The 72,089-nt window shown below is 39.3% G+C and overlaps 1 protein-coding gene across 1 annotated transcript; it reads right to left on the bottom strand.

Moving 5' to 3' along the window:
- Nucleotides 1-25,295: 25,295 nt before the first annotated feature.
- LOC135475166 (sodium/hydrogen exchanger 3-like) lies at nt 25,296-52,209 on the bottom strand. Its single transcript, XM_064754952.1, has 12 exons — nt 51,608-52,209; nt 39,808-40,274; nt 37,817-38,073; nt 37,304-37,521; nt 36,844-37,046; nt 35,152-35,241; nt 30,867-30,937; nt 29,652-29,867; nt 29,335-29,497; nt 28,756-28,963; nt 28,225-28,323; nt 25,296-27,777 (listed from the first exon to the last, which is right to left on the bottom strand). The coding sequence occupies exons 1-12, from the start codon at nt 51,837-51,839 to the stop codon at nt 27,188-27,190; spliced, it is 2,814 nt and encodes a 937-aa protein (XP_064611022.1). The 5' UTR covers nt 51,840-52,209; the 3' UTR covers nt 25,296-27,187.
- Between the last annotated feature and the right edge of the window lie 19,880 nt (nt 52,210-72,089).

Genomic DNA, 72,089 nt, shown 5'->3' with positions numbered 1-72,089 from the left:
CAGCTTTCAAATCGTTTATCATATTAAAGTATTAGTAGTATTATAACAAAATACGTATCCCCTAGCCTCAGGATAAGGGGAATTAGACATGCCAGAGATTCTAGACGGCTCTGTCCATTTGTTACCCAGAAATTATATCCATTGTAAAACTTAAGAAACTTGAGTTGAAGGTGTTTGATGGAATAACCTTGACACACTATTTTTTGCGATGATAACTTGTGACGTGGATTGAAATCGTCCCACAACACGCAGGATCTAACAAATGCTACAAAACAAGATATGCATAGGACCCATAGGCATATTGCTGATGTCAAAATTGAAACTATCCCTCTTGTCATAAAGTCTGAAAGAGAAGAAACCGTTTTGGTCTTCGTACAAATACTTCAGAACTGGAAGAACCACTTGACATGTTCTGCCTAATAAAATAAATTAGACTTACCAGCTTTTGAAAGTTCAAAATATGCTGGAACACCATGTTTAAATAATTGGATTTGATGATATCGTCATGTCATTTCTCGACTATAAGAAATGCAAACCACCACAAAAAATGAAACCATTTAAGATAAGAAATTAACACGGAGTTCTGTAAAAAGAAGTTGTGAACTTTTTCAACGGAGTCGAAAACTCTCGAGGAACATACGGGCGCGCGAATTTAATCAGATTACAAATACTAGTATACTTCGCTAGCTTTGCAAGTTGTCGTTCATCAAAGATATGTATATCAGTGGAGTGTCAGAGCAGGTGTCTTGGACTTGATACTTCAGTGGTGACAGCAATATAGCGGCATGGACTTGCCGTGCCACAAGAAAAGTAGAGTATTTAAACACCCACTGTATGATTCCAAAATGATTTACGTTGGTGCGTCATACATGCACGTAAATCACAGTGTTGTAGCTGCTCTGGATTTAGCCTCAGTGCTGTCAGTTTTATATGGACGAACATTTTGGTTTTATGCAGCAATCATAGTGAGAGCTAGATAGTTCGAGGGTGGAAACTTCCAGCTGACATTTTCATTTGATGGCGCACATTATTTATGTGAAGGTGCTCTTATGTTTAAAAAGTTTTCTGCTTATTTTACATATGTAGATTAAAGTAATATTATACCTCGCATATCAGAGCAGATATAGTTTATGTTGAAGGTTTTTCTTTTCAATTACTTGATTAAAAAAAGTTGTTGCAAGGGAGGCAAAGGCAAGTTAAGATTGCCCCGACTATCTCAGCCCAGTATGCGAGGGTCCGGGGGCCGCCTAGGCTAGACGTTGAAAGCGATTTCTGGGGTCTAAAATTAGGAGCCAAATTAAGATATATGAAGTACTAAATTCTTTTTGCCACACATATCGGAGCCCAGTGGCGCAGAAAAATGCAATTGTTGGGGTGAAATATGGGGGTCAAGCGTTCACTAGGTAGCGACCTAGTGCCGATCTTTTCGGCAATGTACATGACTGAGGTAGGCTTACCATATTTTTTCACCTAATGCCAAATAAAATTTTCTAAATTTGGGTCTAAAACTATTATACATATTGAAAAAGGATGCCGTCATCTATATTCAAAGCCCCAAAGAGTATACTTTGCAGATAATTAACTCACTTTAACGATAATGAATCTGTGGGCCGTCAACAGAGTGCACAGATGACGCTGTTTTGTGACAGCACAGATGGCGCTGTTTTGATATAACAGCCTGTGTATAAATACCGTCCAGTAACCGGTTGATTCCAATACAGCCGTAGGCCTACTTGTAATAGTACCCAGACTGCAGTTTGCTTAATTCTATGCTCGTTTCACTCAAACTTAAATATTTCGAGGATAAAAATTCGAGATGTCGATTCTTAACTATTCCTCTCTAACATCACGTTCAGAAATTCCCACAGCGTACTCGCACACGTGTATCATCTACTCCCAATCAACCCAGATCGCTTGGTTTTCCGTTCCATGAGTCTGGAAAAAAAACTATCGTTAAACGAAAAGTTTCAGATGGAATGGTTTGATAAATACACGTCGTTGCATTATCAAGAAAATACCGACTTAGCTTTCTGTTTTGAATGCCAAAACGCAACTTTTTCGTCAAGGTTATCCTCCAGCAGTAAGGCTGAGCCCACATTCATATCTAAAGGTTTCAGCAACTGGGAAGAAGCACAGGGCGTATTTAGAGAACACGAAGCTAGCAAGTGTCATAAAGAAACCGTTGAACGCCTCATAACCTTACCAGCAGCTACTAGAGATATTGGCGAATCCCTCAGTCAAGCGCATGCTGAAGAAAAGGCGGAAAATAAACGCATTATATATAAAATATTTGAAAATATACGTTACTTATGTCGACAAATTTACCATTCCGTGGAAGAAGTGCTGCTGCAGATGAAGACGATGGAAACTTCACGCAGCTTCTCATTTTGCGTGGAAGTGACGACCCGTCTCTTCTACAGTGGATAAAAAAGACATTCAGAATGAAACGATTCGTGTTTTTTCAAGACAGATCATAAATGAAATTCTGAAGTCTATCTCTCCATCACTCCAAGTTTTACTGTATAATGGTAGATAAGTTAGCTGAGGGTTCCAATGTCCACGAAGATTTCCTTGGGGTTTACAAAGTAGATGACATCACTGTTGAAACTTTGGTAAAAGTAATTTCGGACATTCTCTGTTGTAATGAATGTATCAGTAGGGAAATGCAGAGTGCAATGTTATGATGACGCGAGCAATATGAGTGGGAGAAAAGCCGGCGCGGCTGTCAGGTTACAGGAGTTGGAACCGAAAACGTTGTTCACACACTGTTAAGGCCGCTCATTAAATCTTGCGTGCAACAACGCCATGAAAAAAGGCAAAAGCTACTAAAGAGGCTTTGGTAGTTACGCACGAAATTTGTAAATTGATCAAATGCACACTCAGGCGTGAAGCATTGTTTGATAACCTGAAAACTAATATTCCACCCAATACACCTGGAGTTAGAGAACTTTGTCCTAGGCACTGGAGTTAGAGTACTTTGTCCTACGCGCTGGACTGTTCGTGCAAATTCACTGGGCAGCATTCTTCATAACTATCAGGTTTTAGTTAATCTGTGGGAAGAGGCACTACAATGTGCGACGGACAATGAAGTGAAAGCTAGGATTGTTGGAGTGCAGTCATAAATGAAAAACATTGATCTTTTCTGGGGAATATCACTCTCATACCTCATTCTTCAGCACTCCGATAATCTTAGTAAAACATTACAAAGTCCAAATTTGTAAGCAGCATTAGGATTGTTGGAGTGCAGTCACGAATGAAAAACATTGATCTTTTCTGGGGAATATCACTATCACACCCCATTCTTAAGCACTCCGATAATCTTAGTAAAACATTACAAAGTCCAAATTTGTAAGCAGCATTAGGTCAAGAAATTTCTTCTTTGACTGTTAAAACCCTTCAGAAAATAAGGCAAAACCGAATTTTGACCTGTTTCACGAGAAGACTCTTCAAAACGCAAAATCAGAAGGTCCCGTGTTACCGCGCAAACGCAAGACGCCATCACGATACGAAGTTGGGGAAGGGGCAGGGCATTTCAACAGGTTTGATCAGCTGGGGTTCGGACAATATAAAAATGTTCAGGATCTGCTTCTGAATGCCTGCAATAATAAAGAGTACAGTCAGCAACTAGAAGCCGTGGCAGCATTCTACACATCAGATTTTGATCATAGACACTATGTACTCAGATACACTTTTTGTAACATTTACCCCACGGGAAGACTCGCCTGTTGATTTGAAGTCTCTGATTTCTCTTTTTTCTGATATGTCATACCATGAGAGGACGTTTTTCTCCAACGTTTGCATTGCACTTGTTACGCCTGATCCTTGTTACGCCAGCCACAAATGCAACAAGCGAAAGGTGTTTTTCTGCTACTTGTACCTGCGGTCCACCATGACACAGTCTAGGTTAAATGACCTCATGGCCTTGCATGTCCATAAGGATTATACAGACAACCCTGATATCAAAACTGCAGTCAATCAGTTCGTTTAACTCGCAAGCTATAAGCAATTAGTCTTTGGAAGGATCTGATAGCCTAAATCGATAGGCAAGCAATTATACCAGCATAATTATTTCAACTATTTGTGTGACACAAATGCCTCAACCCAAGGCAAAACCTGTGTCAGGAAAGAGCCAGTTTCTGACGGGCGAATACCAGCCTTTACAAGTCCGGCTTTCTGACTCGTTTTGTCTTTTCAATATACATTACTATTATATAGCTGGTTTCATGGGCAGCAGCCTGCAAGCCAAGCTTCAAAACGTCATATCTATAAATACGCAGTGGAAGTTATTGACTTGATACGCATTTGGAGCACAATAAAAACACAATCTCTATTTATCTATAGGTGTTGGATAATTTATCTTGACTCTTGTTCTGCTTCTGTTTTTCTTTCAATTTTTTGGGGTGGAAATTATTGCCCCGACCATGATCGGAATGGTTGGGGCGGTTCCGCCGCCCATGTGTTGTGAAAAGTACATACCGTCGACGCCTTGCCCCTCTGTGTCGATGTTGTTTGACTAGCTAGTAGCTCTAGTGGTTCAATGTAAATCTGCAGCGTCGCAGCAACTTTTTATACTAGTGCATGTTCAAAGTAATTGGCTTCATTTTCAGAAAACATCATTGATGAATGGGTCATATGTTAGGAATTCATTCCGGAGATAAAGATGAAAATACGTTGTTCTCATAAATTGGTTCTATTTAAAATATCATTATGCTCATGACCTCGCATTTTATCTATCTAACTATCTGAGATACACAAGTTTTCGGTCACTTTGATATGCTGATGTTTACTGATGTCTGCTGATGTTATGTGCATATGTTTGTAAATCGGAAGAATTGGTTAAAAGACCGTCAAAGCAAAAGAAACATGCATCGTGGAGCTTTCAGTGCACATATTGACATATAGGCGTTTTAAAACAGGATCATCATTAAAGTGATTTATGTCATCTTCATTTACCCCAGCTGGCAATGTCATATTCCTTGATTTATTGAGCCATATTAACTCTTCACAGCCCTGAACTTTCCTTGATAAATATGCATGATTCATGGTCCAATCAGATTCCACTTAGTTATTGATTCTGTCAGGAGTTCAGAACAACATCGGATGTGGCTTTAGTGGGATGGATACATTGTATGAGGCAATTAAAGAACCTGGTATGATAAGGCGGGAGAGGCGGTCCCCAGCGCAAGAAACTGTGCACCTCAAGTAGTGAAACTGACTATAGCTGTGAGTAACAGCTGCTGACACACTCGTGAGCCTACCTTCTTTTATCAGGTCTGTTTTACTCGTCTTTTCCTGTTATATGGCAAGCATGTGACTTATAAAGCTCCAAACACGCACTTCAAAAGATGTACAGATCATAAAGTCGAAAAATAGTCCATCTTCACTGAACTATCTTTTTTTGCATTAGACACTGTAGAGGTATGAAAATCACCACAAATGTAACTTTCTGTGAACTTCTTGAGTGCACAGTTGTGTGCCAATCAATTGAATAAATATATAACAAACGTAACTTCCAGCCTTTTACTTCCGCTACGAATACCATGTTAATGCTAATTATAGCTAGAGGGCCACGTGTGCTCTCAGCCCGGATTCACGTATGATGTCGCTATAGTTGCCAGATGTTACTTAATACCATAGCTTATCTATTCTAATTCATAATAACATTTATTTAATGCAGGATGACCTTCATCATTACTTACACAATAGTATGTTTCCAAAGGGAAAAAAAAGCCCCTCAAAGATTCGAACTTTTCCCATGTATGTAACCTACTGTTTGCAGCGACTTCGTTAGTCCACTGTACTGTGGAGGATACCTGATAGACCCTGGCAGAAATACAGATTTTAAACTTGCTGAAATATGACAAAACAGATCATATTATGAAGTTTATGTTTTACATATGAAGATAAACGTTAACCGAAATAACTTTCTTCTGGTTAATATTTTTCTGGTTAACGTTCATCTTAATATTATAAATTAAAAACACAGTGCCTCGTTTGAACGAAAAATTGGCATTTGTGATGGAGAGTACATTTTTGAAGGGTTATTACTAAGCAACCATCTCTTTGTAACCATCTCTCTTATAACTTTAGCAATCATCTCTTTGTAACCATCTCTCTTATAACTTCCATGAGTTCTTCGACCAAGGCAAATCTCCGCCTTACCATAACTCTAACATAACTCCATGTACATCGACGTATTAAGGGTTTGGCGGGGGGGTCTGTCATTTTGAGGCAAAATAGGCTTGATGGAAATTAGTGGCAAAACAACATAGGCTAGATCGATCGGCTGTTTGGCTTCTTTGGCTATCACCGGTGTTGCCTGACAACACAGTGACTTTCCGCTGCCTGTTCGTTTCAATAGAAGCACATCGATCTTCAGTCATAGCACTGCTTATTGCTGATTTTTAATGTTGTGTCAAGGAATATATCGGGTCCAAACCTACATGTATTTGCTTCGAAACAAAGAAATACACACTTATAAGGGACGATAAGTGATTGGCTGAAAATGCCCTGGCGGAGGTTTGCGGGCCCCATTGCCGTTGGCTGTCGAAAGACTAGGTTTCTAAAGACATTTGTAAGTACAGTAAAGCAAGGGAGTTTACAATGCCTATAGCCATTATCAACCTTACTGACGGGAAGATGGATATATGTAGGAACTAAAAGTCTTTTTTGGGTTGGTCTGTTTAAAAGTCGTGTGGACATGAACGCCAAAAACGTCTTTTTTTTTTTTTTAAAGATTAGCATACACGGGAACTTAAGATGTGATTCATCTCAACCTGGTTGCTGCGTCACGTCGTAAGCACTCGTATAGGATAAATAGCAACGCGACTCAATTGGAATCTGAGAGAGTTGTACTCCAGTTATTACGTGTATTCAGTTCAAGCCATCGCCATCGGTGACTGCGATCAACTGCGAACAACCAGCTGAACTAAGATGTGCGGCATCTTACATTAAGCTCTTGTACATGCCTGGCTTTATACGGTGATGATAACTTTATGGGGACTAATTTGACCGCGTTTCCCGTCATTCCAATCAGTCTAACCCACTTTCGGTAAGTGATTAGATTAATGGTGGGAGGAAACCGGGCACGGCCCGAGAGAAACTTACAGCCATCCGCAGGTTGCTGGGAGACCTTACCACGAGACTAAGCCAGAATGAGCTTTGAACTCACAACGACCGAACTGGGCTCAAGTTCCTATTGTTCGGAGTTAGAATTTGAGTATACGCTGTCGTAAACTTTACCTTGTCTGCTTTGAAAATAAATCACCATCGTTAATATATTTTAGTTCTTAAGGTATTTTAGTTCTTAAGGTATTTTAGTTCTTAAGGTATTTTAGTTTTTAAGGTATTTTTACTTAAGCACTCAGAAGAACAGTTAGAACAAAACCCTAACTGAGGTAAGATTGACAAGAGGCCGTATTTCACCGGTTACGAGCGACCAGTTGCCAGCTATCACACTGTTGTCGCTGCTCTTGTTTTAATCTTTTTGCTGTACGTTTTTAATTAAAGTAATTCTATACTGTAAAAACAAGTGGTGTATTTTTACTGCAAACAGTAAATTTTGCAGAAGTGTAACTTTCTGTAAGTAAAAGCTCCCTTTGGACTAAATTTACAGCCAGCTGGGTATAGGTACGAAATGAGTGAGTGAGTGAGTGCTTGGGGTTTAAAGTCGTACCAGTACGAAATGAAGCTGCTGTGAAAGTAAAGCATCATCTGACGTTATTTGCAGATATAGGGTTGCAAGTGTACAAACACCAATCTAATAAAAACGGGTATGAAGTAAAGCTACATCTAAAATCCGTGTACGTAATTGAATGATACTTTCATCTGTGTACGTAATTGAATGATACTTTCATCTGTCGTAAAATACAGCAAAATATTATACAGTATATTATGGGAAACAAATAGTACAAAATAAGCGTCGATAGAAGACTCATCAAAAACTGCGTCTAAAAATATTTTTGTATAAGATAATGATTTGGCTTGTGCATTGAATAATTATTTCCTTTAATACACTGTGTAAAATGTCTGTATAAATATACACAAAATTTTGCCGCTTTTTTACAACATATACAAGCTCATACACAGTAAAGGTACTGTGATAAGCAGCCTCCAATGGTCTTTCTACTAGTGTTTACTTCAGTTTTTAGTCTCTTTCCCTTTAGGTTTATCACACACTGTGATGACATGATTACTGCGTATCACCTTTTCCAAGGAGCGTTAATCAGGGTCGGGATTCTTGATTTGTTAAGTCAAGAAATCGAAGTTACCGTCATGTAATCAGTTTAACCAACAAGACGCCAGTTATTTCTATAATTCAAGAACGCATCTGTTTCACACGATTCGCTAATTATGACTTAATGTGACAATGCAGGTTTGCATTTGTCGGTCTACACACTCCCACCCCCGCCTATTGATTAATAGAGTTTAACAGAGATAGCCTACACCTTCCTTTGCTTGATGAGCTTAAGAGGTACTACTGACTCGAAATCGTGTTTCGCTTGACTTATTTCCCATTTTGTAGTAAATCTTACCACGGTAATAAATATGATCCTTTCTTGTCGTTAGCTTTATACCTATGTACTATGTCGCAGACCACGCAGTAAGGATAGGCGTTATTTATCGTTATTTCTTTGATGTAAATAACGGCCCAGAAAAGAAAAACATAGGTTATACACGGTGGCACACCAGATTCGGAAATGTCGACTCCAGGCTGAATCAGCTTTTGTTGCTTATTCTGTGATTACAGACAATCTGGCATTCACATATTCCTACTTGTTCGGAAATAACAGCGTTCTAGGGTGAATATCCTAATGTGAAAACCAGATTTATCGTGCGAAAAAATCACATATGAACACTGGACAATATAGCCATTGACAAGTATCACTTGAGATTATAGCCATTGACAAGTATCACTTGAGATTATAGACATTGACAAGTATCACTATGGATTACTGCCATTGACAAGGGAAAATAGAGCTTACTGTCATTGACAAGGGAAGATAGGCTTACTGCCATTGGCAATTAAAACTGGATATTATAGCCATTGACAAGTATCGCCAGAAATCATTGACAAGTGAAACTAGGGATTACAGCCAGTGAAAAATATCACTTAAGATTATAGCTGTTGACAAGCATCACTAAGGAATACAACCACTGGCAAGTATCACTAGAGATTACAACAATTGGCAAGTATCACTAGGGATTACAACCATTAGCAAATGTCAGTAGGGATTACAACCATTGGCAAATGTCACTAGGGATTACACATATTGACAAGTGTCAACACAAATAGAGCATGCACTCAATGGATACCGTCAATTTCCCAGCGCTCGTTAGTCAACCAATCAATTTATTTCATTGGTGTTTAACGCCGCACTCAAGAATATTGAAAATGTATAGATATAGGCATCTAGATAGCATGCATGTACATGTACACAACACACATACATGGACTGTCCAGTTCCGACAAGGCTTATTTCTAAAATGCCATCCCCACGGTTTTATCCAATAGTTATTATCACACACTGGAAAGGTATTCATATTTCATCACCGAGACGATGAAATGTGACCGTCGCTGTATATAAGCGAAACATTTGACGTGAAACACCAAAATAAACATTTTGTTAAGATACTTCATATGTTCAACGCATTGAGATATTGAGGCGAAAGAAATTTCTCTTAATTACGACTGTTGATTTAAATATGAAGAGAGGAAAACTCATACTAGAAAACATTTCCGTTTAATATTTTCGGATCAGAAACAAAATATCCAAAGAGAATAAACTATGGTAAAAATATAAAATCACGTTTTAAGAGCCTTATACGCATATGATATCCGAGGCTCGTTTTTTTTTTTTTTTGATATATATGTGGGTACTTTTGTCTTTGAATGGCGTTTCCATTGTGGTGTATCAGCCGATCATTTTTAATAATCCATTGTGATATCAACGCCAGCTTTGGTAATTAAACACATGTAATACCTTCGAAAGAAAACTCACATTTGAAAGATTTAAATATTCTTGAGTAATTTAACATTAGCGTTAAACTATAGTTCAATATAAAGATGTCACCATTCACGGTAAATGGGTGGATCGGAATGTTTTGGTCAGTTCAATATAATGTCACCATTCACGGTAACTGGATGGATCGGAATGTTTTGGTCAGTTCAATATAATGTCACCATTCACGGTAAATGGGTGGATCGGAATGTTTAGGTCAGTTCAATATAATGTCACCATTCACGGTAACTGGATGGATCGGAATGTTTTGGTCAGTTCAATATAATGTCACCATTCACGGTAACTGGATGGATCGGAATGTTTTGGTCAGTTCAATATAATGTCACCATTCACGGTAACTGGGTGGATCGGAATGTTTAGGTCAGTTCAATATAATGTCACCATTCACGGTAACTGGATGGATCGGAATGTTTTGGTCAGTTCAATATAATGTCACCATTCACGGTAACTGGGTGGATCGGAATGTTTTGGTCAGTTCAATATAATGTCACCATTCACGGTAAATGGGTGGATCGGAATGTTTTGGTCAGTTCAATATAATGTCACCATTCACGGTAACTGGATGGATCGGAATGTTTTGGTCAGTTCAATATAATGTCACCATTCACGGTAAATGGGTGGATCGGAATGTTTTGGTCAGTTCAATATAATGTCACCATTCACGGTAACTGGATGGATCGGAATGTTTTGGTCAGTTCAATATAATGTCACCATTCACGGTAAATGGGTGGATCGGAATGTTTTGGTCAGTTCAATATAATGTCACCATTCACGGTAAATGGGTGGATCGGAATGTTTTGGTCAGTTCAATATAATGTCACCATTCACGGTAAATGGGTGGATCGGAATGTTTTGGTCAGTTCAATATAATGTCACCATTCACGGTAACTGGATGGATCGGAATGTTTTGGTCAGTTCAATATAATGTCACCATTCACGGTAAATGGGTGGATCGGAATGTTTTGGTCAGTTCAATATAATGTCACCATTCACGGTAAATGGGTGGATCGGAATGTTTTGGCCAGTTCAATATAATGTCACCATTCACGGTAAATGGGTGGATCGGAATGTTTTGGTCAGTTCAATATAATGTCACCATTCACGGTAACTGGATGGATCGGAATGTTTTGGTCAGTTCAATATAATGTCACCATTCACGGTAAATGGGTGGATCGGAATGTTTTGGTCAGTTCAATATAATGTCACCATTCACGGTAAATGGGTGGATCGGAATGTTTTGGTCAGTTCAATATAATGTCACCATTCACGGTAACTGGATGGATCGGAATGTTTTGGTCAGTTCAATATAATGTCACCATTCACGGTAAATGGGTGGATCGGAATGTTTTGGTCAGTTCAATATAATGTCACCATTCACGGTAAATGGGTGGATCGGAATGTTTTGGCCAGTTCAATATAATGTCACCATTCACGGTAAATGGGTGGATCGGAATGTTTTGGTCAGTTCAATATAATGTCACCATTCACGGTAAATGGGTGGATCGGAATGTTTTGGTCAGTTCAATATAATGTCACCATTCACGGTAAATGGGTGGATCGGAATGTTTTGGTCAGTTCAATATAATGTCACCATTCACGGTAAATGGGTGGATCGGAATGTTTTGGTCAGTTCAATATAATGTCACCATTCACGGTAACTGGATGGATCGGAATGTTTTGGTCAGTTCAATATAATGTCACCATTCACGGTAAATGGGTGGATCGGAATGTTTTGGTCAGTTCAATATAATGTCACCATTCACGGTAAATGGGTGGATCGGAATGTTTTGGTCAGTTCAATATAATGTCACCATTCACGGTAAATGGGTGGATCGGAATGTTTTGGTCAGTTCAATATAATGTCACCATTCACGGTAAATGGGTGGATCGGAATGTTTTGATTCCAAGGTGTTCCAATGTGTTATTTTTCGGACGTTTCCGCCATTTTCTCCTCGTCGTTTGAACGGTTGGATTGGTTGCTATTCTCCGAGCCGGAATTGAGCGAATCTCGTCTGCTGGCATCAGCAACTTTGGCGTTTGCCGCCACGCGGCTGCCTTCGCGCAGATCAAATATTTCCTCACCCCCTGCAAAAGAAGGAACAATACAAAGGTGACGGCTTATCACATAGAATTCACACTTTGACAGTAAAGTATTGACATTTATGACAAGTATACTCTACAACAACGACAAGTGTCGTGATTGTGGCGATGATAATGTTCTGCCTGCTGTTCGTGTTGTTTGTTACAGTCAATATTGTGATAACTAAAATAATTAACGTGGCCTGATGTTGTTGAGGGGGAGAATGGTACATTTATTTATTTATTTATTTATTTGATTGGTGTTTTACGCCGTACTCAAGAATATTTCACTTATACGACGGCGGCCAGCATTATGGTGGGTGGAAACCTGGCACAGCCCGGAGGAAACCCACGACCATCCGCAGGTTGCTGTCAGACCTTCCCACGTACGGCCGGAGAGGAAGCCAGCATGAGCTGGACTTGAACTCACAGCGACCGCATTGGTGAGAGACTCCTAGGCCATTACGCTGTGCTAGCGCGCTAACCGACTGAGCCACGGAGGCCCCGAGAATGGTACACGTCACTGTGATACTAGCAACAGTGACGATGATAGCATTGCTATAAGATGGGACTAATGTGTTTATATTAACCCCAGCTATAAGGTAGTATCAATTATGCTGGTCAGAATTGCGATAGTTCTAACCTCGTTATTCCTGTTACTCAATAGTGTGACGATGGTCGCTATGAAAGTGAAGGATAGGCCCTATACTGGTAACAACGACATTTACGGGTATAACTGTGGCCTGTATCTACAAACCTGTGCACTTGCGGCAGTAATTGCAGTGCCTATTTAAAATGTTCTCACCTGTGGGTTTTGCCATTAGCGTAAAGGTGCAAATATATAGCGTCATGCGGATTAAGTAGTGATAGCCTCTGCGGTACGTCCTCTTCATGACACCGTACACTATAGGGTTGATGGACACGCCTATGTTGACGATATTCCGGGCCCAGAACTCTGCCTGATGGCACCAGTCTAGGCCGTTAAGACAACCAACGTGGGACACCTGCAGAAGAATGTCCATAACATGTATGCAGTTCACAGAGATTATCAAATACAGTTTGAAAACTAATGCGTTAATCATATTAAGTTTTGATTAAAGGAGATGAAAACTTAAAATCATGACACTATAGGATGTAAAAGAGTACATTTTTGTCTATCTGGTGGTGCCTGTTGTATAATTTTGCAATTTTTCTTCGCCATACACGTAAAGCCTGAAAACGGCAAAGCTAGCATAAATCGCTGAGCCCATCGCGTCCTCCATCTTTAACACCCTGTAATTTATGTTGGGGGTGTGTTGCCACTTAGCCAGTGAGAGTCGTTAAAACTGCCGGCTTTTTCGTGTAAACTCGAAACCTACGTCCTACATTTCTACCGGAAATGTACGAACTGAACTTCGGCGGTTTCAAACGGCAATTCTCCCCATAACACAGAAGACTTCAGGGCTAGTTCTTAGGCAAAATAAAGTCGCCCACAGCGGATTTTGGCGCTGACTTTTATTTATTATTTATCAACTTGAAGTACATATTAGAATTTTTATGGCATGCTCCTGCGAGGAAACGCATACTCTTTTCAATGGTATTTGATTGATATTTAAATTTTCTTCTCCTTTAATGAAGCTATACCGGAGATTTTTTTCCATATTCGTTAGTAAATTCAAATTTCTGTATTTAAAAGCTTCGTGCCATCGTGTCACTGATTCGGATGATGCTAGCATCTTGCCATCGCTTCGTGCCACCATACCATCGCTTTGTGCCAACGTCGGGCGATGGAACGATAGTACGATGGTGGCCTTATCTGTCTTCCGCATGTCTTACAATTCACGTTGAAGTGCACTGCATGTATTTTGGTGAAAATAGGAATTTAAATGTAGGCTTGTAAACACAAGTATTTCGAGACAGGTTTTCCAGTGCTCCATTATACATGGTTATAAATTTATAAACCTAAGTGGACGTTTCTGTATCTTTTGACTTCAGATAAAAGTACTGTTGACGCAAGGCTTTATTGGCAGCTTTCATGCATGTACCATAAAGCTAATTTAGCTACTGTTAAGAACTAACGTATTCTCTTCATACAGAGGCCGCTATCTCTGCTAACAGAGCTCACAAATCAGATAGAGATGGCTAATTATATTATCCAAAATGGCCTGTGGAAACGACCGTAGGTCTACATAGTGCTCAAATTACCAGGACTAAACGAAGCGGGGGGCTGGTTGGTGGGGGGTGTTGGGGGGGGGGTGATTAGGGGTGCGTGAATACAGGCCATATTTTACCAGATGCCATTCATCACAATGTGTAACCACTGCTCTAGAACCGACCAGTAGGGTGCAGTGCAGAACTGTTGAGTATCGCGAACCGTTCAGTACTGTGAAGGTTGGTAAAATTTGTTTTATTAAGTTACCTATAATAACAGCAGCACAAACCTAAAGATAGCTCGGATGACTGAATGGTTAAGTGGGCATTTCATTTCGATATGCTTTAATACATGGGCCACATCGAAATCTGGGCCACAAGGAGAAAGTATTTACTGATGAATGTTGAAAGTAGGACGCAAACAATGATACAGTATCGACAATCTAGTTTACGGCCAAACGGATGGAGGAAGGAATAAGTGATCAAATAATATTAAATTAACAGCGTCGCACTCTGTTTTAATTAGCTGGTTCAGTTGGGAAGGATAATAGTTTTTACAGTGTAGTTATTTAGAATGAGCATAAAAGTCTTGTGTCAGCATTTAGGTTAAGAGAGCTATAGCAAAGTGGGACCATAGCTATGTACCTACCTGAACCATACATAACACTCATTTCTGCAGGTACTTGATATATACCGATATCACCAGCCATAATACGATGACCCAGTTTGCCATGCCACAAACCATTTGAATCAATAGGCTATGCTGGTATTTGACCCACTAGAAGGACATTTGAACAAACAGAACGGAAAATTGTTGTTCGCGCGCGATTAATCAATTAGATGTACAAGAGATTAATTACTATGGATTAGGTTCACAGTATTTTGTGAAATGTTTTGTGAAAGATAAAACGATGTAGCAATCAGAGAAATAAACAGAAACAGGACTCGGTCACTAAAGGAGAAAACAAGAAAAATGAGCTGCGTCATATACCCATTACAAAAGTTTCCGGCCTGAACAAGACAAGAGACAGATAGGATTCTGATTTTTTTACTCTCAGGTTCTTCCTGAGTAACAATATGTCCGAGAAACCCCTCTCTGTCCGCACAATATGCAGTCAAAAGTTCCTGACAAACATGGACCCCTCCCCCCCCCCCCCGTTCCTCTGACAACATTCTAGGAACTCATCTGGCTGACACCTTGTTCATGTTGAAATTATCATACATGATTTGTTCCACTGATGATTTGCTGATACCATGAGTCTCGGCTATACCTCTGACAGTCATTCTTCTGTCTTCCAAGACGGTATCCAGCACTACATTCACCTCTTCAGGTGTCGTCACCTCAGATGGTCGTCCAAGACGGTGTTCATCTTTGGTGAGCGTTCTGACCCGTTTGAAAGCGACACACCACTCCTTCACTGTACTGTATGAAGGAGCATTGTCCTCTTATGTCTGCAACATGCCTTTGTGTATTTCCTTTGGAGTCATTTTTACATATGCAAATACTTAATTACTGCACGCAATTCAGTCTTCTCCATTTTTGCACAAGAGCAGAGGGGTGTCCTGAGTCAGGAATGGAAAAGTACTGGCGTGTTGATCCCTGGTTATTACCCAACACCTTGTTAGTCACACAAAGAGTTGGCCTATCTACTGTATAAAGATAGCAGCGGTGTGCATTCGTTTTCAAGGTGAGGCTGGAAACTTTTGGGACACCCCTCGTACTCCGATGGTCAAGAACATCTCCTTTATCATCATCAGAGCTGTTCGTTGCAGTCAATAACGAAAGTGGGCGTCATCGGGAAGATAGTTGAAAACTGTATCCAGAAATATGTTAACTAATGTTTTTCAGATTACTTTCACCAGGAATAATGCATGTATTTAAAAAAGTTCAGACTGTAAGGTAAACTTTATGGACAACATTTTAATATAGTGAATTTTTCATTATGCAATGATTATCTGCGTATAATATTACATGAGGTGTTTTATAGGCGTAGTATATATAACATATTTTGTTTATATCACTAGATTTCATGAAACTATAGATGGGTGTGAGAAAAAGTATTCACATCATTATAATGTGTATATTTAACTACACCTTTCTCTGTAAAACACACGTTTAGAAGCAGTGGGTCCAGAAGCATTCAGTACCATGCGGCCCAGAACCATTCAGTCCGTACAGCCCAGAACCATTCAGTCCGTACGGCCCGGAAGCATTCAGTACCGTGCGGCCCAGAATCATTCAGTCCCGTGCGGCCCAGAATCATTCAGTCCGTACGGCCCAGAAGCATCCATTGCCGTGTGGTCCAGAAACAATTCAGTACCGTGCTGCCCAGAACCATTCAGTCCGTACGGCCCAGAATCATTCAGTACCGTGCGGCCCAGAATCATTCAGTCCCGTGCGGCCCAGAATCATTCAGTCCGTACGGCCCAGAATCATTCAGTGCCGTGCGGTCCAGAACCATTCACTACCGTGCGGCCCAGAAGCATCCAGTGCCGTGTGGTCCAGAAACAATTCAGTACCGTGCTGCCCAGAACCATTCAGTCCGTACAACCCAGAACCATTCAGTCCGAACGGCCCAGAATCATTCAGTGCCGTGCGGTCCAGAACCATTCAGTACCGTGCGGCCCAGAAGCATCCAGTACCGTGTGGCCCAGAAGCATTCAGTACCATGCGATCCAGAAGCATTCAGCACCGTGTGGTCCAGAAACAATTCAGTACCGTGTGATCCGGAACCATTAAGTACCATGCGATCCAGAACCATTCAGTACCATGCGATCCAGAACTATTCAGGGGCCAGGATCGTGCAGTATCATGCGGCCCTAAAGGGTGCAGTGCTCTGCGGTCAAGAACCTTTCATTTCCATGCGACCGTGGAATTTTTCCTCGGTCTGCTCGGTTTTTCTCCCCCTATAATGTTGACCGTCACCATATAAGTGAAATATTCTTGAGTAAAACTCCAATCATTTAAATAAGTAAATTGAATGTGGATCATTGAGTAAAATATTGTCGATTTAGTCATTTGAAACATCTCTACAGGGCAAGTACTGCGAATCAATGGGGAGCTCGTAAAACTCACTTGTATCACGACGGTGCAAAAATCTCATTAATTTTAATTCAATATAACGCCACAATTATGGGTGTATCTGTGCTTATAAAACATATATGAACAAAACATGCACTGCAACGTCACAGAAAACGATGCGTCCTACTGTCATTTGGCGACCCAGGAGCCTCTCGCCAATGCAGTCGCTGTGAGTTCAAGTCCAGCTCATGTACGTGGGAAGGTCTGCAAGCAACCATTACCGTGCGGCCCCAGGGTTTCCACCGGGTTATGCCCGGTTTCCTTCCACCATAATGCTGGCCGCTGTTGTATAAGTGAAATATTCTTGGGTACGGCGTAAAACACCAATCAAATAAATAAATAAATACTGTCATTTGGACCTTCTACGTAGTTCGTCCTCAAGTCCCCCACTGAATGCGTGCTTCGCTGGAGTTCCGTAAAACATCGCTGCTTGACAATATGCTTTGGAACATGTTGTCGTCATCGGATCACTCAAATATACATGTACCATCCATGTATGAAAAGCAGGATGCAAAGCACTTGGACATTGATAAACCAAATAAATATGTAATACGCACACTGTGAGTGAGTGAGTGCTTGCGGTTTAAAGTCCTACGTAACAATTTTCATTCATTATGACGACGAAGGAGTACTTGGAGTGCATGTACGTGTAATGTGCCTCCTTACTGAAGGGCAACGCACTGTGTAAAGAAGGCATTATGCTAAAACACAAACAGTACACCTTATACCGCGTTTCGCAGAGTGAAGAACGTAAATCATCGCTAATGAGCGGTATATCGTTCAGAACACTGAGTAAAGAGCGTGAGGCATAAAGACTTTCCAAACCGTACAGAGCACCAAAGCAGTGGAGGTAACGTTTTTTTTCTGTTTATTTGCTTCAAGTTTTACTTGGATATTTCCTTGAAACGCGCACTATTAGGTTTGGGGAGAGAGGAAACCGGACAGAGCAGTTAGAGGAACATTTAGAAAAAGTACAATTTTATATCATATCAATGCATAAAGATTACAAAAATCAGGAGCTCCGAATAAACATTGCAAAACTATACTGCTATAAACCAACCAGCACATAGACAGACAAGTTTCTGTTCAGTAAGATGTACGATGAACCTTTCTTATAAAAAGTCCTGAAAGTCAGACATAACGACAACGGTCTAAAGTTTGACAAAATGATTTGAGAGTCTACCTGGATCTGTAAATTGGCTTGGTGAATCTGTGTACTAAGGTTTCAAGCTGTTACGATAAACCAATGAAAAAACTGCCTCATGGCAGTCGGACAGACTGACGGGACAGATGTATACCTGAAGGTTAATATAGTGAAGGCGTCACAAAGGGACACGACTGTGAAGTCAAGACATTGTATAACTGTAAACATGTGCGTGATTGAACCTGACTGTTTATCTGGCACTTAGGATTCTCCCGAGTTGTCTCCGCCGTGCTGTTTTACACCTCATGAAATCTGATTTATCACGAGGACTTCGCATGCAATACGATCATAGCTCTTATTAATGATGACGTGTGTAAAAACTGTTTTTGATCATAGTAATACAGCGTGGTTTAAGAGCAGTTGTCCAATAACGGCATCAATGATTTATGGTAAATTCCTTTTTTTGAGCAATGTGCAAACATATTTCAGACAGCAAATCACGCCTGTCTTTTGCCTGGCGGATTAAATGCCAATGCTTTCAACACTATTCTGGTCTCCGTCATTCTGGTCTTGATATCTTATAATCATATATGTCATCTTTAATTAAATTCACGATATCTTTAATACTTTAAAATCAGCTATGATTTCATAAATTCATTCGTGACATCATTTTAACTGTTACAGATATGTTGGTCTGCTTTTAATATAAGGGTCGATTATGACATCACCAAATGAATAAAGATATTTTTAATTTTTTTCTTTAATCATTTATTAATTTCATTAAATCAATTCATGTACGGCGTAAACCACCAGTTAAATGAATAAATAAATGAATTCATGGTATTACATTTTAACGTTGTGAAATACTGCATAAACATTTTATTGGCTCTCTTCATGTGCGCCATTCAGTTGTCCGAGCGAACAGAGTTGATTAGAATACGGTCAAATCACGCCTTCTCATATACATCGTCTCTGCTTTGACATCGCGTGGAAGTGCCCCCAACAATCCTATGGGCATCTGTTGCAAAGACGGAAATACATCTAGATCAATAAGACATACGAGTACACGTGTCGAATACCGCACGTGTCCCTATCCCAATAAGGTCGCGCGACCTGACAATGCCGTACAAATACTAGATTTAATTACAGCCATTGGCCAAGCCCGAAGAGCTGCGACAATCAGGCCTTTGACCAATAAGGTCTCATCTTCGACTCCTGTCCGTGTGCTTTGGTTATGGCAGTTTATTCCGAGCTCTCAGGTTTCTTCTATCCATAAACCTCATATTAGTCTTAAAATTATTGAATACTGCACTGAGCAAGGAGAGTGGGACCGTACTATTGTTAAAGGAAGTTTTCATTAAAAGCTTCAGCCATCAGTATTGAAAACTTTCGTGCATGTGCGAGATCACAAGACCAAATAAATTCGATATTTTTACAGGATATTCTTTGTCCAGTGAGAAACATAGAAACTAATCGCATTAAAGGATTGAATTTGTCCTTATCATTCATCATCGCTTAAAAGCACTGCAAGGAAGTAAGTGCTTAGGCAAATACCGTTCAGATGTGGTGTAAATATGTTCTTGTCATTGCTGTGACTCACCAATAAACTTAATTACCTATCTATCTGTCTATGAATAATCTAAGAAAATACCAACAATGTTACTTAAAGTTGTTTTCAGATGAGATATTTTTAGATTTGCTGATGAAGAGAAACCATACACGCTTTCTGAATATAATATATGTCATCTGGACTCCTAGGCAATAGTGAATAATTGGCTTATTTATATATAACAGCTGCACATTATCGATCACACAACTTCCGTAACAGAGCTTATATATACTACTGCTTTGCCACAAGAAATTCGTCATACAGATTGGGGGTTGGCGGGGGGGGGGGGGGGTGGAGGGGGGCGTGGGGGAGTGGTCAGTGGAATTCATCACTTTATAAAAATATATATCAGAATTTTACCTGTTCAAATATCAGCATTGAATTTTTTTCCTGGGCTTGGAGGACTGCGTTGTTATAACATCACATACAAGGGTAGGGTCAGCAAGCTGTATGTCATGGAATGACTTACATGCTGCAGTTATGGCTTGACACAGATATACAGCTGGGGTCAAATGCCCTTGTTGGTATATATTCTTCACACTGTATCTGCAGACAAAGTGAACTGCCACCCACATGTCCCATTATATGACATGGTGTCTTGCCCTGACAATGCTGGTAAAATTGAGGCGCAGTACCAGATATAATTTCGCCGATACCGCAACTGTTATTGGACGTTATTGTCGGATGAGATATTAAATTAGATTTGTTGATCAGCAGAAAAACCATATACGCATCTTTTGATGAACGCAATAGTATTGGTTGTTTACTGGATGATCTCTTTTCAAATGTCCACCCTCCAAACATAAAGCGATAAACGAAATAGTTCATTAAAAAATGATGCCAGACACTATGCAGTGTACATTTAATCTCCGCGCTTCCCTCAAACTTATAAATGCTTAACAGAGCAGCGCTATGCACATAAAACATGGCACTAACACATTCAGCAGGATTAGCAAAAGCTCATTTTTATTGAAACGTGAGAAAATAATGAAGTCAACAGAAAACCAGCAGGGCAAGACTGATGTATAGTATATAAATTATATGAAGATACATAAATATTATAGGCATGGCGCAAACTGTTTTCCGAACAAAACTGGCCTATAGACGGCGCCACAGGCTATAGTTAACCACATCCACGTGAAACAGACAGATAACTTTTGCAGGGAATGCACCAACTTAACTGATATGATTAGCTTGAAAGCACTACCAAATTACATTTCTCTATTGCTTCCCCTCTTCGACACACTGCGACAGAGCGACGACATCAAATGAAAATATGTCGCCTAAGTGAAACTACCATTCATGTTTAAGCAAAAGTGTACTAAATAAAAGGAAATCTAAAAAGACCAAATGTACATGTATGAGAATAACACAGATCAAATATTCTTGATATAAAGTGTTCTTGTAAAGCCGAAAAAGTCTCAAAAACGTGACTTTTATGTGTGCAGTATTGATTTTGAAGTTAAAGTTGATACTAACAAATATATACCATTTAAGGCATAAAGTATAGGCATGTAGACTTTATGTAGCCATTTCCTCTCAGTTTTGAACTGTTCATTTATTTATTTTTTATCATTTTTTTTGGTTTTGTGTTTCACATAATTGTATTCATTTTCCTGCAAAGTTGTCGTTTTAATTGAGCCCATCCACGTGTAGTATGTACAGATATTATACTCAACAATAAATCTCTGTAAAACGCTTACTTTTTATACTCTATGGCCCTACCATGCACAACATTGTTAAAAACAGTTGCACTCATGAATATATGTCCTACCTTAGTACAACAATGGAGATAGAGAGAAGATTCTATTCCACCTATATGGTATAACTATTTATATATAACCTTAAACTAGGTGTAAATGTAATAATTACAAGGATACGATTTCAGTTTTACTCGCCGTTCTACATATAAACCAATTGCCCTGACACATCCACATGTACAAGAATGGGTACAAAACTCGTTAGACTTAATGACATGATTCAGTTTATTCTGCTACTCACAGTCCTGTCCGCTTTCGGGACAAATGCTATCCCATAGACTAAACTGCTTGGATACCACCTGGCTGCACCAGCATAACTGACAAGTGAGCGTGAACGAACGCTGTATGCTGTACAAATTAAAGATACACGCACTTCTGCCATAAAGCAAGCGGTATTCAGAACCCAGAATATCATTAAGCTCAATCAAAACCTTTTCATTAATTATCGGATATTCAAGAGCTTGGTATTTAAATTTTCAAATAAATCATGAGAATCCATCCACACTGTCTTTTTATTTTTTTTATATTTTAAAGGGCTTTTGCAGACATTAGCGATCCTCTCTGTCTTGTCGGACAAGGTGTCTGCCCAGTTTAAGGTAATTTTAGCGCTTCCTAATTAATTTTATAGAAAGTGTTAATCTAACACCATAAATCCCCTTCCATTGTGTGAAAATGTCGAACTGTTATAAACGTCTACAAGATTTCAGTTTTAAGAGTGTATAGAGCGTGACTAATTTTTGGCGGACATTCTCCTCAGTTGGTTTGTTCCTCATACTCGACCAGAGAATAAACCATATCTAGCCATTTGACAGTATACCCTGTGACAATGACCATTATGTACTGCTCGGTTCATTCTCTTAACACATGTATTTTGTAATTAAGGTACGCTAACTATTTTCCTGTATTCTTGACCGTTTTATTCGGATCTAATTTCAAGTGAATTAAAGTCTAATTCGTACTCACCAAATTTGGCAGCCATGTGAGTAGAAAGAAGCAACATATAACTCCCATGACATTGGCGAACTTCCGCTCCAGAAGTCTTCCGTTTATGTCTGCCGATTTCTTCATCTTCAGCTGATAAATGATGCTTATATTACACGCACTGACAGCCATAATGCCCAAAATAAGGTAGGCGCAATTTAACCCGATGTTCGTTACTGGCAACCCGTCGTAAACCGTTGTATTTTTTCCGGGATTATTTTCAACAAGGGAACAGTACCAGCCTGGTTTTAGGATGACGCCATGGTTAATGAGAGGAATGGAGGAGGACAGAAGACAGAATAGCCCAGACACTGCCACGAGGACTTTCATTTTCAGTGACGTCACATGACGCCTGTAAAAGTACGGCTTTGTAATAGCGGTCCACCGCTCCAAACTGATAAGCACAATGATACCAAAGGTTGTGTAAATGTACCAGTCCTTGACAACGGAGTGAAAACGACAAAATATCAAATTAGGAAACCACTGTTGGCGGATATCGGCGATGATGGAAGGCGTGAACACAATGACGGCAGTGAGAAAATCGTTTAGGGCCAATGCTCCCACCAAAACGTCAGGAACGCTGTCGCGGTACTTTAGAATCTTGCAAACAATGATGTAGGTAAACAAATTACCAATGTAAGCAATCGGTACACAAATGCAGTAAAACAAAACACGGAAAGCGGTGGGAATTGGAATGTCGTAACTCGGCAGAATGAAGTCTGAATCCATTTTGTGGAATATTGAAGAATGCATTTATAGAGATAGAAACACACGTGGATACTTCATAAACACATCACACTTCCCACCTCCAGCAGAGTTAGAGTGAAGTTACTGGTGATCTTACCATGACCATTCAAAGTAACCAGGTCGCTGACATGGCCAAAGAAACCCGTCCAATGAATATCCCTGGACATAAAAATCCGCAGCGATCAGGCAATGCAAACAACCATCAACCACAGAGCTTATGTCAGACCGGAAGCACTATCCCGCTGTAACTAAGAGGACGTCCGCATGCCCGCTAGTATTACTAACGGTCTGAGAGTAGCCTACGTCGGTGACCTTTGGGGATGCCCTCAGGCAAATCTCAGTCCGATGTCTGCAAAAATCCTTTAAAACAGCCTGGAAATCCTCTTACTACAAAGCTTATGGTGTCAGATCGATGAGAAATCTGAAGTCAGTGACCTCTGGCGGTTCGAAGCGATACGAGCGTTGCTCTCTGATCCCCGTTTACCACTGCAGATTGTACGCTAATCCCATTGAAGAGACCTCCTGCCAAAGCCGTACAATGTTTCATTTCTCCCGTTGGATGCACCAAAGCCGTGGAGTCCAGTGAAAACCGCGCTGTGCTAGACAACATAAAGAAGCATAATCATCACCTATATATGTACAGGCAATTATCTCTGCTCAAAGTCATCCGACTGCAAACCCGACTCGACATATCCTATTATAATATGATGTGATAGTTTGCAGCGTCGATTTTGCCTGATTTGTCCACATGATCATCAAACTTCACGTTCAAGAACATGTGCGTAGCTAGGGTAATTGCTGCTTTTTATTGTCAAGGAAATGCCTCCGGTGCCATCTGCTATATCCCGACGTGTGTTACGGGCATTAGCGTAGCGTATATATCTAATAAACATCTATAGACGTGTGAATTGCTTTTCTTTACCGCACTCATCATGTAGGCGGAATTTAAACTTCTCTTCTTATCATCAATGACACACGTACACCCGGAAATCGAACGTTCTCTCAACTAAAAATACATGAAATCATCCATTTGCCGAATTCAGTAAAACTGTTGGTGTTTTCTTTGTTTCGAGCGAAATGTATCGTTTGGTATTTGACCTAAAACTAACTCTATACACTCAAATAAATCCATTTTACTTCATTATAGTTTTTCGGCAGCGGCCATCAGACGGATACATTGAAATCACGCCCACAAGGGTTTTAACCGTGTCACGTGAAACGGTCAAAGTCGATTCCTAAGACAATCTTACTACAGTGATACTAGAACTCATGCATGCACCCGTGCGGAATGTATAAGCATTAGTTAGTTTTTCCTTAAGATCAAACTTTGTTAACATGCTTGTTAATTTATTTTCTTTTTGTGATGATCATACCACGCCTTGATATTAAGAAATTTTCACCTAGGCATCGATGGTGGTCGGTGTGTGGAGGAAAAAATCTGAGTGCCCAGGCAAAATTACCGATCTTTGGCAAATTGTTGTTGAACGTTTTCACGTGTGAGATAACGACTTCCCAAATCCAAGGCCAGTACTGAACCAGCAACTCGACGATCAGCGGGTTCGAGTCCTGTACCATACCAATGAGCCACGTCCCACGCTCCTGTTTATGTGACATCATGGCACGTCACATATAAAAACAGTCACAAATAGATTTCTGAGAAGAAAAAAATTCCGCTGAGCGTGAGGGAAGGGAACCCTTATACGTCGATAATTAAGGGAAACAACAAAATTACAAGTCTATACCCGGAGTAATAGGAATATATTCAATGAGTATATATATACAGCATATATGTACATAAATAGTTACATTTTTAAAAAATACAAGAATAGAAACAGTCAGCACATATATACAAAATATCAGATAATGCGTAATCCTCAATTCCACCCAGAAAATCACTGCAATGCTCAATATATACTTTTAGTTTGATTTTGTATCACAGTTGATCATTGTCAGAAAAACTCAGATGATCTACTCGGTTACGCCAACCGTTGGGCCAAATGAGCTCCATATGGTAAATTTCCATGTACATGTCCATTTCACTCTCAGGAAGTATTTACGGTCTGGACTAACTCCAAAATAAGCCGTCCGAACAGCAGCAAAGGATACACAACGATTTAGAAAGATACACGCTTGCGATGTCGTGTCCGAAAGCACTGACAAATGCGTTTCATTTTAGATGACGAGGTGGTGGGAAGAAAGCTTCCCAACCAAACAGCTACTATTTTTGGAAAAATTGTGTGTGTTGGGAGGGAGTGGGGAGGATCACTGCGATTATTTCTTTACACACTGTCCTCTATACTGCTTACAGAGAGTGCGCCACTCTCTACTCTCGCTTTACATCATTGCCAAAATTCTTCAACCACTCCACGGTCAGCGCAAGGACATTATTGGTGAGGCTAAGTCGAAACAAGCCCATGTGTGTAGCACGGTTTCCACAGGTCAAACTTGTCTAGTTGTTGTTGTGTTGTAAAGTAAAGGTAGAGTTCTGCGCGTGCGGTAAAATGGGTATTTTCTTCTCCAAACGTCAGTCTAATGAGACCTGACTTACTGTTACATCACATGGATTTTTTTTATGTTTCTACATACATAATAGAATAGATGGTAGGGGTGACTGTATATCCAAACGACCTGCAGCGTTAATAACTTCCTTGTGAAGCCCTCAATGTTGCCTTTCTCAAGAAGTAAACATGATGATAAACGGGGACGTGGTTTAAACTTGTGACCTTTATGACAATGTGTATAAAAAATGTTCTGACTTAGTGAGTAGTCACCAGCAAAAAATGGCCGTTTATAATATACCTTATTAGTCTCACTGAATCTCGTTTGTCTCGCGTTACTTGCACGGTGTCCGGTGGATAGCGGAACTGTTAAAAAGCTCTGAAAATGAGGTACAAACGAGGTACAAATGACGTCTGTTAACCGTAAACAGCCCCGTGTGGCTTGTATAAAGAGCTGTTCTTCTGCTAGGCCAATAACTGTCTCAACACGTGCGATTATTAACATACGCAACCTCAGAGCAAAGGTTGAGAGCATATCAAGTTCACTGGCATAATGTGCCTCTGGTTGTTGTATTTGGGCCTTTTTGTCTGTTCCGTTACAGGAGTGTCAAAGAACGCCAAGTAACGCGAAAAAGTACGAGGTGGTAAGGGACTTAATACTTGTTATGCATGAATATGGTGAACCGTTTCTGTCAAAAGTATAGTTGTCCGATCTAGGGTAATGACTAGATGTTTACTGCACTTCACTAATAATACGTCAAAGTAAAACAAGCAAACAGTAACACAGTATAAATTAGCTTGACATTTTCCTAGAGATTTACAAGACATGACAAATATGCCTTCACTTTGATAGGCGGAGTTATTAAATTATATCGGTGGATTTTTAAAACTTCGTAATGTTAAATCAGTGACAAGTTTTTCGAAAGATCTGTCATATTTCCTACGCACAATGTATGTCTTTCTTCTAAGCCACCGTAAGCAATATACCACACTAGGCAAAACTGCAAATCCTCCGTATTCTATAACAACATTACAAGAATGTGAAGCTAACCTCTTAGTAAGGTCGCCACACCTAAAATAGAGCCACCAGTGACATTTGGGTGAAAGCATCCAAAATTCCAACGCTTTCGCAACGTCACAGTTTCGTTTCCTCTGTCTCGTCTGCAGGGTCACTCCTCGGTATATCAGTTGCTGAGGGGCGTTGCTCCCCTTGTACTTTTCTTGGATGTTCATTTCCCTCGACTGTTGGGATCTTAGATAAAGTATCACAGTTTTCATCAGAGTCAATAACTCCTGAGTCTCTGTGCCCATTGTTCTCTGCTCTATCGCGAAACGTGTTACCATTGCCGCCAAATCTCGCATGAACAGCGTTTGCCATCCTTACTTCGGCTGTGGCGGCTTCGTCACTAGTCATTGGTTCTCCCGTAGCCGGGCAGACGTTTAAGTACTCGTAGGACACCCCCACTGCACTATCTGTGTCCTCGGATTTTCTCCGAGGGAAAATATTAAACACAGTCGGCAGAGTTGTCTCCCCTTCCCGCTGAATCGTCTGTTGAGGAGATGCACATGGAGAGTCTGTCAATCCGTGATAGGCTAAATTGTTTGCCCAAGATGGCGCTTCGGACAAACCTGGACATTCGTCTCGGCTGGTCAGGCGTCTCCATGGCAACTGCTTCTCGGCGGCTGTTTTGTCAAGTCCGCTTGTGTTTGATCCGTCTACGTAATCTGTAAAATGAATATGAACAAAAATAAATTGATAATTTCACTTACTATTCAGTAAACGGAATTAACGCTTAGATGATTGATGGACATATAGGCAATGTGAAAGTTCGCTTGAACTTCATGTACAAGTCATCTTACAGAAAACATTACAATTTCTGAGTAATGGTGCACTCATATACCAAAATTAATACATTATGTTTTACGTCGTACTCAAGAATATTTAATTTATACAACGGCGACCAGCATTATAGTGGGAGGGAAACCGGGGAACCCTCGACCATCGGCACGTTGTTGACAGATTTATTGATGTTTCTAATTTATGCTAGACACACAAATGCATCGCATTTCTGGAAACAACAGTAGAGAACATCAAATTTGGAAATCCGTGTTAGAGGCAGGTGGGATTCGCCGTTATTTCATTTTGAATACACAAGTAAGAAGGACACCTACCCTGCATCTCAGATTCACCTGCACGCGCGGTAAACACGATACCCACATCCTCTTCCTCATTAAGGCTGTCAATGTCGGAGCTTCTAAACTGTCTCTTTTCTGTGGAGAAGAGCATCATTAGTTCGGTTAACAACCTATAACAACCTTAAAGGTCAAACAATGTGTACTCTGAGTATAATTACATCATACATCATACTGAAAACCAGTGTATTTCTCGAACAGGTTTTTTACACTGGATTTTAGTCCATTTATCCATGTTATTTGTCACTATACTCTTTTAAAACTTAATTGTTTAGTTGTAACACACTATATCTCATCTCAATATGCCGTTTAATTGTAAACATTTATTTCCGCCCAAGCCACGGAGTCTGGATACGCGTGTCCTGTGCTAACATGAAGAACTAGAATATACACGTGCTAGAATGGCCCTGTTTAGAAGATTACCAGTAATCGGATGTGAATGATCATACCATACCAAATTATTATTATTTATTATCATGATTATTATTATAAACGATTAACGGCAGCTACCTTTGCTGGGAGGCGCTGAATGGCTAAAGCTGACATTCTTGTGTGGCTTAAGGTTCTCCCCGCCACGGGCGTTACTGTACATAGACTTCGTCGTCTTGGCTCGCTGCTTCCCTATACTGGCCAATCGTCGGATCTCTTTACGAATGTGATGCTTGAACGGCGGGTGATTATTCAAATCTGGGATCACGTGCTTCTGAGCGGTAGAGAACTGCAAGTGGAAAACAGAACAGTGAGTACTAAAATATGCGCCTCAATAAGCACATAAACAATGTATGTATATATGAATTCTTGGATTTTAGGTCGTACTTTGCGATTTTTCAGCCATATGACGACGAGGAGTCATTAGGTGTGTGTACAAACATTGTGTCTTCTTGCGGCAGGACGAGTCTATGCCGCCGAAGTGCTGCGGCCACTGAAGTATCACGCCGAAGAAACCAGGCATGACATCTGACCCAGTCACATTATACTGACACCGCGTCAACCAGTTCTGTTTCAGTACTCTAACCTCTCAGTGCTGAGCGCCAAGTTTATTGATCAGTAGATTTTGATTGATAAAAGCCTCAGCATATTCATAACTACCCTTCTCCTGGGAACAAACATGGCATCATCCAGAATGTGGTGGATTTTACTGTCGTCTGCCATTTTCTTGCTGTACTTAGCCTCCACGGCCGCCATGTCTAAAACAGTGTCCGATTTCTCTATTTCTTCAAAGTGTGATGCTGGCAACGGTTCGCCCCCATTCCTGTGAAACAATAAATGGTACCGTAATGTAAAATAATCGTAACGAATACGTTTTCTATTGCTCAAGTTATACACCGTGCAATACAGGCAAATCGTTCTAAACTTGATTTCATTCAACCGCTAATCGTATTGCAAGAGGTGAGGAAATTACTTACTCGTTCAGTGAGTGGTTAGAGTAATTGCGGATAATTTTGGCCAGCGACGGCTCCTTGGCCATGTCGAGGATGTTGAATGAGCCGTGCACGGCTAAATGGTTCATGGCCTCTTTCATGTTCAGTTTGGTGAACACGTGGAAAATCTTCGTCTCTCTCGTCTTGGGTTTGTCCCGCATCAACAGTGGCTTCAGGTACTTGTTATTGAATCTCTCGTATCTGAAGGAGAATCGTTTTGGGAGATATTATCAGCAAAGTTTACTTACTTTATATATATATATATATATATATATATATATATATATATATATATATATATATATATATATATATATATATATATATATACAGAGCACTTTTGTTAGCTTGTGTTTCGTCACTTGCTATTGTTAGTTTGTATCGCTCATTGTCACTTTGTGCCATTAGGTACATTTCATCCCAGTTTACCCTGAAAGTGACTTTGTGTGTGTGTGTGTGTGTGTGTGTGTGTGTGTGTGTGTATAAATATATATATATATATATATATATATATATATATATATATATATATATATATATATATATATATATATATTTAAACGACCTCATTTTATTTGCGACAAACATAGCCGTTAGTCACCCTATGGGTTCATTATTTAGTTACTCACAATTTGCACATCCTATCTATTAACATAAACCATTAATCCATGTTAGCTGTGAAAGTATATAAGCATTTGAACAGTTAGAATAAAACTCTGAGGTAAACTGACAAAAGGCCGTACTTCACCGGTTATTTGCGATATTCGATAACAATCACACTGTCATCGCTGCTCTGGTTTTACTCTGTTAGTTTGTTATTATATTTCACCAGGAAGAACCTGAGTGTAATACGACATCCACTTTTCACAGAAAGTCGTAGTTACAGCGAATTTTTATAACGATAAACTCTTTGTAGCAGGACAGATCCAACACCGACATATGTTCATAGTGCAGCCTCACTGGAATGCCATGCACAAGACACCATGCACACCTAGTCCTATATACTAAAACCGGAGCTACCTATCCTGTTTTACTGAGAGCCACGCCAGGTAGTGCCAAGGCCACTGATTTTTAAATCCACGGTATGACTGTAATCGGGATTGAACCTGGGATCTACAGATCACGAGGCAAACACTTTGAGCCTGTAAGGGTAGCAACAGGAACATTTCTTATCACGGTGGATGACATACGTATACTTACTTATCTCGCAAGTAATGGTGCCCGTAATACCCGGCTACATCCTCGATGCCCGCCATTATGTGATCCATCAACTACAACAAAAAGAGAACCCAAGTTTAGTAAATTAGTAAATAAATAAATAAATAAGCGTACAGCAAAACAGTTATACCCAATCTGGTTGAGCACCACACTGTCACAGCTATTCATATATCCTCCATCATTACCGCTGGTTTTAGTTGTGTTGATTTCAAAAGAAGGAAACTTAAATGTAAAAGAAAAACGATCGGTTATTGTTATCGGTTATTGGTTTGGGTTTGTTTTGGGGGGGGGGGGGGGGGGGGCGTGGCATGTAAACCGATTCATCTGGTGCAACTGGTGGAAAGATCAAAAAGACATCATTATCCCTTGAAAGTTTTCATTCTTTCAAATTCTTTCAAAATCAAATATAGCGAATCAGTGTATGTATACATGTATTTTCGCAAAAGATCCTTCTCTCCAGTTACCTTCTCTTGGACCGTCCTGTACAGTAATTTAGTGGTATTACTGATAAGTTATTTATTTATTTATTTGATTGGTGTTTTACGCCGTACTCAAGAATATTTCACTTATACGACGGCGGTGAGGATTATGGTGGGTGGAAACCGGGCACAGCCCGGGGGAAACCCACGACCATCCGCAGGTTGCTGGCAGACCCTCCCACTTACGGCCGGAGAGGAAGCCAGCATGAGCTGGACTTGAACTCACAGCGACCGCACTGTTGGAGGCTCCTGGGTCATTACGCTGCGCTAGCGCGCTAACCGACTGAGCCACGGAGGCCCCTTACTGATAAGTGATTCAGCTTGGTGTGACATATGTGCGAAAGTCTGCTGTTTTCATGATTTCAGCTTTCCTATTTGGTTTTTCCTATTATGGCACGAATATGTATTGTCTCTTTTTTTTTTCCTTTTTGTGTTTTGTAGGGGGGGGAATGTAGTAACACACAGCACGAAACACGGCAGTTATGATATACATGTATAACACCGCTAAGTTCCACTTTAAGATCAATATCAAATTAAACCAAGCACGTGATCTTTCGTTAACAATATACCTTTAATGTTGCCGTCTGGAGACTGTAATTTCTAATGCAGACATGAACTCATTAACATAGGCCTGCTCATGCATATTTATATCGTTTGTGTTTCAGCTGGCATTCAGTAATTCATGATACAATTTACTGGACTTTTCTTCCGTAAATATTTGCACACATGTCACATTAACCTGGATATAACAATACCATTAACACGGAAAACACTTCCCGCACGAGCCCATTCGACTTCCACCCATCACTTCCGCTACGTGAAAATCTTACTGGCATACGGCAACCATTGATGGTTTGATGTATGTAAACGCTATGCGGCAATAGCAAATCCAGTCGTATATAAGATGGTGAAAGTAAACATGGACTGTCATCCTATTTAAATATTATGAGAATACTAGTACTGCATTTCATAGCATTGTTTTCTGGTAACTGTCTGGTGTTTGCGACAATTACTACATTTATATGCGAATTTTGCTATTATCGTATAATACCTCTCCCTGGCGTCATATGTAACATCCACTAACACTGTGCAAAATGTGAGATTAAGAAAGTATGAATGTTATGATCCCAGACAATCCGCGGCCATTTACTTCTACAGCGAAATAAGTCAGCAGACTGCTACTTTTTAGCATCAAAATGTGTTTGTTTGATAGAATAACTTTTTAATAGTATCGCTGGCTAGTATCAACCTGCAACAGAGTCTGGCATGCACGTAAGGAGAGTTTTTATAACCCAGCAGGCACATGCGTGTATTAAACAATAAATGACTCAGCACATTACTTGTTGTACGTGTTGAATTGTTTGTTCTAATTACTGTGGTTTTAACCCGCTGTTGCTATTACCATTGTTGTCACGACGTCATACACCCAGCTGGCCTCATACTTATCATACATTCACAAAATTAAATATCGTGTTATAAATAGCACGAGGGAGTTATTTTTCTCAGAGATTAAACTAAAAAAAGAAGTATATAACAACCTATATATATACATATATATATATATAGGTCCGCGCTGTTTCACGAAGACGCTTGATTTTCATTCTGACGCCATTGTAAATTTAAGATGGCGTTTCAGGAATCGAAATGTATATAAGTAAATCGTATATACGACTATCATGAAATCTCTGATAATTTATTGCACACATTTAGTTTGGAAAATTATGTTTGTAGTTTAACGCCTTACTAAATTTTCACTGATACGACGGAGTGTGTAGGTTTATACGTACAGGAAACGAACATGCCGGAATTGGACTGTTTTCAGCAGTGAGTACGAGAACATTGTAACGCATGTTTTGATTTGACTGCATGTATGGTGTTTAATGCAGTTATCAAGACTTTTTCGCCTTTATAGTGACCGTTGTTTATGGGAGAAGAAGCAGAGGTGTCAGGAAGAAAAATAGTCGAACACAGCCAGGTATCAACCAAAACTCCTCATGTGACGAGATGGGTTATAGATTCATAGTTGTCAAGCGCACAAAGAATGCAGACTTTGAAAATGCGAATGTCGCCATAGCTTATTTACAAATATTCCAGTGCATCAAACAGCCGAAACTCTAATGGGGAAACTAATGGGATTTTAGTCGGGATTAAAGTTAATACCAGGCCTAACAGCTGAAATATTTCGGAACAAATGGGCTCTGTGTTTAACAGTGTTGCTGCCACGAACTCCCATTCTATATCTTAGCGAAAAAGCAGGTGTATAGCCGTAAATGATGCACTCTTTGAGGTTGAACTTTTCCGAATTTTTTCACCTGGAAACAATAATAAACCTTGCTCATGTTTTCTTTCTGAATTTTGACATTTTGAAACATTAATGAACCTTAGTCCACATGATTTTCTGAATTTTGACACCTGAAAACATTAATATAAGAACTTTATTTCTATTTTGAGACCTGGAAACATTACTGAGCCTTGCTTGTGTTTCACGTCTGAATTGTGACACTTGGAAATAATGAATCTTACTTCCGTTCCTTTACTTTCCTCATGCACGATATAAAGTTTCGTCATATTATTGTCTCCAAGAAAAAAGATACAGAACTGGCGGCATATAGCCTAGGGCTACTACCGCCATCACATTAAAGAGTCTATTGTTGTGTTATATGCCAGAACAAAGAATGCAATTTTATTTCGGATTGACTCATAAACAAAGCACTCTCAAACGATGCTTATGACTTTCAACATCACACTCAATCTTCACGTTTATATTTGTACTTGAAGTACTTAAAAGGTCGGCTACTGTACATAATAAATCCAACAGTGACGTCTAATTTTAATTCGCTGCGCATTCCATACTAGCCAAGAAATTGGGTCACTACAGGCAAGCCGTCAAAACTGATAGACCTGAATAATTTGTTTAGTCTTTCAGACCTTATTCGGTTTATACGCTATCCTTTATTTAACGCTATCCTCAAGAATTTTTCACTTATATGTATATTCAATAGCAGACAGTTTTACGAGTTGGCGGGAGCCGGTGTGCCCATTGAGTTAACAACGGACTTTGGCAAGTTACTAACGAACTTAATTAGTCAGCTGCATAATCGGTCATACACAAGCGTCGTCAATCGCTCATTGCAACGAAGATCACACAAACAGGGAAAACTGGAGAATGCATGAAAATTCCCCTGCGAAAAACAAGAGTCTTAACCATGTTACCATGATACGCTAGTCCTTTACAATACATGGCACAGTCCAAACATTCAGGTGCACATGTATATACTCAGTAGTCCTCCGTTAAAATGGCATGATATGGCTGAAATACTGCCAATGTGGCTTGAAACCAAAATCATTCATGCATTGTTTAGAAAGACCTACATGTATTGTGTTCATACTTTGATGTACATGTACCGCTAATTTCTCTCGTGACGTAAATTCACAGACGAAGAAGCAGGAGCTTGATTCAAAGACGCGACCTCATTGGTTAATCACTCGATAACTTCCGACAGACGCCATTAGACCCCAGGGAACTCGTCAGTGCAGCTGCATTATCAGTAGAAAGAGGTTTTACTCAAGGGTTTATACCGCGTGCTGCTGAAACATGCATTACTGACACAATTAGTCCTCAAAAGGTATTGGGTCAAATTCTGCACTCTGTATACGTTGCACAGGAAACCAAGTGGAAATACAAAGTATAGAGTTTCATTCTAGACCAAGAATACGGTAAATTAAACAAGGTCAACGTCTTTGATCATTTTTCATGGCGGATCATTTTCCGGAAGTGTGCTACTTACCCGCTCATTAATCTGCTCGTTCATCGATGGCATACGTTTATCAGCCTTCTTTACCTTCAGGAAGTTCACCAGAGGTTTTATTGTTATACCCTGGAAACAGCATAGCAAACTAGAGATAAAAGAGATCCCCATAAATGTACTGAATATTTATGAAGACAAAAATCTTAAGTTGCATCTATTTACTCTCCCGTCAGTGTATATAAATGCTCTTATTTCGTGTTATTCCCCATTTTGCGCAATTTCACTAACACGAAACAAGTTGAGTAGGACAATATCAATTCCAGTCTGCAGCTTGCCTTAAAATGAATTAAATGCCATAGAATTATCAACAGCATAGAACATCTCTCCCCCCTCACTGGTTGGGGGCCTGATAGTGACAGTGATTCACTGTAACCCAATTAAACTTTGGGTGTGGCTTACTGGATCAGCTTTGTCTGAAGTCTGACTAAAACTTTACGTGTGGCTTTCTGGATCAGCTTTGTCTGAAGTCTGACTAAAACTTTACGTGTGGCTTTCTGGATCAGCTTTGTCTGAAGTCTGACTAAAACTTTACGTGTGGCTTTCTGGATCAGCTTTGTCTGAAGTCTGACTAAAACTTTACGTGTGGCTTTCTGGATCAGATTTCTCTGAATACTGAGCCAGCGAGGGACCCCGGTATGTTTGGATACGATGACTCAAATTATATTATTCACCCTTTCTTACAAGAACAACGTCGATATCAAATTGAAGGGGAATCTTGTAATTAATATTTAAAAACAAAGTACTATTAACTACATAAATGAACGATATGGATATGCCATACATGTTTCTTTTTTGTGTCACAGCTGCGGCTATTGACTGCATACTTCATTTTTTTTGTCCATGTACGTAGATTCAGTCCAAATTAGTATTGCGATTTTGACTTGATTTGATTTTGATTGGTGTTTTTATATTTCACTTATACGACGGCGGCCAGCATTATGGTGGGTGGAAACCGGGCAGAGCCCAGGGGAAACTCACGACCATCCGCAGGTTGCTGCCAGACCTTCCCACGTACGGCCGGAGAGGAAGCCAGCATGAGCTGGACTTGAACTCACAGCGACCGCATTGGAAGAGAGACTCCTAGGTCATTGCGCTGCGCTAGCGCGCTAACCAACTGAGCCACTAGTGACACTGCGTTCTCTGTGTAGTCTGTGATTTTTGTGTGTCATCCAGTGCGATCTCATACATTCAGAGCAGCTGCAACATAGTGGTCAATCGCGTATTGCCAACAACGTCTCTAAGTGAGAGCGGGGAAATCTACAAATTCTGTGCCCAAGATTGGAACGGAACCCAGACATCGTGTGTCCTGAAGCATTTAAAACACAACCGTCTTCGCCACTCGGCAATTATACGCTTCCGAAAAGCGATCAGAATTTGCATAATTTGTATTGTCTATGTACACCTACGATGACAAAACCTTTTTAATTGTCCTCATGTGAATATTTGAATTGGGCTACTGCTGTTTTGTTGCAATTTTAAGTCGAGAGGTTTGTCACTTTCTGCCAAAGGTCGGTGGTTTACTCCAGGCACTGCATACGCTTGACTACCTTGATATTAGTAAAAAGTTTTTGAGCACACCCATACACAGTTATGAAATACAACAATAAATAAATTAAAAAATGCATAAATAAATAGTTAAAACATGCTGTTAAATAACAAAACGAGGTTTACCTGAACGAACACAGTGAAGAAAACCACCACGATGCAAGCAGTCACCATCATTCTCTTTTGATGGACAATGTCCTCTTTGAGGAGCAAGACAAGCCCCAGAGCAATGGCGCCTCTCAGGCCACCGTATGACATGACGAATTGGTCGACCTTTGACAGACGACAAAGGCGCACACGGTTAGCGAACCAGGTCAGGATGATTACACCTGTGGATCGATGGATTACATTGTTTAGCTGACTGAGTGACTGAGTGACTGGTTCATTGATAGATTGCTTGACAGATTCTTGAAACTGTTTTTTTTTTTCAAAAGTTATTCCTAAGAACTGAGGGCAATTCGATTAATCAACAAATTTCACAGAATTGTAAAATTTCAGATTTGTTGAAGAGTGGCCGTGGGTAGTATCCAGCACATTGGCCACCACCCACGGGAAGGGAGACCCAAGGGAGATTACTCTTACTTACCCAATGCCCTGAAAACGAGGGTAAATAGCACGGTGAACAGGATAAAGGGGACGTTCCAGTCGTGATTGTCAATCACAGTGGAGAGGCCCAGGAACATGAATATTATAGTCTCGCTGATGTTGGACAACATTTTCATGAAGTATTTGATGGTTGTGTGCGATTTCTGAGAGACGTTCGCCTCCACATACTGCTTCATAACAATCCCACAAAATACGATGCTGTAACAAACAGAGACCAAACAAGAAAAAATACAGCGTTTCCTTACTCATTCATATCTGAGATAAATATACAATTTTTACATACACTTACTACACAAAATGCGGAGATTCTAATACTGTATAGTTCTACGAAGAAAACTTTTATCAAGTCAATAAACATTGGGCTAGTTTCCAAAACCTACATTAATTCAAATTGGCAGATATCGTATATACAATGCCTATGAATGATGCAATAAAATGGGAAACGGTGATTATAGAAGTTATAAGTAAAAAAATGTTGAAAGTAGATACTTACGCCAAAATACCGGAGAGGTGGAGCATCTCTGAGGTGAGATAAGATAAATACGCCAGCACGAACACAAACAGAGGCTCGATCACGCGCACGTGATCGGTATACTTCGTGATAAATCCGGAGAGGAAGCCGAAGATTACACCAATCAGCGTGCCGCAAATTCCGACGACAAAGAATGAGCCGATTCCGCTGATGATATCGACTGGCTCAATAAATTCCTCGCCGATCTCGCTATAAGCCTCCATCATGTGATACAACACCTGGTGGAAACGAAAATGAAACATGACTAAAAGTGTGAGGATGGAGATCATAGCCCTATATATATGTAGAAGTTTGCTATATCAACAACCACCATCCTAAAAACAAAGAATAAAACTGATTCTAGATATAGCCCCTTCTTCCAGAAAATTGCAAGAGGTTGGGGACCACACGCCCCGGAGTGTGATGGCTCTGATGTCGAATACATTTCATGTAGCCAAATTTTTGCACTCGGTATAATATATGTATTTCATAAAGCTAGCAATGTTAGCAAAAGTAAAAGTTTGTAATGCAAGTGTGTATTTGAATAAAACAGACAGTGAACTAGGCTAGGGTATGTCAATGTTGGCAATACGCAATGTCCAACAGTAGCAAACAGAGGATGATTTTATAACGTTGGCGTACACCTGCAAGAATATTGTCTTGAGTGTGTGTCATATGTACATATGTGTCAGCCAGTAAAATCTGACACTATAAATAGCCTGGAAAAGCACATGCACGCGTGTCTATATGTGTGATAATTAGTAGTCGTGACACGCGCACAAACAACAATTTCTAAAAAATTTTCGAGGATCGAGCAGAGATTTTGACTCAGGTGTCAATCACCGAGTGCAGTTGCCATGGTAAAATCATGACTCCTCCCAGACTATATATCTGACAATTACGTGACGGGACAGAGGCGGTTTATAAATACCCGAGATTATCGGACAGCAACAAAGCCATGTGGTATCTGTTCGTGACCAGATCAAAACCTAAGCACGAGATTTCATTTGCTTGATGTTTGACTCCTATAGTCGTCTTTCCGCGTGGAGAATAAAAATTTTCTTTGTCCTGGCACACTTTTCGGGTGAATATTAATTGTTTCATAAACTCATGTGTACCTAAAAATTTTGTTTCACCTACTCATGAATTCTAACTAAGCATTAACATCTCAATGCTTCGAATATCCCGAACAAAACGATTTAAGCGCTTGCCGTCACTTCCAGATAATATCAATTATATATTCAACAATGAGATTTCAGCAATGGGAACTGTATGCCGACGAGACACGACCCTAACAAAAAGTATATTAGATTTCACGAAATGGGTAAAATATTATACTAGATGTAGTATTTATTTATCTGATTGTTATTTAAAACCATACTGAATTGGAATTTTTACTTAGATCATGATGGTCAGCACAATGGGTAGACGAAGCAGGAGTTCCCGGGTAAAGCCACCGACCACTGACAAGTTACCAACGAACTTTCCCAGGCGTGAAAACACAGATATGCGCTTCACACTGATATAACGCAAGTGGTTTTCAATGATCTGCTACGAATCCAGTTGACAACGAGGTTAGAGGAAACAGCACTTGCAACCAATGATAATCTAGCCATGCTTCATGAAGGGGAAATATAACACACATTATATATAAAGTGGCGCTAAATCAGATCACTTCTTTAACTGCATGAGGGGCCTCCGTGGCTCAGTTGGTTAGCGCGCTAGCGCAGCGTAATGACCCAGGAGTCTCTCCAATGCGGTCGCTGTGAGTTCAAGTCCAGCTCATGCTGGCTTCCTCTCCGGCCGTACGTGGGAAGGTCTGGCAGCAACCTGCGGATGGTCGTGAGTTTCCCCCGGGCTCTGCCCGGTTTCCTCCCACCATAATGCTGGCCGCCGTCGTATAAGTGAAATATTCTTGAGTACGGCGTAAAACACCAATCAAATAAATAAATAAATTTAACTGCATGACTTACCACAGTGACGGCATCATTGAGCAAAGACTCCCCAAACACGATGATATATAACATCTCATTCACGTGAATTTCCTCAAAGACTGCGAGGACAGCTACAGGATCTACAGCCGAAATGAGACTGCTGAATACGAAACAGTGGAGAAGGTTTATTTCAACACCAATCCAACCTGCTACAGAAACACCGTAAAGAGCTCCTCCTATAAAAACGGTGTTGAAAAGAGTCCCCACTACAGCGTACAACAATATCGTGCCTATATTGTCGAAGAAGGCTCTATTAGGCATGAAATACCCAGCGTCCAGAACAATGGGTGGTAGCAAGAAGAGGAAGAAGGTGTTGGGGCTCAGGGTGTATTTCTCCGCAGTGGCGGCTTTGCTGAAGTATAGAATAACCCCGACGACCACACCCATCACAATGAGCAGGCAACTCTCAGGAAATATCGAGGACAGTTTGTTATAAAGGTGAAAACCTGGAACACATGAAAGGAAATAAACAAATGTACAAAGAAAACATACAAAAATAATCAATAATCAGTTTTGGGAAGATCCACTCATTAAGACTGCCTTAGAATACCTAAAGTATCATATTAAGACATCAAACATCTTGTCACAGTGTTCAAACACCGGGCCAAATGGCATGTGATTTCAAACTAAATGCTAAATGTGAAATGCGAGTATAAGGCGAAACTTTGAAGCTCTTGCGTAGAACAAACAATAACTCTAAGACTATATCCATTTCGTAAACTCCATCTTCCAACGATTTTTAAGTATGTTGTTAATTTTCTTTAAATAATCGTATAAAATCAGACCTAATATGGCCTTTGTTCCCATAATGGTTCGGACAACTCTGCATTCTATACCGTGGGAGGACATTGCTTGGCTCTTGACTTTTGATGAACAAGTGGCAAGAAACACTTGATTTATATAACATTATATATCTCATTAAGCCCTATTCACATTTATACGAATTTTTAGCCGAACCCTAACAAACTGATGTCGTAATATAATCGTGCATGCATTCGTGGGCTTTCGTAATGATCTGTGAGCGTTCGTAATGAATTTATGTTCGGTTTTCCATGTGGGCTACATTTTCAAAAAGTTCAAAAACTCTAAGTTGACGTGTGTTTGTAATGAATCGCAACTTTTCGTAAAAGCCTCGTAAATATTCGCGGAGTTGTCGTTTGCAATCGTCAAGGTAACGTAATCATTCCGGAAGCATCGCTGTGTCTTAACGGCTCTCAGACGATTAAGGGAGAAAAGGTACGAAGTACTTGCGAATTAAAATGACTTTACGATAGTTTGTGTCGAAACGCATTCTTAGTTATTCGTAAATCTGTCATAAACGGAGAGCAGATATCGTTATAATTCTTTTGAAGCTCTTCAAAAACTCAAAAATGTTGTCAACGGTTTCGCAACTTGTTCGTGACTGTCGAAAGCCTGTCGTGAAATTCATGCCAATTTACCTCTTGCTACACGATGCAAAACGAATCTTACGCCCTCAAAGGTTCGGCACAGCAGTCGTCTAAGTGCGAACGGGGCTTAAAACAAACGTAAAACTTGCTTTTGGGATAAAGTATTCATTAATTTTATCTCTGATGCTTTGATCCCGTTTGACTAGGTGTGTTAGGTGTCTTGTATTTGGATATGTGGACTATAATGTTACAGTTGCTTCTGTAACGTTTTCTATAGTTGTTCCAATTGCCATAACACAGTTGTACGTACAGTGAGTGCTTATACTGCTCTAGTACCACAAACGTCACAACTTCACCCAAATCTGTCATCCGTATTGTCTCAGGTAACAAGGTTGTTTTGGAAGTTTATGGGTGTCATACGACTGTCGGATTTGAAAACTGGATTTAAATTTCCGTCCACAGTTCTATTCTATGACTGTCACATCTTATGTGTGCTCCTGCATTTAGGTAGCTTATATAATGAACATCTGATGTACCGGCTACATCCGAATACTTCCAGTTGATACTGCCTTAGCAGTTTAAGGTCAACATCCAAGGTGCGCACGAACCCATGGACGCTTTGCTGACATTGTCGTCTCACCTGGGATGAACAATGACTTGCTTGTATACTCATTTCGCAAAGAAAAGGAAAAAACATTTCAAAGTTCCATAAACAAAAAAGATAATGACCTTTGTGATGTAAAGAGCCAGAGTTACGTAACATGTCAGTGAAAGTTTTACTTCACATCCAAGGAACAGTTAACAAATTAATGATTAAAGCGCATGAAGGAGCGGGGAAGGTTTATTTGAGCTTAAAACATGGCTTAAACGCGAAACTACAGTCTTGGGAACAAAGAGTTAAGATTATGGCTCGGTTGACCTTGTCGCCTACCCATAGCCGTGGCATGTCATTAGCTTCAGACATCATACATATGTATCACTGGTCAAGTACTGTGAAGTTTTTATTTTTTGCCTTCTGCATTTACCACAATACTCTGGTCGACATCGAAGGGAAAAAGACGTTACAACAAAATATTTAAGATCCAAAGTTTTTAAAGTCGAGCCACAGTAAAATGACCAGTTTTTATACAATGGAATACCACAACTGCACCATTTAACAGAGTTGTCGAGTCCATAATGTAGGCCTATACCATATATCTATGTATCTACTCTTATAATAAGAAGATGTGTATCAAAGTGTCACTGATTTCGATTTACTGAAAAAGTGTATTTCTTGATTGTCGGGGGTGGGTGATTGTTCGGGAGGAACGGACATAATACACAAATAACACAAACATTATTAACAGATTTTTAAAAAAGCTGATTCACAGAATCGGTCTGTCATTGATCATGTCATCGATTTGTATGCCTTCTCGAGGTCTTGAACTTCTTCATTAATTCTCCGTTTACGCCGGTGTTTCAGTTCGTATACTTTAATTCATAAGGTCGGCCAAATCTTACAGGCCCCGAATCCTAAAAACTATTTTAAGTCAAGTCAGATTTAAAAAATAAAATGTGTATAGTTTATGTTGTCACCAGTTGAAATCTAGACAGGTTTGTCTTAAGATAACTTGACATGTTCCTAAGTTATGTGTCCTACCGTCCAAAAGTTTCTCAGGTTGTCACCGAATGAATATAAATAATATATGTAGCGCGGCGGGAAACATCAAATCAATAAATAAATAAATAAATAAAGGTTAGCAATTAGTTGGCAAAATATGGTGCAATTACTGAAAAATGAATACCCTCCATGTGATAGATGTTGTCTTTTTTCGCCTTTATTGACACAAAACCTTCACAAAAAAGCAATAGTGCGTTTATTTATACCTGAGAGGAAGCTGGAATTTGTGAGGGTTTTTTTTAGCCCAGTTTCGGGTGTTTAAGACAATAGATGTTGTGTTTTCAGAGAGTACCTACCAATAAATGTGAAAACCGGTATCTAGCGAGTGACCTTGACCGTCAAAACGCTGACGTTTTTCCACTAATTCTCTGTAGGTTTGGAATTACGCCTCAGGCGATAACACTTCAGCGTTATATAGCCATGGGTCATCGCTATTCTGCTGTACATGCACAGCTTAAGCAAACCCTACACTGCACTGAACCTGTAAACAGTGTTGTGTAGTCATGGGTCTTCGCTATTCTATTAACGCTACACATTTACAGCTTAAGCAAACCCTACACTGCACTGAACCTGTAAACAGTACTATACAGTCATGGGTCAGATGCATACAAATGCTCCAGGAGGAAAGAAAAGATCCCGTTAACAAACATTTCTAAATATAACTCATCATGATCCTGTCTGTTTCATTTTGTTTGATTGGGGTATTGTTTAACATAAGTTTTCATACTTAACTCTTCACTGAATTCAAAATTTAAAAAAGGCTTTTTTTAAATGAATTAAAATGAAGGTTTTAGGTCGAGGTGACTTTTTGTTATAAGTTGTATGTGTTACTTATAACCCAACACAGAATTTGAGGTACCAGTACATCTGGAGGGAACGATTCAATGTTTTGCTTCTTAAGAATAACTGGGGCCTCCGTGGCTCAGTTGGTTAGCGCGCTAGCGCAGCGTAATGACCCAGGAGTCTGTCACCAATGCGGTCGCTGTGAGTTCAAGTCCAGATCATGCTGGCTTCCTCTCCAGCCGTACGTGGGAGTGCTTGGGGTTTAACGTCGTGCCGTATGTGGGAAGGTCTGACAGCAAAGTGCGTATGGTCGTGGGTTTCCCCCGGGCTCTGTCCGGTTTCCACCCACCATAATTCTGGTCGCCGTCGTATAAGTGAAATATTCTTGAGTACGGCGTAAAACACCAATCAAATAAATAAATAAATCTTAAGAATAGCTAACCTTCCGAGCCTATCTGTTGACCACACCTTTGATTCATAGAATTCAGAATTTTTAAAACATATCTAGCTTTAATTCTAATTTATTGCTATCCGTCAAAATTTCATTTTTATTTTTTAGCTTGCGTGGGATAGTGGGAGTAAAATCTTCATCCGTAATTTTTTCACTTACTTCACATTTTCATGGAAATCCCTACAGTGGGTTGTAGCCCGAAATGTACATGCATAGCCTGTATACGTCATAATCGAGTTGCCGTATTGAATGTCGTAGCGGCGCTTCCGTTATGTATTTATATTCATTTCTCAGTTATTCATTTATTTACGCTTTCAGAATCCAAACAATGAGCCAGTGAGGAATATTCAAACAATGATCTGTCCTGGTCGTCAGGAAATCCTTATCCGGGCCCTAGAGCTTTCTCAGGAAGGCAAGAGATGACATGTATAGACGTCACGCTCGAGTGACATATCAGGTCTTTAAGCGTAAGGCTAAACTGTTATGTATGCCTGTATATACGTCGGTAATAATATGCAAGTAATATCTATATGTACATCCCCCAGTGCCCATAATCCTGTCCGTCGTCATATAATATGCAGCCTAGACTTTACTTTACGCTACAGTATGGCTTCTGCATATAAAACAGACGTGTGTATGTATACGTGATCGATTATGTTCAGCACAGTTTTACAGGAATCCATATCGCTACACATCTATTAGATTACGTGTTTTGTTTTTTGTGTTTTATTTATTTATATTTTTTTTTGGTTTTTATTTTGAGCTTAACTACATGTATTTTCATTCTCATGGAAATAAAATGGATTGCACCCAAGAAAATAAAGTTTTCTGTCAAATCTTAAATTGTAACGTAGGCTGCGTGTTTAGCCTATTTAGTAAATTATATTTCTATAATAAACCTTGATATTTAATAAAATCAAATCTTCACGTGTCGTAATGTAGGTCCATAAGTGTGTGTGTGTGTGTGTGTGTGCTACTATAAAATCGTATACAATAAACCAACCAGTTTATTTTATCTGGCTTATTCTTTCTGTTATATCGCGCAAAAGTGTCATGTAAGATGATTTTCATTCCCTCAACCATAATATGACAGCTTAATTTACCTGATCTGTTTAATACCGCTCCACAGCCTATATATATGACTTGTCGACTAATCCAAAACACGGGCTATATCTACACGGATAGCTGTATTTTTAGAGGTATTTGCACCTTTACCCTAATTAGAGGTAGTCCCGTAACACAATCTCTTCCCTAAAAAAAAAAAAACAAAAAGAAAAAAAAAAAAAAAAACGATACAGACTGAGCATGTTGAGGTATTTTGCTCAGAGAAGAGCAACTAGGGTGATATCCAGTTAGGGGAATCCCCGCACTAACGTGGCCGCCTGACCGGACACCCTGCGGTACCGTATTTGTACGGCTTTCACGTCAGATGAAACGCATTGTCTTTAACATTTTACTACTGTTTTCTTTTTAAGCATGGTATTAGGGAAGTGTTTGATAGAATTTGTTTTTATAAAATAGCTTTGAAGGAAGTGTAATGCAGAAAATCACAATACGACGTGATAAGCATCGTTGTAGTTTTCCCTATAACGAACGTTTGTTATACTTGTCAACCAGCCAGAAGCTTTCAACAAAAACACTTCTTTTTTCATAAAAATAAAAAACAACCAATTCATACTGCTGTGTTGATGAAACTATGTTAAGCTGCACTTCAAATGCAAGTTTTCCAAGCATGACTTGGGTATTTCATATGGGTTACACAGTGAATCAATAAAATATCACAATAAATTTGAAAATGTAGTTCAGAATTTGCCGAGTAGATCCACGATAAAGACTAGCGGTTATCATGGGTGTTTTCTAGATTCATTGAAATAGCATGTGGTACATCGGGATTTTTGCTCCTTGTTTTGCACAACTCGCACATAACCTGCTGTACAACTATGGCCTTTTATACGGTATATATGATATGATATTGGCCAATGCCGGGGGCAGATGTCAGTATTACTTCTCAAGTTTGATTTATTTGATTGGAGTTTTATGCTGTACTCAAGAATATTTCAACCGTACAAGGCGGGGCATCATGGTGGGAGGAAACCAGCCCAATCCCGGGGGAAACCCACAACCATCCGCCGGTTGCAGACAGACCTTGTCAAGAGTACTTGTACAGGACTGTAATCAAGGGGCCTTCGCATATTTAACCTATAACTGGGTTATCATATTTCTTTCAAAACAGAACATGTCGAACTTATAATTGCTAATAACATAAACGATGCATTGAATGAATTAAGAATCGCTCCTCGTCTCCATTACATGGAACCTAAACAAATCTCGGGAGAGGTTGATGAAAATTATAAACTGAATAAAAATAGTAGAGAATGTCTATGCTCAAAACTCAAGATGAAACCTCCACTCCTAAGCCTGTTTCATGTACAGCCTAGAACACGATCACATTGGCTGCAGACAAAATGCATTTGATTAACATTCATGTATACTTAATCAAACATTTGATTACGTAAGAATTAACTAATTAATTAGAAAGCTAATTGAAAGCCATCTGATTCATACACGTTCACTATTTCATTTAACGTCACCTGACACTAAGTGTGTATGTTACAAGTGGGATTATGGAGAATCATACACAAACAAGGTAAACAACAAAAAAGTACCGTTGTAAAAAGAGTAAACAACAAGGAAGGGCTTAATCTCCCCAAACTATGATCAAAAATACAAGGTGATTCGGCTCACATGATTGTCTTTATACCTTCCAAACTTAGCAGAGTGATAATTAAGTTTGACCTGGAATGAAATTTATAAATTTAATGTGTATTGTCCGGGGGGATTTTGGTGGGGAGGGGATGTGATTTTGATAATTGCAAGCGCCAGTAAGATAATGTAATCATTTTGCCCATAGTACTATAGTAAATGAATGATGAATGAATGGTGAAACCGGTTTCTCCCTCTTGGAATTGTTCCAGATTCATGCAGCCACATGTCCGGAGTTGAATTCAACCCAAAAACGGCCAAATCAAGCATCAAAAAATTTCTGTACTCCTGCATGTTTGGATGACTTATGGAATACCGAGAATAGGTTCTTGTGAAATGAAAGTAAGAAAAGTCAGCAGTGTAGTTGACGTTTGCAACCCATCGCTAGCCTTATTATTTGGTGTACAGTAGGTCAAACTACTATGTTAACTGCATACGCTACAGGATTGCCATGTGCCTGGCAATAATGCTCTCCGTTCACTGTTATTATGCAAAATGAGTAATGTTTTTGACAATTAAGCTTACAAATAGTCTTATATACTTAGATACAGATATGTTTATATTATTTTGTATTTTGATTTGGTATTCTTTTCTTTAATTAATTGTGAACCTTTCTCCCTAAAGTAATTCGGACGCATCTTTTGCGCAGGTTGTGCACTTCCGCCTTGGCGATGGCGATTTGTGAGCTAACTGTTAGCGTGGTAAAGATACATTGCAAGAGAACAATGATCAGTTCAGCTTGGACCCGAGAAGCCATTGTTCGGAATAAGGTACCCTGTTACAGACAGGCTGGCTAAATGATTGATTTTAAATAAAAGCTTGGTTTCAGTTATAAAACTTTGTTTCCTGTGAAGGCGATGATTCCTGTACAGGCTATCGCCCTCATGCAGTCCACTACGAATGACGCATCCCACGATCTTCCTCAGAGTTTCTAAAGATATATGCCCACCTAACTGACTACAGTACATCCCATGGTGTGCCAAAGCTGTCCCAGATTGCGTGAACACGTGCCTGTGTTTTAGTCAGTCCGTATTAAAATCCCCCTCAATGCGTCCACAGCGGGGGCTACATGATTGCAGAGAGTGCGTGCCGGGTAAAACGATGGGCGCCATCAGACCAGCCAAATCGCGCGGGCAAACTGACAGCTGTGAGTGTGTGTTTCAAACAAACCTCACCGGAACGTGTCTACTTACAAATCTCGCGACAGTATTCACCGCTGTTTATTTGTCGTTACATTGTCAAACACACAAAGCGATATTATACTGTTTCAAACACTCAGAATCTTTACTCTTTTTTTACATTTATTACATCCACTATGTTATTGTATTTTATATACGACTCCGTAAAATGCAACTTTCGTGATATGCACCGTTCCACCTTTTTTCCATGTAGTCTTCTTCAGGTCATAAAATGCTGTTCGCTGTTAAAGGAAAAGGAGGTGCGCCTGAGAAAGGCATATATCTTATTAAAGTGACCATTTGACAACTGACACGATTAGATAATTGATTACCACTCCACTTACTCTAGCCTTAGTCGTCGGTTTAAGTCGTCGGCCTCGGCTACACTGAAGCCATGTGCACGAGCATGAGGCATGTCAAACTCTCACTCAAGGTTATTGCCATGATCAGGTGAACAGCAATCCAGTCAGAGAGATTCTAAATAAGGTCTCTTCCGAGAAACAAAAGAACCGCCAACACAATTAGTTAAGGATTCTTGCCTGCTCGCTTGTTAGCCCGTTTCTTTGGTGTTTACCGCTGCATTAGTTATTTGTTCAACGATATTATATATTCATTCATTGGGTTGTTCCTTAATGTCATACTAAAAAATTCTTGAGTTGCGGGTAGTGTAAAATTGAGAGCCCGGCGTAAACCACCTACCTTCGACAAGTTACTGGCGAACTTTTCAGGGTGTAACGTACAGAAATACATCCCATATTGGTGGAAGACAAGTAGGCTCCAACGAATGGAAAACCACACACGTGGATCGTCCATTCACCGCTTTGTGTCACCAAGTGGAGGAGACCTCCTTAGCCCAGTGGTTAGCATGCTAGTGTAGCACAATGACCCAGGAGCCTCTCACAAATGTGATCGCTGTGAGTTGGCTTCCTCTCCGACCATGAAGGTTTGTCAGTAACCTGCGGATGGTCGTGGTTTGCCTGGTTTCATTCCACCACAATGCTGACTCCCAGCGTATAAGTGAAATATTCTTGAGTAGGGCGTAAAACACCAATCAAATAAATAAATAAATAAATGATGTGAGACTTCTGCAAATGGACAGCTGGTTACCTAAGATATCGTTCAGAGTAGTTCGCCGTTGATCGACGTCTGAAATGTTTGGAGCTAGCATTCCATCGTTTGATTTATTAACCATTGGCGATGACGAGAGTGTGCTGCGGAATGATTTAACCCCGATCCAGTTCTACGTGTCACTCTTGAGCTTGACTTAACAACTCTTGCGAGTAATACTCGATGACAAAAGCACATTTTTTCTTCGTTAAACAACTTTATTGAAAAATTTTTTTCTCTCCGGAAACGACACTCGTCAGTTAAATCAAGGTACTTCCGCTAAGAGGAGTATGTATAGGAAATTACTAACACCACATTTGCGTTTCCAGTTTTTTTTTGGAAGAAGCAGACGACACTTTACAAAGGGTACTCATCATGCTAATACTTGGAACGGAAGAACATCTGTTCGTCAGATCCCATCTACCAATCAATTCTAGGATTCGCCCTGTCTGTCAATTGGTCAGTCGGTTGTTCAGTTAGTCGGTCGATAGATTGGTCTGTTGGTCAATCGGATGGCCGGTTGTTCAGTTGGTCGATCGACCGATCTGTTTATTGGTCAGTTGGTCGTTCGGTCGGTCAGTTGGTCGGTCGATTGGTCGGTCGGTTGGTCAGTCGGATGGCTGGTTGTTCAGTTGGTTGGTCGATTGGTCGGTCGGTTGGTCAGCCAGATGGCTGGTTGTTCAGTTGGTTGGTCGATTAGTAGGTCTGTTGGTCAGTCGGATGGCCGATTGTTCAGTTGGTCGGTCGATTGATCGGTCGGTTGGTCAGTCGGATGGTTGTTTAGTTGGTTGGTCGATTGGTCGGTCGGTTGGTCAGCCGGATGGTCAGTTGATCTGTTGTTCGACATCATATCTTTTAACATGACCTTAATGAAGGGTTTGAGTGGAAGACGACATCTAAGTTTTACGGTATGTCGCGGTTATTGTGAATTCGCGCTTTTCAGTCGGGGCATGTAAGTGTCCAGGGTGGAACAGGCCTGATTGGATAGGGTTCTAGAAATCGTGTATGTGGTGGGGGGATTTGGGGGAAAAGTGATTGTTTAGCTGTAACTCTCTGGAATCTATAAGTCGTCAGCTGAGAAAGCGTGAAACTTAGGACCTCTGAATGTGTGAAAACGGCTTATTTCATGCAAGGCACTGTTAAAGAGGTGTTCATGATAAATATAACACTTGCTCTACTTATATTACTTTGGTCACCTGACAGTCACTCTTTTCTTTGAAATAACGCGCACCCAGAAAAGTGCGTGATATTTTGTATGTAATAATTAAGAAGTGCACCGGATTTTGGGTAGATTCAGGAAAACTTGAAGGCCTTTGTGAAATCTAACTTAGGGGGAAGTAACAATCAACCTCATTGTTTTGCACGCAAGCGCGATGAGCACGTGCATTGACGCGTTTTGACCAGAAATGAGTTCAGGCCGATTTCACATAAGTAATCAAAAGCATTTAAAGATCCATGAAATTGCCGTAGTGCAAACTATGAATCTCTATTTAAATTGCAATATATTATTAAATTTAATTCAAACTTTATGATGATTTCCGCCCATGCACTTCATTCATATTATTACGTTTGTCCGCCAGCTAAAAGCACAGAGCAGACTGTTATCAGTCACGAAGTTGTCTAAGCATCAAAAGCTTAATATGTATACCTGTGCGTGTTGGAATAGCTCTAATGGTAATGCATGTTATCTACCAAGTATTTCCGATGGTAGCTGAACGAATTTTACCAGATTTTTACATTTTTCTTGATCGTTGATAGCTGATACTTGATAGTTTTGAAAACCTATGTAGATATGCGTGCATAATTGATCTCGGATATCTCGAAGCTTTAAGGTATACAATAATACTCAAAAAAAAAATTCCTGTGTCTTCTTGTTAAGTATTTATAGGTTTGGGTTTATACATTTTGTACTGACAAAACTATATCGTTACATGTATATCAGGCCATCAGTAGAGGTCATCGACACGTCGAGTGGTCATACCTACGTTGAAGGAACATCAGTGAACGAAAAACCATTGTCAACTCGATAGCCACTTGTAACTGTCTTTTTTTAATGTTTAAACAAGACCGTTTTATTGAAGGGTCCTTAACCGTACATTAAACTTTGAATCACGCCAGTAAACGGGGTTTGTCTATATGCAGGTTAACATTTGCATGTATTCTGAATGGATTTAAACGCTTCTGTGGTTTTATTCACAAGTACTGCATAAAAGAACTGAAGCTTTTCGTGTACTGGGGACTTATAGCGGTACTAATCCGAGGGTTACGGTCATTAGCACGAAAATACCTGTGTGCAGTTAAACCATGTGGTTATTCACCTTTGGTGTATATCATATGATAATCTGTATAGTCACTCACTGGGTAATCAATTTAAACGTTATCACAGTAGTTATTGAATACATACAGATATACACTAAAATATGCTTAAATATAATACATACTGGCTTACCTATCTTAGCGACACTGGCCAGCAATATCCACAGCGATATAATATATGGCGTTTCCACATGAGCGAAGTCAAAGTCGGCAACTTTGTAGCCTTGCGAGCCGTTCACGGCATCTTTGGAAAGGCGGTTTCTCCCACCGGTGGATTCGGAGCCTGAGACGCCCAGAAGCAGACATGAAAACAACATGAATGTCCCAGCCACAGCTGACCGAAGAAGAGCCTCTCCACACTTCATCTTGTTGTTTGTCCGTTGGAACTACCACACGAGTCTGCTGAGTGTCATGAGGAATGATGAAAAACACAGTTCTGTTTTAATCCCCGGGTATGCTTTACAGGGGATAATCCAACAGACGGTAATCCACGGGTCTAAAAAAACACAAGTGGAACAGTTCAACGACAAGTGCCAACCTGTTAGCGAGTTAAGGTATACCCCTTAATTGCTCCACCTTGGATAAAGCCTCGCATGAAGTGGTACAGAGCCGGTAACACGTGAAATACTTTCTTAATAATCAAGTTATATCCTCTAGAGTGGTATACAAATAGTAGGTCATTTGCTATTGACAATGATAGCCCTTATTGCTCTTGTATACACGAGTTCCCCGTTCTTAATGTCACTCTGTCATTCTTGCACGCGGAGCTGAGGTCTTTTATTTAAAGCTCAGTGAGAAATCCCGGTGCGTCAAAATGCTAGGTCCGGTTTGATTGGTTCTCTACGTTCCTCATATGACCTCTGACCCTGCACAGATCCACCACGTGCACCATATCCTCGATGCCAGGTGTGGAGTGAAAATACACCGCAACTTCCCTCTGTTGTTGCAAGCAGCTCATATAAGCAGTGTAGGTATGACGCTGTGTGTATATACATGTATATATGATTTCTGCCCAACTCAACTCTGGACGACGTCTATAGGCACAGAGGGTTTATTAACGTGTGGAAGTTCGTATAGGGCTTGCCATCATGAATGAAGATAAAAACACACACACAGACACGGGCCAAGCTGTCACTCAGTACAACCTTATACCGTATATATAATAAAGCCCTTCCCGAACTGGTGCATGGTGGCTATAATGACGGACACAATCATGAACATGTTTGACTTCTCCCTGGCCTCATATACGGACATAGGACAAGACGAAAATAATCATAGACCGTAGGGTGAGCTCTCTATAATTTATTTCATTTTAATCAATTTGAATAAATCACCGGGCTTAATGAATTTCTTGTAACTGAATGAACCCTGATCGGTATGCTTCTCCAAGCTGTATACATAAATGCTAATCAATTATATTTAGAAAATTTTGTTTAAGTTCTGCACGCGTTTTTCATAAAATCACCAAGGAGTGTTTTGAAAAAAAAATACTACCTTCGAGTGCATTGACCGAATCGCCATGCATGGCCCACTCTTTGAGCGAAAGCATCTCATCACAAGCTTGTAACCTATACAATTGGGGTTGCATAAATTAGAGATCACCCCAAGGAAATATTTCTAAGTTAGTCTTAAGCGCTACTTTACCCGGTGACTGGAATTTACTAAAGAACTAAAGCACAATGTTATTAGGCCAGTATAAGCCATCCTAAAAACCATAAATGTTCAACTTCAGCCCCGATTCTCTTGACACACTGGAAAGTATAGAAATTATGCTAGGTCATAGCTAGGTCATATCCCAGATAACAATTAGGAGTTTATCAAAACATTTGATTATCACAATTAGTAATATAATCCTAAGACTTAAAATATTCTGGAGGCTTGTTTTCATTTTATTAGAGGAGGGGGTGGTGAGACATAAGCTGAAAATAGTTTGCGGCATTTAGCGAACTTATGTATAGTATTGTTTACAGGTAAATTTTACGACACGCGGAAGTGTGTTGGTGTCGGCCTACTTCAGCTGCGTGAACCGGACTTGTGAATTTGATCTGAAGACGAATTCACCAAATTCCTTTTTGTGTTTGGGTCTGGATCCGGTTGATAAGTGTAGGGGTCGGGGTTAGGGCGTAGTTCTGTTTGTTACAACCGACCTGTCTATGCGTAGTGTCACTCGTGATTTTTTCTTTCGTTTCGATCAGAAGCAAAGAGAGATTTGGTCTTTTAGGCTTTTACATATACTATCTTGCCACTGGATGGGGGTGGGGAAGGCGGTGGGAATTCACCTGTGTCCGCTTAAGGTGCATGCTGATGACAATGCTGTTTTATAACGCGTGATGGAATATGTGAAATATGCATCGGTTTCGCTTTTTGGAAGATGAAAGATTAACTCACGTTTGAATGAAGCATGTACGAAACACTAATAATCAGAAGTTTACGTTTATGTTACTGTTTTTTTATTATTAGAAATTATTATGATCTGTTCATGAAAATATGCTTCTGGACTGAAAAATGCCTCAAAGCAGACATATAAAAAATGTGTAAATTTATTTATTTGATTGTTGTTTAACGCCACACTTATGGGAGATCAAGGAAAGCCACGTGCCAAGGGTAAACGATCGACCTCTGTCAAGCTATGGTGAACATTCTCATGCGTGACGTATCTACAAATATGCACTCGATATACTGGAATGTAAGACACTGTCACATGAGTACTGTAGACCGCTTAATCTCGTCAGTGCCTCACGGCCAATAAGATCGAGGAATCTACAAATTCCCTGTCAAGGACTGGTTTTGAAGCTGTGCCTCGTGTGGCTTAGCCATTGAAAGGTAAGCCCCTGAAGCACGACACGCCCTTCTCAATACAAAGTTAAGTCAGCTGTATAATTACATTTTTCTTCTCTAAAATCATATTTATATAAAATGGATAAAAATGAAATATAGTTGATTGAGGCGTATAGGTATGAATGTATTATTTGTGATGTATGAATGTTTATATCTGCGAAGAGAAGGTATATACTGATATGATGAGCGGTTTATCTCGTCATGTATACTTAATAGAAAAAACAAAAAATACTTTAACCAGAGTTAATTGGTAAGAGACGTGGAAACGGACCGAAACGTTTTTCTATCTGTGAATAGGCCTATAATTTTGTATTAACTTGTATCAGTTGAAGTGAATTATTGCTTGTATGAAATTGTGTGAAACTCGTATAAAGAATGAATATTTATTTCGGTACAGATGTGTACATATGTATAATACAGATGGATCTCAAGGTTAGAGTTGAGAAAAGTATTGCAAAGAAAGAATTCCCTGCAGCGTACAGACAAGTGCCTTGGAAACTGTTGACAGATATACATGCAGACAGGTGTCTGGAAAAAGAACACGACAAGAACAAGCTTTTTGTGTTGACTCGGTGACATTTTCACTTGTTTACAGAAGGTGCCGCTCAATGTCAATGCCCTTAGAAAAGCAGACATGCGTTGAGGAGCGGGAAAGCTAGCTGGAAATAGAGCCTCTCAAAAGACGACCTGAAAATTGACAAGGCATAAAAAACAAAAGTACCGCATTATCTTCATGACATGTATAAGAAAAAATTATACAACATGCACATATATGAACTGATTTATTTATTTATTTCATTGGAGTTTTACGCCGTACTCAAGAATATTTCACTTACACGGCGGCGGCCAGCATTATGGTGGGTGGAGACCGGAAACCCACGACCATCCGCAGGTTGCTGACAGATCCCCCCACGTACGGCCGGAGAGGAAGCCAGCATGAGCTGGACTTGAACTCACAGCGACCGCACTGGTAAGAGGCTCCTGGGTCATTACGCATCGCTAGCGCGCTTACCATCTGAGCCATGAAGGCCCCCTTATACATGAATTGAGAACAAAAAAAGACAACACAGCTATTAAAGCACGGACAGGTAGAACCGTATACAGGCCTTAGGTATGTACTTTACTAGCAGGGTTCGTGAATGGAACTCAGAATGCATTCTTTTCTTCCAATTTACGGATATAGCCTATAAACTTTCGTGTACTGGGTGTGTGGAAATAACGATGTACGCGGTGAATGGAATGGAAAGTAAGAATGTATGATTTCAGAAATTTTACAACCGTGCGAAAATTGTGGGCTAAAGTAGTTGTTAACGATGAAAATCATGTGCACGATTTTGCCCAGCGGAACGCACATTTTGGCAAACAACTTTTGCCAGTCTATTTTGTATTCTCAGTACACTGAGTACAACTTACCACTCGCACTTGTAATATGGAACTTGGAATTTTGGGTGGAAATATAGTGCACTTTAGGTCTGATTGAAATGTGACGTGTAGGCCATATACCCACCCAATTTCACACAAACGTTCGAACTCTCCAACAGCGTAGATCTACATGAGGTTATGCATTCAAACCAAATAAATGTATGAACATCAGTAGTGAAATTTCTACCTACGCTATACACTGTCATCGATTGTATAAATGGTAAATCATTGGAAAAATTATGTCCGGAAGGTTTGAAAAAGGTGTACATACACAGTATAGCTGGCTGCACGTAGATATCTGTACAAGAGCAACAATTACTCAGGCATGAACGCCTTTGCTGTATATTTGAAGAGAAAATTTTTTGGAATATCATGCAAATATTCAAAATTTCTTCAGTGTTTGTTTTTCCGAATTGATTCATTATTTACTGGCATTTTAACTTATTAATTAGCATGTCACATGTCACAGACCTAGTTACATGTGTATTGCAACATAAATTCCCCATTTTTGCCATTTTTTCCCTTTTGAGGAAACCCCCCATAATTTTCCTTATATAGCTCTAGATATCCGTGTGAATTATAGATATGGAGGAAACACCTGTGTCAGCGTTTTAGCGAAACTGTTTAACACACATTCTCTCTTAAGTAACTGACACCACCCAGAATCATGCACAAACCTATAATCCGTATTAATATTGAATACTTTTCTCACCATTATCTAATCTGGTAACCAGTTATAGTTTGTATACTCGCCAAAACATGTTGGCTATAAATGTATTGTGATTTTGTCACAAAATTTGGTTTTGAATGGGTTTTCAGTAAAATTTTGAGCGCAGTTAAATGCTGGGCTATCTATGCATAAGTGTACATTGTACGTGATAGTCCTCAACCCTCAATTGTGGACAGCTGTCTGGCAAATGTCCAGGTCTGCCTTTTTGCATTAGTTTATAATGTCACGGGTTGTGTCGTTTCTGATTACACGCTTGATCTGCATGGACTATGGGTAAAAAATAACATTTTAACCTCACGAGAAATAAAACACCCTGATTTATGTAATGAACTCAATTCGTCAGGGAAATTTATTCATTGCCTCCATGACAGTCTGTCTCTGTGTCTGTCCGTCCGTCGCGCTTTGGTTTCCGTGTAAAAACTTCTCCGATGCTATATTATTTTGATAACATTTTGTGTGAAGCCTCAAATTAAGTTTGAAGACCACCCCAATCCGTGCACAAGTTTTGCAAATTTGACAACATCCTCGACTCCCTGATTCCTTGTTGATTTATGTGCAGTAATTGCCTCAGATATTGTCTCATTTATATACAGTTTTGAGTGCAAATTCATTTCTTGTGAAATGAATCTCACATCAGATTCAAACCTTGAACCATGTGAATTTTGTATATTTATCGTGTTGGTTAAATTTCCCGACTTTGCTTGTTTGACATCAGCATGGCTTAATTTACACAGTCTCTTCTCCTAACTGTGGGGATTGAGATGCATGCGAAGAAAGAATTGCTCTGTTGTGTCATTCTGAAATGTAACTATGTAATAGAAATAAAGAGCTATCCGCAGTTTAATTTAAAACATCAAACAAGGAAAAGGTGTACTCTATATTGTTCATGCAGTGTTATGCTTCGCAGGGCTATTAATTAGTTAACTGATTATCATGATGCAACAATATTTCTTGCTATATTAAATAATAATCTCGATGTTTCCCTTGGAGCGTCCTTCCATCATAGGCCCTACACGAGTGGGATACCAGTTGGTGTCAGACCTAGATTCTACAATTTCCATGACATGACCTTGTACTGATTTTCCACACTGAATTCTTCGCTCATTACTCTATCCCGACACTATAACGCTCATATGTTGCATGTCAGAAGGTGATACAAATGTCTGTTCCAAAATAACATCTACCGTGGACTGAACTCTTGATTCGGTAAATTTACTCTCAAAAACTGCTAAATTTAACACAAAATCTGTTGTCTGAGTGATGCTAAATATATTCTGTTATTGCAGCAGGTTATTCCCGTTGATATATCACATATATTCTGTTACATTATGTTGAATTTGATCAAGCATTATGTTAAAATGAAAGATTGCATTCTAGCATCACTCTGGACAAGAGACTCTTTGTTAAAATTAACATTAACAAATTAATTTCGAGTGTACACAAATCCAAATGGTTTTAAAGAAGTAGACCTACTTCGATGTATAAACCTCTATATGCAGACTCGGTGATGAGTTATTGCCTCATTTTCGTATTGTACAAAATTGAGCTTTACTGCACAACCTGTAAATCTGCCATCACCCTACCCCTTTAAGTCTGTTTTGTTGACCATTAGTTTGGCACACATGCCATAAAGTCTGGCTTCTATACAGCTTGACATCACTGAAGCGACCTTGTGGACCTGTTCCCAAGTGTGTCCTTCCGCAACTGTTTGTCAAAACCCCAACGAATACAAAACTGGCAGTTGCCATACAGAGAATGAGAAAAATTGACACCACCGAAAGTGAGGAAAAAAACACGAGATCAGGTCATACCACAAAAGCATTGTTATATAATAGTTTGGACTAGGCCTTCGTCCCGGGAGAAAACTTGACAATTGAAACTTTTATTCAACACTTTTTATTGACCGTTAAGCTTGTGCTACGCGAAGTGAAAGAGTTCCAACACACAAGCAGTTAGCCCCTCGCAGAGGATTGATCTACCAGATACTGGAATTCAGGGCACAGTCCACCACGTATTTATTCAAAATAACTATAAGTTTTTTGTTGGGATTATTGCATCAAGAATCATCCCGCCAATTTCAAGCCATGGCACGTTTTCGCGGGAAGCTAATTTTCTGTCACAGCTCATTGTTTACTAATACTTCTGTGTCAGATTTTTTGCAGTTGCATGGCTTATTGAAAATACGAGTAAACAAATTAATCAAGACACATTCCACTCGGTTCGTAAGATTCCCTTTTACGGTCAGAGACACGTTTCATCCTGGCTTGTCCCATACGTTTGGCGATGTGTATGCTTAGCCGAGGAAATCTTTGGCGTTAAGGATATGACTCGCTGAATCACGGGATCTACACGGCCTCCACACAGTAACTAAAGACGTGAAGCGCTGCTACGGCTTAGTATCAGTACATAACAATAGTCATATTTATACAACGTCGTTTTAATAATGAATTTAAACACTTTTACTGCAAACCAACGGATATCCTTGAAGAAAGAACACGTGTTACTATATCGGAAATCTGTCAGTTGTGTGGATATTTTTTCCCTTTCCCTGTTTTTATTGAATAAGTTTACTACAACATACATGTACGCGTGTATTCGGAAACTATTGCACAGTAGAGTGCACATACGCCTATATGCCTTCGTCAAGTTTTAAGCTCTGTCCATTTAATCGAAACAAAAACTCATAAAATGAGGATCGGGGCTCTACATAAATCCAAATAACCGTGTAAGTTTGACAACCAGAATTGACAATTTTTATACTTGTTTTATCTATGCACAGTATTACGATGATTATACCTCATTGGTCGCGTGTTCGAATCCAGCCGAGGCTACATGGTTTGACTGGCCTAGATCAAAGAGTGGGGTATGGTACCTAAAAGGCCAATTTCACAGTGCGAAGGCTAGTTTGATCAAATATTAAAACTATTTAAACTAATTTGGACCTATTTGTCACCAAATGTTTCTAATTTTAACTTTGAAATTACATTTCATGTTTTGTTTTCAGTCTAAAGTAGGTTTTTGGATTCGGCAGTGGTCCGGTGTCTTTCGAAAGTGGAAAGTTTCTCCCAATCATAAACGTAACTGCTTTGTTCGTGACATATCCTTGAATAATTAATGATGAGGGCTTTACGCTACATTAGCAGTATTTCACCCATATCTTGGTGGAAACATCAGTCAACTCGAGTGGAGTACAAACTTCATTAAACTTGACTTGACAATGTAAGTATTGTAAATCTGTACAAACATGAAATGCGCCGAATTAGAAAGCAGTTTTCGATGAGAATCATATACCACTTTCATTAATAAAACCTGTAAGACTTATGTTTTAAAGATTTTAAACATTATCCCTTTTCAAATGCAGGTATTTCCTTTATATGCATCGCATGCATGGCAGAGCACGGGTGTATTTTGGGTTTGTAGGTTCATAGCTGGGGGACAAAAGTGTTTTATATGACTTCCTGGTACATTAATACAACATTATTAAGGTTGTTGTATTTAGGACCACTGTGGGCCGAATTATACATCGAATCAAAATGAGATGCAACCGTTTTATTGGAAACCTTACACTGTCAGCACATAGTGTAAACATTTATATACGACGCAAAGTATATCAACAAAATAGCCGATGAACAAAAAGCCATTAATTAATTAAAAGCGGCATGCTTGAATTAAAAAAGAAGGCAATAACGTTATTCTTAAAGAGCGTTGAGCATGGAGGTATGTATCACAGTTTGATATATATTAGTGCCTGAAGCCCTTGGGTACGATTGAACTTGCGCGTTCCAATCCAGCTCTCGGTGAATTCACACAGGCACGGGCTAAAACTCGCCTAAAGTTGTGGTATAGATATTCCACTGCTATGCTAAAATCACACGGCTTGGATTAGAGTATGGGCCACAATGCGACAAAGCGACATTTTAACTTTAAGTGATAAATTAGTACGCCAAGGCGACACCACGATATCTAAAATGTTGCATTGTCACGCAGTCGTTTCGGCGCATTGACACATGTTTTTAAATGAACATTTCTTAACTAAAATTTGGTGTTGAAGCTAGGAAGTAAAAGCCAGAGAACCGCGATATTAAATCTTTTTTGTTTTACGGCAAATTGCCCCTTTGTTGCGTTGTCGACAGATGTATTTCAAAAGGAGAAGGCTGTACCAATTTGCTTCTGTGTAGATAAAGCCCATTTCAAAAATGATGTTTTGATACGCAGTCCCAGGTTGTATGGGTTGGTTATCGGCTCTGGCAGTAAATCTATTGTTTTTGGTGTATTTATTATTCATAATTATGTTTCTCAGAAGCCCCACCGGTAACACACTCGTTACGTAGTTAGGACCAGTAGCTAAATCTGGGCCCTTATCCTTTAAGCGTAGCCTTTCTGTTATGTTGAAGTACGGAATAGGCGTCCCCACAGAGCGATGGCCATAATAGGCTTCCATAAAATAGTTTAACAATTAGCACGTTGCACAGGTGCCACAACAGCCCCCCCCCCCCCCCAACTCTCCCCTGTCCACTCTTGCCTTCCCCTCAAGCTGTGAATCCCCAAGGTTTAAATCTTTCAGCACGGACCTGATTTACGTAACAATTCTGAATATTGTGTTGAAAAGCTGCACGAAATATTTACACGCATGTATGTTATTGTTGGGAGCTTGACAAATGCAGATATTGACTAGCGTACGGATACGCCGATTGCCATGCGCCTATGTTTATAGTGATGACAATAGCTCAATACCCCTATGTTCCGCTATACGTGTTGGTGTCTTCGCTTTGTGTTTAATCGTCGTCTTCAGCAATGCCCCCCTTATATCCATGATCCCGGTTTCCTCCCACCATAATGCTGGCCGCCTTCGTATAAGTGAAATATTCTTCAGTGCGGCGTAAAACACCAATCAAATAAATAAATATATCTATGATTTCTGTAAGGCATATCGGACGGTCATAATGCACATTGCTGCCTCACTGAAATTAACCCACAAAGCATATCCACCAGTCTAACAAACATGATGTTAAGTTTTTGTTGACGGGAATTAATATAGTGTGACTTTGTTTTCCATCTAAAAACTTGTCATCAAAACGTATCCCAGTCTCTCACTCGTGTTCAACAACTTTCCTACATACATGTTATATCTTACTACGATTCACAATATCACCTTGCTCCTGCCGTAAGGTTTGCATTTTGAATCGTTTTACCGGCATCTTATGCATTTTAATGTGTTCACTATAACGCATATATTTAAAAAGTTGGATTATATAGAAATTTCGAAAACCAAATCATAACAAGAAAAATAATGTTTTGGAATATTCTTATGTCATTTAGCATATCCACGTAACACTGATCAAGGGACTTATGTCCTACGATGGTTTTGTCAGCCGGGTTTTTAGTCCTCTTCATATACACATGTTGGCACCGAGATCTGCCTATTACATGTCACATAATATGAAGGGAACATTGTTTATAGCGCCAACCCTGATAAAAAAAAAAAACAAAAAAAAAAAACAAACAAAAAAAAAACGCTGAAACAAAATTACAACCCGAAGACGTCATATTTTATATCAGATGATAGAGCCCTCTATTAATTGTTATATAATAGCTGTGGGTGTCCTCTGGAATCATGTTGTGCACTCTTTAGATAACATGAATGCAAAGGAATCCAGTATTAATAGAAATAAACAGCATGTAGTTTTACACCTTTTAGATTCTACGCTTCAGTACAAACCAGTTTTCAACATGACGAATGGAAAACCGTTGATCTTAGCTCAGATATGTCCCTCACAGAAAGTATACATATCTCAGACTACAATTTGATGCGAATTTGGCATAAATTTATTTATATAGTCCTTTGTTTAACATGCTCGTGGGTATATAGATTAAACGAATATGATCAGTGTATATACAGAAGCCTTCTTAGTAAACGGACCTAATGTCTGAAAACGAGAACCTGTACGACAGAGGACCAATTTAATACCCGTAGTACATCCTGTTAGTAGGGTGTATAGACTATATACCTATACTTTATTACCACCGGTGATGTAACTACAAGGTATCCAGGCGCAGATGTCTTACACAAGTGCCAGTTTTACAGCGGCTAGAAGTACTTAATAGCTTCGGCCTTTCCTGGTAAAGCAGTTAGATATATTATACCATTGCGTTATCTCGATTTTTTTTCTTGACATTTTAATACCGTACCTTAGGGTCTTGTTGCTTTGATAGGAGCTGTAAAACTGGCATATGTATATATACATGTATCAGTCTATAGGTTCGCCGTAGAGTACAAATTGATATTCCTGGGATCTATCGACACTGTGTAGGTATTGTCACTGGGGAACAGCTATACGATTACATCATTTAAAACAAACGCACCAGTACATTTCTGGAAACACAAAAGGAATATGTCATGGCAATTTGTTCTCTTTTCTGATATTTCTACAGCGGCGACTTACACGTTATAACCTCCCTGCTTGCTCCGGAATCACGAAATTGAAGATCTTAGAAACAAGTCAGGCTAAGTCTTAACTTAAAACAAGAAGTTTAGTGCCCTCAAATTATGACTTAGTTTAATGCATGGAGTTGTCTTATGCTTTTATCTCAAGATTGAAAAATAACGTACAAAGGTTATATGTACATATATGTATGTTCAGGCAAAATACAACAAGTCCAGACTAAGTCTCACTTTAGTCTCAGGCAGGTTCATGATCCCGGAAGTCAGTCATATAGCTGCAATCTAACAAGCCCATAGTTATTTATATAAGTTCCATTTTTACAACTGCATACGTGATGTATTTTTATGGACTCGACCTTTATTGGGCACATATAACATTATACTAAAAAAACACTGTTTCGATATTTTTACCCTTTGACTTTCCTTCATATTTTACGTGCGCTTGCTTATAGCAGACCCATACCGACTTGATGGAGAGTGTACAGAGAAAAAAAATTTCTGGACTATATGGACATATATAGGTATTGCCACAACTAGGTAATCAGCCATTATCACCTTTTAAAAAAGGCAAGTGTAAATTTGCAACCGATTCGACATCCAGTAACAGATCGATATAGTAAGGCTGCTTATTAAGGGAATGGCAGATGTTAAAAGATATTGGGCGTCAAAAATTTAACCACCCAGCACATCTGAATAATTTGACTGACCGACTTTTAATACTGACGGTAATATTGAAAGCGACGGTAAACCTCAATTAAACAAAATAGAAAACAAACTGACCGGTAGACAGATATATTTGTGTGTAAATACGAGCGAACTGATATGATTACGTAGTTCTGTGACGTCATTTATCGATATCATGTACATAGGTTGCACTTCACGCGTCCAGGATCTGGTGACATCAGTCTCACCCACTCGGTGGTAAGGCGAAGAGGAGTCATTACGTGTGTGTACATATACTGTGTCTTCTTGTGGCGGAGCAAGTCCATGTCGCCAAAGTGCTGCCGAAGACACATGACTTCCCGCCCTGTCACTTCACACTGACACCACGCCAACCAGTCATTTTTCCTTCCTCTAACCTCTCAATGTTGAGCGCCAAGCAACAAGAACAACCTGTAAAGTCTTTGGTATGACCCGACCTGTACAAATATGTAGGAGGGCCATTACTTGCCTCCCTGTTTTATTTATTTATTTATATGATTGGTGTTTTGCGCCGTACTCAAGAATATTTCACTTATACGACGGCGGCCAGCATTATGGTGGGAGGAAACCGGGCAGAGCCCGGGGGAAACCCACGACCATCCGCAGGTTGCCTGCAGACCTTCAGTATACTTGAGTATGTATTACTGGGATGTGTCGCAACGTATCCGACAATCTTAATTTTAGGCCGCGAGCACTCAGCATTTACAAGAATCTCTTGTATTAATTTAGAGTCAATCTTATATTTCATTCAGGTAATATACATTATAAATTGCTATGGGTATGATTTTTACTCATGCACTGTCCTTTTTATCAGTTTATTTGTCATGTTGAGAAATGACCAAAACATAGCTCAAGTACTTTCTTTCATTTCTGGTTATACTATTAACCAAAGTTTTAAAAAGGTTGATCAGTTCATTGCCTTTCAGTTCAGATCCTAAATTTCACACCAAAGAATTAATATAAACTTAAATCCTTGAAATACATCCGATAACCATGATATATATACATTACAAATGAGATTAGCCTTGCTCTTGCTACATGTACGTCACTTGCTGTTTCCGCTTAGCAGACTATGAACTCTTCACAAGCCAAGATAACATCCGGCTCACTACCGCGTAGCGACCAGTTGTCCAGTGACAGAGCTCTGCACATGACGTGAATATCCGGTCAATCGTTCTTGTTTTTGTAATTTATACACTAATTTCAATCAGTTTGCATGTCACTCCACATCAAGGATTTCTTATGCTTAAGTATATACATGTATAAATGTGAATTCCATTGTTTAAGCATCGAGAGTTGACAGTCGTAATTTTTAATTGTCTGGGTAGTGTACACAGTAATTCACCATGACATACCAGCTAAGTAGTCGGTATATAGTTAATGATGAGATATATATATATATATATATATATATATATATATATATATATATATATATATATATATATATATATATGGGGTGTAATTCACGATATATGTATTTTACGCGTATAGTTCAGAATGAGGTATGCATGTATGTTGCAGGTATAGTTCACCATGGGGTATGTATTTTACGCGTATAGTTTATCATGGGATATGTGTGTTGCTGATATAGTTCATCATGGGACATATATATTTTGCTTGTGTAGTTCATGATGGGTTATGTGTGTTGCGGGTATGTAGTTATGAGGGGATATGTATGTTGCGGGTATAGGATGTGTATGTTAAGGGTATAGTTTATAATGGGATATATGTATTTTGCTTGTGTAGTTCATGATGGGATATATGTGTTTTGCTTGTATAGTTCATGATGGGATATGTATCGGGTATGTATGTTGCCGGTATAGTTCATGATGGGATATATGTATTTTGCGCGTATAGTTCATGATGGGGTATTATGTTGCAGGTATATAGTTCATGATGGAATATGTGTATGTTGCTTGTATAGTTCACGATGATATATGTAAGTAGTGAGGATAGTTCACGATGGTATATGTATGCTGCGTGTATATGGTCCATGATGGGATACATGTATTTTGCGCGTATAGGTAACGATGGGGTATGTATCTTGCGTATATAGTTCACGATGGTATATGTATGTTGTGGGTATATTTCACCATGGAATGTGTATATTGGGAATATAGTTGGCGATGGGATATGTATGTTGTGGGTATAGTTCATGATGGGATACATGTGTTTTGCACGTACAGTTCACGATGGGGTATGATGCGTTGCGGGTATAGTTCATGATGGGAAATATATATGTTGCGCGTATAGTTATTCATGGGATATGTGCGTTGCGGGTGTAGTTCACTACGGGATATATGCGTTGTGGGAATATAGTTCACGATGGGATATATATGTTGTGGGTATAGTTCATGATTGGATATGTAAGTGGTAGTATAGTTCATGATGGGAAATGTATATGTTGCAGGTGTAGTTCATGATGGGAAATGTATATCTTGCAGATGTAGTTCATGATGGGAAATGTATATGTTGCAGATGTAGTTCATGATGGGATATGTATGTTGCGGATATAAGTTAATACAGTCAGCATCATGTATATGTATTTGCGTGATAAAATATCTAAAATACATAGAGCTTTTTCTCTTGTCAGGTCATATAACTCGAACCAAATGCAATATCAAACCAATCATGTTTGGTCCTGTTTAGAAGACATGATGTGGATCCTGTTATCAACAAGAGTTCAGATGAACACAACATACGCCCCAACAAATGCATTTGTTTGCAAGGTATAAAAGGATACCAGCAGTATTGCGGTGAGTATAACCGCTGCGATGAATCTTCATGGGTGTTGATGATAGGTATGTGGTCACCATGACAATCGCGCAAATGGACAAATGGGTCCACCAAAATGAACATTCTATGCGGAAAACAGTTTACGTTATAGCCCGGAAACGAAATCATATCTGTTTATACAGTATATTTAGGGAAACTGGCGATATGGTAATCATGACAACCGCGAAAATGAACAAATGCGGGTCACGACATATCTTCATCTGTGTATCTATGTATCCTCCAACAATTAAAACTCTCCATGGAAAACAATTGGAGATATAGCCAGGACACAAATACGGACGGACAGACGGACAAAATCGCTAGTACATTATACGCTCCGCCTAATGGCGAGGAGGTATAAAAATTAAAAGTATTTAATCCTAAAGCAAGTTTAAACCAAACAATAGTTTCATGTTCTGGAACTTTGAGCCAGTTGAGGCGAAGATATTGTGTATGACAATGCCCATTACTGAATTCGTATTTACCACTGGATATTCATCATATTTTTCAGCCGCAAGGCAGCAGAATAGATATTCGTATACCAGCCGTCAAGCAAAATGAACGTTCCAGCCCTATTTTCAAAACAACGTTTAACACAAACCATCAAAAATTTATACAAAGTGTGAAACAAAGACATATTCAGGTAAGGAGAAGTTGTCAACAGTTTTCAATGCTGAAAACCGCGAGTAATGTTCTATACGAATGAATAAAATCAGTATCCAAATCGCGTATCATGCTAGTTCATAAGGGGTCGATAATCAAGATATATGTATCTCAAATGAGCGTGGATGCCAACAGTTCCTATATCAAGAGTGGCGATCTAATCAAATACAATGAATGTACAGCCCCCAACCCCGCGCGTTAAGGGGAATTAAGCGAAGACATGCACTGACACGTCAAACATGATGCAGGGGTATACACTGTCCCGCCACAAAATGACACAGTATATGTACACACACACACCTAATGACTCGATCCTCTTCGTTATATGACTGAAACATTGTTATAAATATACACATAGGTCTACAGGGGAATACTGTTGTCGTTATCGTTATCATTATCGTTATCATTACTGACGTAATTATGATGTACGATCGGTCAGAGATATCTCATTTTCAAGGCATGACTGAACTCATTTTGATTCAAGGCCGAACGAATCCTTTGTTATTGTTTCCAAAATCGTAAACAGCATGTACGAATTTATACTGAACGAAGATATTCATACATGTCACATATTTTATTTGTTAGATTTTTAGATATGTCTGTTTATCCACATATTGATATTGGAAGCAAAACTTATTCTCAGATCTTTTCAGATTACTTCTTGCTCATGTATGGACACGACATATAAATGAACCCGAAATGTGGTTAACCTTAATCCCGTGTGTACCCCACCGTGCAGTCTATGATCCACATTATTCCAGACTGTATGCCTGCCACAAAATGACCCAAGAGAGTTCACTCCTTTTGGAGGTGATGTGGTTTTAGGTTTATGTACTAGACTTGTCTGTTTATAGGCATTCTGGTACAAACTAAACCCAGTGGATATGGGCATACTTTCATAAATTTGTTTAAATCAAGTCTTTCCATAAAGGTTTGTTTTTGTTGAAAACTGACAAATTCCCCGTATTGAAAATAACCATATATCACGGAAAGCTTATGAATTTTATTCAGTATTCTCGAATTCTCCAATGCAAGCAGGGGATAAATCAGTTATCATGCAGCTTAAGCAGATGGACTGAAAAATACTATGAGAAATTATAATTCATTGACTACATGTTTAATCATACAGTTTATTAATTGACAGATAGATTGTATTATTAATCTTTGAAGTTTTTTGTAAACAGCTTTCAAAAAATACCGTTCCCATTCATACTGACAAAGAAATTAAGATACGGACTATTGTAAACGCATATATGGCTTACTCTTCCCGTTGTAAACACAAAAACAGACCTAATCTGGTAAATCAAAACAAATGCTCCTTGTTACGAAATGAAACGTTTTGCTATTATAGGGATGTATATATAAACATATAAATTGTGCGTTGATATCGTTAAACATGCGCCGAAGAAAGTTACATACCTTTTGGTATACGTCATACCTTACATTTCGTAATCATTGCTCGAGCTGTGACCTTAATTAACAACTCAGGATTATACATATATGCCTATAGGCCCAATCTGTGTGTGAACTATGTTTATGACGTAATAGCACACATTTATCTCAGTCTGTGCTAATGTCATATTAAAACAATCACGTTTATCTGACGAGCCTGTCCGAACAGAAAACAAACTTTGCCCGAAAACAAGACTTATTATGTACATGACTCACTGGTATCTTTCTACTGTAGGTGACCAGCAAGGCATATCCCTCGGTATCTCACTTTTTATCGACATGATTGTGCATGACATTTACGTGAAAAGATCCTTGTAAAGGAGAAGCGGATACTAATATGACAAAAGGCATGCTTTGCACTGTGGGAGTTCTCGGAAACTGGCCCGAGGAGACACAGTCACGCCGAGGTCATCACCTGCACGGGAAGCCCGATAAAACATGATAGATGATACATGCATGTACCTATATCTGACAATTTTCCCTACCTGTACACGATGTTCCCATGTAGGTCGCATAAAAACGCTCAAATCTGCAAATTTAACACTTCTTCCATATTTTTTATAGCATATGCAGCCAGCCAATATCATATTCTTATTCTGAAACTTTAAAGAAGATAAAACGAAGAATTCTGGCATAAAATTCCGTGACCAAATTAAATTTACCAAGAATTGTTCAAATTATTGCCTTTCATTAAATACCAGGCTCATACCAGTGCCATTTATAGTGTTAAAATGATCCTAAAGTTTGGACAGTTATGAAACTATATACATTACAGGAACTTTATTACCGATTTTGTAAGGTAACGCGTGCACATGCAGGCGATGCTCATATTTGGTGAAAAGTATAATTATCTGGACTATTCTAAAATAATAGCATAAATTCGATCGGATTTTTTTTCTTTTTTTTTTTTTTCTTTGCTAAAAATCACCGGTTGAACCTGTTTTAACTCTTGCAATGAATATAGTTCCTAATACGACCATGGCCCTAATCTGCTAAGTAGCGACAAATTAAAACTATATCTTTCTCTATATTGAAGACATCACAAAATATAACACAACTAATACAACAATTGCATCCCAAACGTATATATATGCCTAAGGGCACAGGGCTTGTTGTACACATAGAAGCTAAGCAATGAACTGCGATGTAAGTGGCCATCTCTTACATGACGTCTCACATTTCACCCTGTAGGACACACTGTATATAATACATATATTCGCCATGTGAAAATGGGAAAGATAAAATTAGAGGTGTTAGCAGTTATCGTCCTAGTGACATAGAGAGTGACGTTGCACAATATTTGCCTCTACCGGATGCGACACGGTTGGGGGGCCAACTTTCCGCATAAGCCCGCGTATAGTTTCGTAACTGAGAACTATGGCACGCTATGTGTTAATATTAGACACGCTGAGGCGGAACTGCAAGACTAATTAGCATATGAATCGGCACGAGAGGAATTCGAATTTGTATAGTTAGGTGTTATGTGTAATTTATAAATGTGAAACATGATGAAGACTTATGACGATGTAACACGAATCCGTCAGCCATTGAGAATGAACAGCACTCTTGGGCTGGTGAACTTGGCCCCTCGGCTTAAGCGTAATACCTGTGGACAAAATTGTTTAATAATAATTCTTTCATATTTGATAAAGGATTGGTGTTGCTGGTCACGTGTAGCTATAGTCGACTGCGGGTCTTTACTATAGCGGTATGCGGCTGGCTAAAACAGCATGTTTGCGAATTCAACTAGCTCTAATTAAATTGAGTTAAAAAAAAGAAAGAAATTATAAGCCTTAATCGAAAGTCCCGATCAGTATAGAGGCTTTTTCTTTATTTATTTCTTCATTCATCCTTTTTTTTCACTCCCTGTCTATACAGATAAAAAAAAAGCACATGTGAACAGAAAAAGTAATGCCATCGATCACAAAATCATCTGTGAGGGAAATTAGTTCTGTTCTTACCTTAATGACAATATAGATCATAGAGAACAAATGGAGGATATCATCATGTGGTCAGATCGTCATTTCCGATGTGGGCTATAAAAAGTCATTAAATCGTGCACTCAGAATTGGGAGGTACCACAACTTCTTTTGTCATTAACAGGTGACAAATTATTTAGGAGGAAGTGCAATTCCAATCTCATATGAGAATTCATATCTTAGACATTTACCATAAGAGAGGAAATGAATAAAGATTGACACAGGAACGAATTTATGTCGATTTTATACGATGAATAAAACTTAGGTGTGGAATATTTATTTAGTTTATATACAAGTATATTATAGATTTATGCATATTGTATATATACATGTTTTATCACACAATGTAGGCTTACCTGAAATTTATCATTATGTCCTGGAATCACCTCGAAATGATGGTGGACCTCAATTTTGTTGTTTATATATCAATTTATAAACAGAATTTTTCTCTGTATGGTATAAAGAATGAATGAGTGAATGAGTGAATGATTATGGCTTAACGTCACATCGGCAATATTTCAGCCATATCGTGGCGAGAACATGGTGAGAACACGGGGCGGTTAAGGTTTTCGATATGGTAGTGAGAACATCAAAAACGAAACAAAAATGTTAAAATCACATAAGAAAAAAACAAAACAGTTATGTCTGCACGGTAGAAATCTTTACTCTGCACGTGCAAATACTTGATAATATTACACCCCTTTACGGCTAACAAAAGCATTTCGTACGATCAAAGTAGTAAGCTCGAGTCCAGTGCGCATGGCATTGGTTCGACTGTTGCTTTAAGCCAGAAGTTTTGTAAAGTACTTACCGCCATCCGCTTTACCTCCATCCATGGTTTAGCCCTTTTGATTGGCTACTGTTTTTTTTTTTTTTTTTTTGGGGGGGGGGGGGGGTGAGTTTAAATTTGTTTTCAAGCTTCCTGATAATGATGTTAATAACATGATGTTGACGCGTCTCCGTTTGATCAATTCCCATTGACCATAAGATATATATATGTCCAGAGCTATTAATGGATGCGCCTTACTCAAATCTGGTTTCATTATAAATTTTCTATTATGGCGTTAATAACTGATTAGATTTTGATGCCTCTACCCCATATTGTGAGTGGCTACTGATTGTTCGCAAATACGTGTATCTCTAGACCTACTGAGCGGAATTTAATCAGATATTGTTTTCCACGCAGTAACTTATTCTGTTAATTTTAACAGAAAAGTCTGTTGTTTGAGTGATGCTAGAATGTATTCTGTTTTTGTAGCAGATCGTTCTGCTAAACATAAGACACATATTCTTTTCAGCTTCAAGATTCTATTGGATAAACAGGATGTTATGTTGAATATGACAGAATATTGTGTAGCATCACAGATTAATTTTGAGTGATCTATCTGTCCTATTAAATGATTTAGATTTTCGACCATGATGCAGATATTTTCATTGGCTATACACTTGTTTACAAAAAACATCTCACGAATTAACTGACCGAACTTCATCAGATTTGGTTGGAAGTTTTCTTATAATACAACCGATTAGATTTTTACGCTTTTCTCACCATTCGACTACTGCTGTTAATCTGCAACTAAGATACACATCTCCGGTACTGTTCCACAAA

Source organism: Liolophura sinensis, chromosome 9 (assembly GCF_032854445.1).
Source record: "Liolophura sinensis isolate JHLJ2023 chromosome 9, CUHK_Ljap_v2, whole genome shotgun sequence".
In the NCBI taxonomy this organism is placed as follows: domain Eukaryota; kingdom Metazoa; phylum Mollusca; class Polyplacophora; order Chitonida; family Chitonidae; genus Liolophura; species Liolophura sinensis.
The sequence above is the reverse complement of the archived record's forward strand: the minus strand, read 5'-3'. Positions and strand labels throughout refer to the sequence as shown.

Coding starts and splice junctions, on each gene's coding strand:
- LOC135475166 (XM_064754952.1), bottom strand. CDS start 51,839: ATGAAGTGTGGAGAGGCTCTTCTTCGGTCAGCTGTGGCTGGGACATTC. Junction 40,275..51,607: donor GGCCAGTGTCGCTAAGATAG/GTAAGCCAGTAT, acceptor CATGTGTTCCAG/GTTTTCACCTTTATAACAAA. Junction 29,868..30,866: donor CACCATTACTTGCGAGATAA/GTAAGTATACGT, acceptor ATTCTCCTTCAG/ATACGAGAGATTCAATAACA.